This window comes from Hyaena hyaena, unplaced genomic scaffold (genome assembly GCF_003009895.1).
Source record: "Hyaena hyaena isolate Hyena2069 unplaced genomic scaffold, ASM300989v1 scaffold_202, whole genome shotgun sequence".
Taxonomy (NCBI): domain Eukaryota; kingdom Metazoa; phylum Chordata; class Mammalia; order Carnivora; family Hyaenidae; genus Hyaena; species Hyaena hyaena.
This window is the reverse complement of record NW_024080832.1, coordinates 152,145-222,838: the sequence shown is the minus strand read 5'-3', so window position 1 is coordinate 222,838 and position 70,694 is coordinate 152,145. Positions and strand designations below refer to the sequence as shown.

Sequence of the window (70,694 nt, the reverse complement as noted above, 5' to 3'; positions counted from 1 at the left end):
GTCTTTACAGCTCCTGCTGTCTGTGTGTCCGTCTGCCCGAAGTGACCGTGAGCTCTCTGAGACACTAGTGGCCTCTCCCTCTCTGCCTGCGTGACATTCTTTCCTGAGCTGCCCCCTGCCCCCACTGTCTCTGCTTTAGCTCTCTGTGTCTCTGTGTGTCCTCTCTCCAGAGGCCTGGGGCGCCCACTGCGGTCTTGCCCAGGGTGCGCTCTCTGGCTCCACCTGAGGGACCTGAGGCTTGGAATGTCCCAGCCCCTCGCCCTCTTCCTACCACCTGGAACAGATCTGGGGCTTCGAGCACAACGCTCAGGTCAGGCAAGGCTCCTTGACCTGAGCAGCTCTGAGAAACCCCTGGGAGAAGGGGCCCCTGGAGAGGCCTGGAGGTGGCCCTCCCATGATGCTCCAGGGAGAGTGCCATGGTTGCCACCCCAGCACCCAGGAGCCTGCTCTTTGCAGAGAACAGGGGCTGCCCCTCACGTCACCAGTGTGGCTCCGGGCAGCCAGGAAGGACGGCCAGGTCCTGCTGCCCCCCGGCCAGGTACAGCGTACCCTCTCTGACCCCTCACCTTTCTTCCTCGGCAGCTGGAACCACCCGACACGGACCCAGACGCCCAGTCGCATGCCAGTGTCTCCTGGGTTGTGGACCCGAAACCAGACTCTAAGCGGAGCCTCAGCACCAAGTATGAGACCACTATCTTCTAACCGCCCGCTCCCTGTCTCCACTAGTCTCACTGTGCCTTGCCCTCCGACCTCTGCTCTTCTCCGCTCTCCTCCCGGCCGCTGACGCCGAGGCCCCGCCCCGGGGGGCCCTGCTCTCCTCCCGGGCGGCAGCTCTGCACACTGCACACTCACAGCTCGTACCCAACTCCACCGGACACTGTGAAGCCCCCCCTGGGGGGGGGGGGGGGGGGGGGGGGGGGGGGGGGGGGGCGCGGTGAGCTGCCTTCGAGGCGGGCACCAGGAGGGCTCGGGGGGCCCCTGTCGCACCCAGGAAGCCTCGGCGGGCATGCGCTGTGTATCCCGAGGGGTGGGCAGTCTTCAAGCAGAGCCCAGACAGCACCCTGTGACCAGGCCGGGCGCCCGGCCGCCCTCCTCGCCGTCTTCCGTGCTGAGCCGCAGCCGGGGGCCACCGCCAAGAGCAAACTGTCCTTTTGCACCTTCCCTGACACAACCGACCACTGTGACCACCCGGTGCCAGAATGCCCTTGCACTCCGCTCCTGGCTGGCCCGCGGCCCTGTCCTTCCTCTGCCGTAAGGTGCTGGCCTCCCTCCGCCAAGGGCCTGAGCTCGGCGACGTGTCTTGACTAGGGTCAGACTGCGTTCCGTGAGGGCCGAGGTCCTCGGGCACATGCCTGACTCTGCAGCACGGAGCTCGGAGCCTGCGAACCCCCGCGGGCCGGCTTCCCTGGGCAGGCCTCGCGGTCCCGACGAGTCTTCCGCTCCAAGGAACGGGATGGCACGTGTGTGGTCGGCCCCTCGTGTCTTCGCCAGTGAGTCACAAGGCCGGCCCCAGAGTCTAGCTCACCAAGAAAGGCCTTTCTATAGGACCCGGCAGGAGGGAGGCCGGGGCCCCATACATGGTGCCCCTTCTCCCCTCACAGAACGGAGCCGCTCGAGGACAGGGACCCGGACCGAGCCACTCCCATTGTCGTCCAGGGGCTGACACTTCTCCACAGTGTGGGGGTCAGAGCTAGTCAGCCGGCACCTGGTCCTTCCCCGTTCAGCCACCCGCAGCGTCTTGTCTCCCCCGAGAGGGGGCGCTGTGTGGCCTGTTGGGCAGCTGGGATCCGGGCGGAGGCCTGGTGGGCTCCCGTGGCCGGAGGCGGGAAGGAGCGGTTCCGGGGCAGGCAGTGCAGATGAGGGTAGTCCACGAGAAGCCCGGGAGCGACAGCGGCCGTTTTAGAGCTGCCGGGGTGGGTCCCTGTGCCTGCCTTCCTGTCCTTGTGCCTTCCCAGCAGACACACTGAGCCCGAGGTGGCTGTGGGCCCCGGGAGCTGGCTCGCTCTGTTGGGGCAGGGGGGAGGCTGCCAGGGACCTTCTGTGCCACCGCCACGTTTCCTTTCAGTTTCCTCCACCTTGTGCAGGCCCCTTTGGTTAACCCTTTCCTCCCCCCGTTGTGTTTGCTTCTGCCAAGCTGAGCCACCGAAGGAGCCAACTGTGCTGCAGAAACACAGACGTGGGGAGCACAGGCTCCCACTGCCGCTGCCGCTGCCACCGCCATGTCACCTGCGCTCTGAGGACCCAGGCCCAGCCTCTGCCTGCAGCAGCTCCTCGGGGCTGCTCGGCCTGGACCTGCCCCCGCCAGGTCTCACAGAGCGAGCTGCACTCCAGGCCTCAAGCAGATGAGACTGGAACTCCCGAGAGTCAAGAAGTGACTTGTCCAGAAGACATTTTTTAATAGAAAAAAATTTTTTCTATAAAATGAATTTTTAAGACTTGGCTCAAACCTCTAGGTTAAACCGCCAAATCTTGAGACAAATGGCCATCAGATCAGAGGACAGGGGACAGGAGATTGGCTACAAGGCCAGTCTGTCCAGGCTTCTGTCCTTGGGCCGGGATCTCGGCATGGTCCAGTAGGGCGAGGAGAAGGCAATGGCCCGCGGGTGAACTGAAAGCAGGCACTAGTGGGCAACACCGAGGAGGTCCGTTAGAGTCTGCTTTTCAAGCCCAGCCAAGTTAGCTGCCGTTCCTGGTGAACCGCCTGACTGCCGGTCCTGTGTAGAGCCAGCGGGGCCTCTGCAGTGAGAACGCAGCCTGGCAGGCACCTGGCAAAAGCCAAGACTTCCGGTCCGTTTCTGGGGTTCCAAATGTGAAGGCCTGGGGGCCAGGCAGAGCTGAGTGAGCAGCCCCTGGTGCCACGAAGTCTGCGCCAGCACCCTGGGCGGCTCCCCGGCCCCTGACCCCGTGGTCAGAGCGCTGTCCCACAAGCTCCCTGGCGCCCTCCGGCCACGGCCGGGGTTGGGTCGAAGAGAAGCAGCAGCTTCGTTTCGGGCATTAATGGGTAGGTCAGCTAAGAGTGCTACCTGCCAGTTTGTGATTTGTCTAATCAGGTCTGTGTGATTAGGACTCACTTCGATTCTCTGAATTATTGGTTCGACTGTTGTATTTCAGCTGCTGGATTCAGCCCCCGCTCTAAGTGTAGAGAAGGCTCTCTTTAGCCTTATTAGGTGACAGTCAATTTGATTCTCCCCCGGCGTGACCTTCAGGGCAGGCCGGGTCGTAGTGCAGCTCTGCCACGGAGGCCCTCCTGCTGGCTCTCTTTGCTCTAACGCAGCATCTCCGGAATCTCTCTCTCTGCTCCTCGGGTGGGGGAGGGAACGGGGGAGGGGGGGGGGTTCAGCCACCTGCCCCGTCCCTTCCAGATCAGGCTCAGAGAGGAGCCTTTCCTCACGCAGGTGGCCAGCACACCTCACGCTCTGCTGGCGGGTTCCAGGCTTTGGTGGCGGTTCTGTGCAGGGAACCTGCTCAGGCCCACTCCCCACCCCTGCGGGCGTCCAGGGGCGGAAAGCTGCCCTCTCTCCCCGCTGCCACCGCAGGCCCCTCCTCTCTTAGGCGGAGGCAGGTGACCCTCCACTTTCTGGTACTAAACAAGGACCTCAACACCTGGACACTTGGCTTCACTTCCTGCTTCTCCGGCAGCAACCCCCGTGCAGTGTCCCGCCCCTGCCGGCCTTGAGCCTCTGACGGAGGGACCCTGGGGGCTGCGCTGGTGCCAGCGGCCTGGCCTCCCCCCAGGCGCCTCCCGTGCGGTAGGCCCCAAAGGAAACCTGTGTAGACACTACGATGAGCTGCTCAAGCTGTCTTTTTGTTTTTAAATCCTATGTAGGTGTTTCCTCCCCTCGAAGCTGCTATATCTTTATTTATTCAGGGTGTTGCCGTTACTGGAGAGCCTTGGCTAGTCCGCTCTGGCGCTGGGTTTCCTTCTGAGCTCGGTTTCTTTCTGAGTAGTCAAGAAGGGTAGGGACTGGATCTTTCCTCCTCTCTTCTCCTCTGGGGCAGGTGCACTGTCCCTTTCTAGGGAAGGGAGAGTAACTTTAAGGACAGGCTTCAAGTGGAAAAGCCCCTGCCTCTGCCCTTCCCTGCGCGTCCCTGCGGTCTCTGGGCTGGGCAGGAGCCCTTCAGGGCAGGACTGGAAACGGGGTCCGTACGGCACCGGCCACAGGTTGTCTGCTTGCCTCTTTTCCACTCGCTGTTCTGAGCAGTAGGACCCCTGACAGGCTCTGCATTCGCGATGCTCCACGTCCCTCTGGGTCTCTAGCCCCGGATTCTAGAGGGCGTTCCCGAGAAGCTTCTGGCTGAGCAGGCAGCATAGTTGCAGTCGTTAAGACATTAGAAAGCTAGTCTGACCTCGGTCTGTTCTTGAAATGCCCAGGCCTGTGGAATGACTGTCAGACGCAGTTCACAAAAGTGTTGTTGCTAAAGGTGTGGCAATGGGACTGAATTGTAATAAAAATGTTATTTAATCCTTGTCTCTGTATTTTGATACTTGAACGAATTCCCCTTTTATTTTACTGTACATATCGTTGTTAATCTGTCTGATTGTGTCCGAATTACGAACATCTTGTGGTACCAAACAAAAGCGATCTGTGCGACACCACAGACTGACCTCACCACGTGAGAGTGTAAATACTCCTGGGCTTCCAGCTTCGGTTTTGTTATTTTCCTAACTGTACAACTTAGAACAGATTGAATTAATAAAGGAGAAACAACATGAAACCAGCCTTACTTTTGGGAGTTTCTGAATTGGGAGGCCGCCTGGCTGTTTCCTGGCAGCAGGGCGGGCTGGGTGCGGGGAGGCGCTCCGTCTAGGCTGCTCTGGCGGAAGCTGCCCGCCCCAGCCGTGTAGTTGGCCCTGTTGAGCTTTGAGGCTCCGGGAGTCACCTTCCCTCCTCAGGGCAGCGCGTCCAAATCCCAGGCGGGGACCGCGTTCCGGTTATCGCCACGGCTCCTGCACCCTTGTCTAGGCCTGTCCTCCCACAGACATTTAGCGAACGTCCGTGTACAAGACTGGGTCGGAGGAGAACCATGGACCAGACGTGTCCCCCTCAAGAATTTAGTCTTAGACACATACAACTGGCTACCGGCCCAGGCCGCACCGGACGGTCCCGTGAGCATCCAAAGGGAGGAGTGCTTCCGGGGCTGGGGGGCGGGGCCGTGGGGACCGGGAAGGCGCCTGGGCTGGTATTTAAAGGGGAGGGTTTGGAAAGGCACGAACCGCACTAATAACCCCTTCACTGACCGCATCTGTGCTCTAGGCCCCCTAGCAGCTTTCCAGGCACCCGCCTCATCGGCCCTCACACCTTTCTGGGTATGGGCTCCATAGAAAAAGCTACCGAGGCTCAGACCAGTTACCTACCTTCGTAGGGCCAGCTGCAGAGGCCCTCGGGAGCATCTCCTCCAGTAGCTTCAGGCATCCTTGGACCCCTGGTCCCACGCCTGCTTGCACCCACGCTGCCTAGCAGAGGGTTTCTGTGAATCATTCCATTTGTCCAAGGGCTTTAAAAGACACAATCACAGGGGCACCTGGGGGGCTCAGTCAGTTGAGCATCCCACTTCGGCTCAGGTCATGATCTCACGGTCTGTGGGCTCGAGCCCCGTGTTGGGCTCTGTGCTGACAGCTCAGAGCCTGAGCCTGCTTTCGATTCTGTGTCTCCCTCTCTCTCTGCCCCTCCCCCTCTCGTGCTCACACTCGCTTGCTCTCCCTCTCTCTCAAAAACAGACACTGATTTAGTTGAATACGCAATTGTATTTATGAAGCAAACAAGGCCTAGAACAGGGAAATGCTTTTCCCAGCTAGCCAGCTAACAGAGGAGGGACCAAATCCCAGCTCCTTACTTCCAATTAGAGCTTTTTAGGCCAGATCACATTGACGTCGGGAAACAGACTGAGGGCGAGTCAGGGAGAGCCTCACTTACCAGACTAGGGGGTTCATCCTCACACCCCTGTGCTCGCTCTCTGGCTCTGGCACTCTTTCCTAGGCAGAAGAAACCTTAACAGCCAGGAGAGAGAGGTCATAATTAGTGTCCCTGCTGCACTGGAACAGAGTGCCGGGACACCGTGCCGCTGCCCTCACCCATTTCAGCCTCACTCAGAAGCCTTACACATGGGACTCAGGCCGTGTGACCCCAGCGCTGCAGTGCTGATCACACCTTGGTAGCCCGATGGGCGGGGAGACGCTCCTGTCAGGCACCTGAGCCTGCCATTCTGAGCCACGGGCAGGGCAGGGCAGGGCAGGGCAGGGGCCAGCCAGACGGGAGGGAGAGACAGGGAGGAAGCGCCAGCTGGGGCAGCTCCACAAAAGGAAGGATGGAGCACAGCCTCCGTGAGTGCACCTGCCTGCCCACCCTGCCTTGCCCTCCCCTCCTCTCTGCTGAGCCAGGTGGAGCCTCACAAGCCTCTAGTGCACCTCCCTCTCCCTCAGCGTCCTCACCAGCCCCCCCAACACACACACACACACACACACACACACACACACACACACACACACATTCTCTGCGTCCAGGAACCCAGGCAGCTGGCACTCCTGGGGCCCAGGCGGCTCACCCTTCAGGCAGCAGGCCGGCGCCTGGGGAGGCAGAGCCTGGCAAGCTGGAGCCCTTTCCAGAGCAGCTCAGGAGGCCCTCTCCACCCGGGTGCCACCTGGCTCCCAGCATATGGGGACAAGCACGCCTGTCCGCCGTCCTACAACTCAACCCGTGTGGCTCACACAGCACTACTTGTCACCAGCTGACACCACACAGCACGGTTTGAAGTTGCTGTCGCCTCTACAACTCTGTGACTGCTTCCTTCAGGACTCTGCTGTCAGGACCACAATTTTAAGCAAGGTTTTATCAAATAAGAGTTTCCCTAACGCCACAAAATATTCATTACCCAGGAATGAGCCAGGGGCAACTGGGTAACCCCGGGGGTGGCAGGGACCCCACAGGTGAACCGCGATTCCTACTCACACCAAAATTCCAAATGGCTCACATACTTAAATGTAGAAAAAATAAGTTCCAACAAAACTAGAAGAAAATAGGGAGACTTTTTTTTCCATAATCTTGGTATGAGAGAGCTCTTCCCAAGCATGCTACAAAACTGAATCCATTTTTTAAAAGATGAATATACTCAACTACAGAAAAATCACATATTCCTGGCAAAGCCAAATGCACCATTAAGAGCAACTGAAAATAATGTTTGTATCACACATAACAAAGGACAAAACTTGACAGAAGCTACCAAAGCACACTGGCACTTCTACTTCCGGGAGATCAAGAAGACCTACTTTTCCCTATTCTTCTTGCCAAGGACAAATAAAACCCTGGCAGAATCAGCCACGGCACAGGCAAAGCCCAAACCGAGGTCTGCTCCCAGTAGCCAAAGGACCAGAACAGAGGCAGCCCGGCAAGACAGAAAACTGTCAAGACGCTGCTTTGCTCCATCCTGACACTGCAGGGAAACGGCTCCGGCCGGCAAAGGCCAAGGGGACTTAGACTTCCACCCGCACCAGGCGGACAAGGCGCCCCCACTCCCTCTTGGACGGTATCGGAAGACGCCTAGTGGGAACTCACCAATGTCCGGCAGTAATGGGGCTGCTCCTGAAAAACAAAATAACCAGAATCAAAATCTCAATGGACTCAACAGCAGGATGGATGGGAAAGAGAATCCACCTACGGAAAGACAGAACAATATAGAACACCCAACCTGGACAGAAAGAGAAAACAGACTGGAAGGAAAATGAATAGTGAGCCCGGGGCCTAGAAACTCTAACAAGATCAAACATTTGTGTCAACAGTCTCAGAAGGAGAGAGAATGGGGTGGGAAAGTACTGGAGGAAATAATGACTGAAAACTTCCCAAATTTGGCAAGAGACATAAACTCACAGATTTAAGAAGCTGAGCACACCCCACACAAGAGAAACCAAGAGAAATCCATCACACATCATATCCAAGGTACATTAAAATTAAATTTCTGAAAATGAAAGAAAAATTTTCTGACAGCAGCAAGAGACAAACCTCGCCCACAGGGGACACATAATGTGAACGATGGTGGATTTCTCAGCAGAGCGGTGGAGACCAGGAGGAGGTAACATATTTTTCAGGTGCTGTAAGAAAAGAAAAGCCTGGTCCCATAGCCTGCAAAAATCAAGACATCCTCAGATGCAGAAAAAGAAGGGACTCAGCTGCAGACTGAGCCTAAAAGAATGATAAAAAGGTTGTCTCAATGGAGAGGAGATGGTATAGGAAGGAGCCTTGGAACACCAGAAAGAATGAACAAACATTAAACAAAAGTAAGGGGAAACCCCACAGACCTTCCATCCCCTCCAGCTTTCTAATGTGTTTGACAGTTGAGGCAAAAATCGTAACACAGTCTAATGTGTTTCTAAATTTATGTAAAGGAAATATTTAAAACAATTACCTTTTTTAAGGGGGGAGGAGCAGAAGGAGAGAGAGAGAGAGACAGAGAGAGGAAAAGAGAGAATCTTAAGCAGGCTCCATGCCCAGTGAAGAGCCTGATGCTGGCCTCAGTCCCACGACCCTGAGATCATGACAAGCCGAAATCAAGTTGGATGCTCAGGCATCCCAAAACAATTATCATTTAAACGGGGAGGGTAAAAAGATAAAAATGGAGGTAAGGTTTCTATTCCTTGTTCGAATTGGTAGATGACATCACCAGTAGCCTGGCAAGCTAGGCATATATGTAATTCCTAGGAAGACACTAAAAAAGTTATGCTAAGAGATAACTCAAAAACACTATGGATAAAATAAAAATGGAGTGTAACATCTTTTTTCAAGTAACTCAAAGGGAGGCAAAAACAGAATAACTAGAAAACAAAAGATGGCACACTTAAGCACTAACATATCATAATTACCCCAAGTTAAATCATCTGAAAAACACCAATTAAAAGAAATTGGCAGAATAGATTAAAAACATGAACTATATGCTGTCAAGGAACATACCTCAAATAATAATATAAATGGGCTGAGAGCAAAAGGATAGGAAAAGATATATAATGTAAACATCAATCAAAGGAAAGCAGGAGTGGCTATATTAGCATCTCATAAAGTGGATTCAGAGCAAAGAAAATTACAAGAGGGAGCATTATATAATAATAAAGGGTCAGAGCACCAAGAAGGCACATCAGTCAATGTGTATGTGCCAAACAACAGAACTACAAAATATGTGCAGCAAAAACTGACCAAATTGAAAAGGGAGAGAGACAAATCCACAAACGCTATGGAATGAACTGTGTCCCTCCCAAATTTCTATGTTGAAACCCTAACCCACAATGTGACTGTGTTTGGAGATAGGGCTTTTAGGAGGTGATTAAAGTTAAATGAGCTTATAAGGCTGAGGTCCTAAAGTAACTGGATTGCCAGCCTTACAAACAGAGGGAGGGAAAGAAGAGATCTCTCCAGACATAGGTGCAGAGGAAAGGCCATGTGAGGTATACATAGCGAGAAGGTGGCCATCTATAAGCCAAGAAGAGAGTCCTCCCCAGGACCTGACCCTGTTGGTCCTTGATCTGGGATTTTCAGCCTCCAAATGTGTGAGAAATGAATTTCTTTTGTTTAAACCACCCTACCTGCGGTATTTGGTATGGCAGCCTGAGAAGACTAATACAATAAATATAGCTGGAGACTTCAACTCAGTTGGAGACTATAACTGATAGAATGAATAGAGAGATAATCATTAAGGATCTATTAGAACTCAACACCACCATCAACCAACAGGATCTCATTGACATTTATAGTACAGTCTGGCCACCAACAGCAGAATGCATATTCTTTTCAAGTGCCCATGGAACATATACCAAAAGAAACCAATCCTGGGCCAGAAAACAAACCTCAACAAATTTGAAAGAATTAAAATTAAATACGGTGTGTTCTTGAACCACAACAGAATCAAAGTAAAAATCAGTAACATGAAGATAACAGGAAATTCTCTAAACACTTGGAATAAATACACTTCTGAGTATTTACCATGAGTCAAAGAGAAAGTCTCAAGGGAAATCAAAACACACATTAAACTGAATGAAAATTAAAATACACCATATCAAAATTTGTATGACAAGGTAAAGTAGTGCCAAGAGGAAAATTCACAGCACTAAATGCATACACTGGGAAAGAGGAAAAGTCTTAAATCAATATTCTAAGCTGCTACCCTCAAGAGCCTCAAAAAAGAGCAAAATAAAGCCAAAGCAAGGAGAAGGAAAGAAATAATAAAAAACAGAAATCAATGAAAATGAACACAGAAATTAGGAAAGTATCAATGAAACAGAGCTTGTTTTATGAAATAACCAGTAAAATTAACAAAACTGTAGCCAAACTGACAGAAAAGGAGAAAGAAGGCAGAGATTACCAATATCAGGAATGAAACAATGGCTATCACTACAGACCCTGAAGATATCAAAAGGATGAAAAAAGAATACTATGCACAACCTTACACATATAAGTTTGGCAACTCAGACAAAATACAATTCCTCAAAACACATACACTCACAACTCACCCAGGGTGAAACAGATAATTCAAATAGCATTATAAATATTGAACCCATAATTTAAAAAAAAATTTAATGTTTATTTTTGAGAGAGACAGACAGAGTGTGAGTGGGGGAGGGGCAGAGAAAAAGGGAGACACAGAATCCAAAGCAGGCTCCAGGTTCCGAGCTGTCAGCACAGAGCCTGATGGGGGGCCCGAACCCACAAACCGTGAGATCATGACCTGAGCCAAAGTCAGCACTTAACCTACTAAGCCACCCAGGCGCCCCTGAATCCATAATTTTTAAAAGTCTCTAAGACTATACTAATTCACTGGAGAATTCTACCAAATGTTAAAAAAAAAACAAAAAAAAATCAACACCAATACTACACAATCTGTTCCAGAAAACAGAAGAGGAGAAACACTTCCTAATTCAGTCTATGAGCTAGTATTACTCTGATACCAAAGCCAAAGTACAAAAAAAAAAACAAAACAAAAACAAAAAAAACCACTATAGACTAATACCCCTCATGAATATACACACAAAAATTCAGTAACAAAATCTTAGCAAATACAATTCCTATATACAGAATTATATACCTGACCAAGTGAAGCTGATTTCAAGCAAGGAGGCTGGTCAATATTTGAAGATCAGTCAATGTAATCCAGTATATTAGCAGTCAAAAGAAAAAATTCCATTATCAATTGATGCAGGGAAAAAAATAGACAAAATTCAAAACCGATTCATGTTTAAAACCTCTCAGAAAAATGGAAATAGAAGGTGAACAATAGCTCCCTAAAAATGTCCACATCCTAATCCACCAAACCTGGGAATATGTTACCTTATTTGGCAAAAGATAAGCCACACATCTGATTAAGTCAAGGATCTTGAGATAGGGAGATTACATATGAGTGGGCCCTAAATCCAATCACAAGTATCCTTATGAGAGAGAGGAAGACGGAGCTTAGATACACACAGGAGGAGGAGCGTGTAACCTCCACGTGACCATGGAGGCTGAGATCTGAGTAGTGCGGCCCCAAGCCAAGGAATGCCAGCCGCCACTACACGCTGGAAGAGGCAAGGAATAGCTTCTCCCTAGAGTCTCCAGGAGTACAGCCTTCCTCACTCTTTGATGTCAGCCCAACCTGATTGATTTCTGACTTTCAGAACTGAGAGAGTATATTTCTAGCTTTGTTAAACCACTCAGTTTGTGGTAAATTTGTCACAGCAGCCATCGGAAACTAATTTGTCCCTAGAGCCTCATGCGGCTCTGCCTACACCTTAATTTTGGCCCATAAGACCCACTGTGGACTTCTCACATCCAGAACTGTAAATAATAAATTTGGCTTGTCTCAAGGCACTAAATTTGTGGTACTTAAGACAGACTAGGACTTCTTCAACTCGATTAAGAACATTTACAAAAACCTACAACTAACATTATATTTAAGGGTGAAAAACTGAATGTTTTCCCCTTAAAACTAGGAACAAGGAAAGGATTTCACTATTACCAGTCTGAAAATTCTAGGAGTTCAAACCAGTGCAAGAAGGCAAGTAAAGGAAATAACAGGCACTTATATTAGAAAAGAAATAAAACCGTGCCTATTTGCAGATTACATGATTATCTATATAGAAACTTCCAAGGAATCTACAAGAAAATTAATAAGTGAGTTTAGCAAGATCACAGAATACAAAATAAACATGCATAAACTAGTTCTATTTCTAGAAATGCACATCTGGACACAAAATTAAAATACCATTTAGAATCACTCAATAAAAAATTCTTAGGTGTAAATCCAACATGTTCAGGATTTATATAAAAATTACACCATCCTGGAGCACCTGGTGACTCAGTCAGAAGAGCATGTAATTCTTGGTCTCAGGGTTATGAATTCGAGGCCCAGGTTGGGTGTAGAGATTACTAAAAAATAAAACTTAAAAAGAAAAACTACACAGCCCTGATAAAAGAATAACTGAAGGGATATACCACATTCATAGACTGGAACTTTCAAGTTAGTAAAGGTATCAATCCTCCCAAAATTGATACACAGGTTTAACATAATATATGTCAAAATTCCAGCAAGTTTTCTTTTGCAGATATAGACAAGATTAGTCTACAAAAGGCAAAGAAACTGGAATATTAAAAAAAAACAAAAAACAAAACAAAACAAAAAACTTTGAGGGGCTCCTGGGTGGCTCATTTGTTTAAGTGTCTGACTTCAGCTCAGGTCACGATCTCCTGGTTCATAGGGCTGGAGACCCGCTTCACGCTCTGTGCAGACAGCCTGGAGCCTGCTTCAGATTCTGCCTCCCTCTCTCTCTGCCCCTCCCTTGCTCATACTCTGTCTCTCTCAAATAAAAACATTTAAAAAATGTTTAACTTTGAAAAAGAATGATAAAGTGGGAAGAATTAGTCTACCCAATTTCAAGACTTATTATATAGCTACAGTAATCAATATTGTTGTGTGGAAGACAGACAGACATATAGATCAGTGGAATAGAATATAAAATCCAGAAAGAGACTCGGACAAGCATGCCCAACTTATTAAGTGTAAAAGCAGGTCACCAGAGGAGAGATAGCCTTTTCAACAGATAATACTAGAGCAATTGGACATCCATAGGCAAGAAAAAAATACCTCAACCTACACCTCACACCTTATCCAAAATTAACTCTAAATGGATCAGAGACTTAAATGTAAAACACAAAATTTATAACAAAAAACACAGGAGAAAATCTTTAGGATCCAGGGCTAAGCAAAGACTTCCTAGATTTGGCAGCCAAACTACAATCCATAAAAAGAAAACCTGATAAGTTAGACTCTGTCAAAATTAAAACTTTTGTGCATCAAAGGACATGATCAAGAAAGTGAAAAGATTACCCACAGGATGGTACAAAATATTTTCAAATTGTTGGTGACAAATCAGACCGAATATCCAAAATATATAAGAACTCTTACACTTAACAGCAAAGAACCCAATTCACAAATAGGCAAAGGACTAAAATTTTTTAAAAATTATTATAAAATAAAATAAAAATAAAAAATCTCCCAGAGAAGATATACAAATGCTCAAGAAACACATGAAAAGATGAGTCAACATCATTAGCTATCAGGAAAATTCGAATCAAAACACAGTAAGATTTCATTTCACACCCAACAAGATTTCTGTAATAAAAAAAAAAAAAGTGTTAGTAGAAATGTGGAGACACTGGAACCCTCACATGCTGCTGGTGGGAAGGTAAAAATGATGCAGAAACTACTGTAGAAATCATTTTAGTAGTTTCTCAATAAACACAGAATTACTATCTGACCCACCAATTCCACTTCTGGATATAAAATGCTCAAAAGCACTGAAAATAAGAGTTCCAGGGACACCTAGGTGGCTCAGTTGGTTAAGCATCCACCTTTAGCTCAGGTCATGATTTCACAGTTCGTGGGTTCAAGCCCCGCATCGGGCTCTGTGCTGACAGCTCAGAGCCTGGAGCCTGCTTCAGTTTCTGTGTCTCCCTCTCTGCACCTCCCCCATTCATGCTTTGTCTGTCAAAAATAAATAAAATGGTAAAAATAAATAAAGATAAAAAATAAAATCTTTTTTTAAAAATTTTTAAATGTTTATTTTTGAGAGAGACGGAGACAGGGTGCAAGCAGGGGAGGGGGAGACAGAGAGGGAGACACAGAACCTGAAGCAGGCTCTAGGCTCCAAGCTGTCAGCACAGACCCGACACGGGGCTCAAACTCCTGGACCGTGAGATCATGACTTAGGCTGAAGTCAGACACTCAACTGACTGCCACCCAGGCGCCCCAAAAATAAAATCTTAAAAAAAAAAGTGAGCTTAAGGAGTATGTGATTTCCTTCTGAGGTGAGGAAAATGGTCTAGAACTAGACAGTGGTGATAGCTACACAACACGACGAAGGTACTAAGTGCACTAATGGTAAGTTTTGTATTATGTGTATTTTTCCACAACGGTAAGTATATAGCCTTCACACGATGGGCAGGATGAAATGAGCTCTCTTTCTTTATTTAGGTCGGGATCCCTGTCTCCTCTATGTGGAAGCATAAGAAAATCAACTCAAAATTTCTAAGAAATCGGTCATCCCGGATTTGAATCATGAGGTATAATGCAAGGTCCTGCTGCCGGCTCAGGGTCTGCCCCCACCGACCATGCCTTCTCCCGGGTGTCCCTTCGGAACATTTCTGCCTCTAGGACAATGAGGCTTCCAAAGTGTGGATTTTTAAGAAATTCAAATTAACCCTTGCAAATCAGAGAAATCCATCGAGGCAAGCTTCACTGTTTATTAAACATACCCTTTCTCGGGGCTTCCCCATCCTGGGGAGGTCTGTCCCTGCCCTCCACCACTTCCGGCCACAGCTGCGCTGTCGCCTGGCTGTGTCACCCATCTAGGCGCTCTCTCTAAAAAGGAAGTCAATGAAGAACAAGCCAGGGGCTAATGGAGCTCAAACCCCGCTCTGTTCCTCCTAGATTCTGTGTGTTGGCTGCAGCTCCCTCCGTTCCTGAAACGTTATCATTTGTTTCTCTTCACGTTACCTGGAGAGCACACACGTGAACTTTTTCTCTTCTCCATTATTTTAAAAGGGCCAAACCTAAATGGCACGTTTTCCCCACTTGGCTCTACAAGGCTGGGCTGGGCTGGCGCGGCCGGCCCGAGAACGGCAGGGCGCTGCGATGCCAGGGGACAAGCCCAGGCCCTTCCCAGAACCTCCCTCACTCGTGATGCCAGCAAGAGCTCACAACTGCACCTGCCCATTAGAGGCCCAGACAGGAAGTGGGAAGAATGGAGGCTGTACCACCCCTAAACGTCCAGGTCACCTGCTGCAGACCCTGCAATAGACTCCTACTAGTTCTTGGTTTCTTGTTGCACATTTGAAAGCTTCAGGGGAATTCGGTCCTAGAAATGACGTTTCTACCAACTTATTTCAACTGCGCCCTATCCTGAGCTGAACTGGACAAAGCAACTTTCTGACTTCTGGAGACGCCCTTATAGTCACATTTTGGATAATCCTACAGATTCCTCAGAGCCCTCAGAGAAACGCTTTACCCTTAGAGAAATAATACGAGCACCCCAGTGTCTCGGCTTCTCAGGTCTGCATGCTGAAGGGAGCCCCTGGCCAGCGGAGGAAAGACTGGAGGTCTTTTGGCTTCTCTGCCAGTTGGCGGCCCAGAGCACCGGGGCCCAGGCACAGCTGCAGCACAGGAAGAGTGGAGGTTTCCCTGCAGGTCAGAAGTTTATTAGTGAACAAGTGTGGGCCAGCTGGTGTTTACATGCTGCTCCCGCAGCCCTGGTGCCCTGGCTGCAGGAGGGGAAGGGGGCTTCCTGCTCTGGGGTCGGTGCGGATGTCACCCCCAGAAAGTGGTGAGGAGTTCTCCTGGGCCCAAGGCGCCAGGGCGCTGAGCCGGTGCTATCAGAGAGATTCCACTTCTGTTTCTAGTGCCTGGGCCGGAGGGAGGAGGGCTTTTAGGATCTCCGTGTAGTAGGGGCCAAACACCTTCTGATTGTGGTGTGTCAGGCTGACAAACTTCTGGCCCAGTTCCGCCAGTTCTGCTTCAATGACGGTAAGGCCTCCGGGGAGATCTAACAGAGACCGCTGAACACCAAGGACCAAACAGCATTTGAGAAACAAATGGATCCGCTGATCTGTAAGCAGGAGACGGCAGTGAGAATGGAAAAGGCAAACAACTTTCAGGGGGCAACGTGACCCCTGCAACTGTACTCGCTCAAGCTCCAAGTTAACAGAGATGTTTGCTAGCCGGTCCACCCTGGGGACAAGGACATTTGTTCTGTTTGGGAAGGGGGCTGCTATCCGACTCTCAAGGACAAAGGAAAGCTCACAAACTAGTGGGCTAGTAAATTCAAGACTATTCAAAAGATTACCTGAGCATCTATCGGTAGATCCTAGTGAGTATTTAATACAAGGATCTCAGACAATCCTTCAGATGGCTGAGGTTAAGAGCAAGGCCAAGTTTATGCCCTCCATTCCAATAGGGATGAGTCCTTGCTATGGGAAAATGTCCTCTGGCATCAGTTTCTTATTGCTGGGAGGTAGGGGTGGGTGTCACATGTCTCGGACTACAGTCAGGAAATGGCCCAAAAGGCCAGGGTGACTGGCCAGGTTGGTTGGGCAGTAGGCCATACTCAGAAGTCAGAAGTATGGGACAAAGACTGATTCTTGTTCTACAGAACAAGAAGTCAGAATTCTTGTTCCGTAGAACAAGAATCAGTCTTTAAACTAAAAGTACTGTATTTTCAACCCAGGATTTTGGAAAAACTAAAGCCTAAACAGTGACTTGCCCAATGGTCATGCTTTTTATTGTTAAATGGTCCCGTAACTGACTTCCAGGGACGGGATCTACCCCTCGCCAGAACATTCTCACCGTCCCCACAGGCACGCTCACCAATGACACTACGGACACAGTTCTCCTTCTTGGCAATGTTCCGGAGCTGTCCCATCAGAGACGCCATGTTTTCACTGCTCAGCGCGGCAAGGCCCATGTTCTTGAGGCCTTGATGGATTTCCTGAGACACCTGCTCACTCACAGTCTGCATAGCCTCCTCAGGCCTAGACCGTAATGGAGAGTAAGCTGGTACCCAGCCGATGGCCCTGGCATTGGCCCAGCGCCAGGGATGCTCCACACCAGGAGCTGGGCCCACTTGAGGGAGACCCCAGCCATCCTCCTGCCCTCACCCCAGTCCCTGGTAGCGACAGGGCCCAGTGGAGAGGTTCAGTATCTTCACTATTACCCTCCAGATGCCGACTAGTCTCTCTAATACCATGTTCTACTTCTTAGAAAACAAGATAAAGTCAACTCTGCACAGGAGTTTGGTATCCACTCAGAATTCTTCAGTGCTATGGAATTTATTTATATATGTGTGTATACAATTTTAGCCTTTCTTGGACAGTTTCCATGGTCATATGTCCAATTACAGGGACAGACCTGGCCTTCTGATTCCTTTTTGTTGTCTGGCGTGACCCCCTGCACACAGTGGATGTTCAATCTGACAGATCAGCTCCTGGATATACCGGAGGCCAGCCTGCCGTCACCCACTCAGTGAGATAACCACTGCTTTGTAGCAAACGAATTACATGGTAAACTGCCCTCTGCACCACCCTCTTTGGAAGAAAGCTTTCTTTTTCTCTGTCACAAGTCTCAAGACCATTATGGAAAGACACCAACAGTCTTGGGGGCTGGTCCCAATCTTTGTGGTCGGTGGTAGAATGTAAGGCATCACCCACGACCTGTCCGTGTCCTCGTACCACAACTACCATCTACTCCAAAAAAGGTCTGTGTGGTTCACCTGGACTTGAACTCCTCCATCAGGTCTTTGGTTATCCGCTTTAGCTTATCCACAAACTGGGGCGAGCCAAACAGCACGCTGCCAGAGAAACTACCGGCCACCAGCAGGACTGAGGCCAGGAAGGTGAGCTGGCGCAGCTGGGACTCGAGCTCCTGCAGCCGCGTTCTGTCCGCCAGCAGGGTCTGCGGGAGCAAGGGGAGCAGGCTGTCAGGGGACGAGAGTCCTGAATACAAAACAAGGCGATGCCGTCCACGGGCCTACCTCAGGGAAATCCTCGTCTTCAGGGTCCCAGAGAAGGAGGTTCAGGAAGCCCTGGGACAGCACCATTGTCAGGCTGAGGGGCTCTGGGCTGATGGCCGCCTCGCTCGGAGAGGAGCTGACCACACTGGCGGAGTCGGAAGTGTCAGGGCAAGTCGGAAGCGGCGTGGTGAGGTCTGCCGCAGCCTGGGTCAGCCACTTGGTGGTGTGATTGAGGAGGCCTGTGACAGGAGGACAGTGGGGAGGCAGGGAAGCGCGTGCAGCATCCGCATCCCGAAAGATCCAAGACTAAGGTTCTCTTCAAGATATGCTCCTGGTCAACAAATCAGTGGTTTGGTGGTGGCGGTGGTGGGGGATTTCTGTCTCAGACACCTCCTCCTTCTCCCTTCCCCTACCTGAGGAAGAAACTTTCTGCTCCCAAGAGGCAGAATACTCTCGAACATCATGGCAGTCAGACCCAAGATCCTATCTTTCTACTCCTGCCCCCAAGTTATTTACATACTTGGCTGCTTATTGAGGAGTTCCTGGAATGTAGCCCGTTCACGCTGGATGGAATGTTCCCGCAGGTGGGGTTGAAGGCTCTGGATGGTATAGTTCACCATGTCCATTTTCATCAGGCCCAGGACTTGGAAAATCCCCCTGACACAGAAAATAAAATATACCCTGAAAGGAAATCTAGTGAGAGGGGAGCCTACAGAAAGTATCATTAAATCACTGTATTCAGAGTTAGAAGCTCTTAAACTAACTTAGTTCCAATCTCCTAAGTTTACAAAAGATGCCATTGTGACTGAGGGGACTTAGGACCCAAGGCCCAGAGTAAGTGAATGGTGGAAAGGGGAACAGGTTAAGTCTCTGGACCTTGATACCTCCAGGGTAGTTCTCTCTCCATAGGATCATTCTGTTGTCTGCTTTAAAAGGTAGAGTCAAGGGTGCCTGGGTAGCTCAGGTGGCTAAGCGTCTGACTTTGGCTCAGGTCATGATCTCATGGCTTCGTGGGTTTGAGCCCTGCATCAGGCTCTGTGCTGGCAGTGCATAGCCCACTTGGTATTCTCTCTCTCTGCCCCTCCCTGACTTGTGCTCTTTCTCTCTCAAAATAAATTTTAAAAAATAATAATAAATGAAAGGTAGAGTCAGCAAAGGAGAATATACTAGCATGCTAAGCCATTTTCTAGGCCAATCTCACTCTCTCTCTCTCGCTCTCTCTCTGGATCTTGATTTCCATAGCTATTATATAGGGATAGCCTCCCATCCCTGTCCCCTCACACTGTGAAAACCTGGGGAAAAGATGTTTAAACACATACTCTAATGTTTTATGATAGGATGTTATATGGGAGGCCTAACCAACCTAAAGTCATTCTAAGGGGAAAAAATAGCTACCAGGCCAGCAAGGAAAACAGAGAGGAATCAGTCAGGTCTTCAGTAGGCAAGAGCCAGCCAAGACAGGGGCTATTATAATCTAGTGTATGACCCCCCTTTCCTGGCCCAGGGACTGAGGCGGGTTTCAAGTCAAGTTTCACACCTCAGTAACCAAACAGGGTCCGTAATGTTCTCCAGTTTCTGCACTGCTTCGTCTCGAACTGGCGCGCACAGCAAAGTCATCATGTCGAGGATATACTTAGAGAGGTGCGGGACATTCAGAGCCCCACGTTCCGCCTTCTGCTTGAGGAGTTCTGTGTCCAGCACCTCCTCAATCTCACTTCTTAGGCGGTTCTGGCGTGGTAACAGCAGCGAGAGCAAGATCTGCCCAGGAAAGAAATCAAAGGGAGTCACTTTCTGTGCAAAGCCCCAAACCTTCTATAACGGACAACCCCTTTGGCCAAGGACATCAGCCTGGCTTTGAGGGACCAAGAAGTGGGGTCCCTAAATTTCCTAGAGAACATTTATCTTTGCTGAGAGGCCAATGATGGTCTGAGGCTTTAGCAGATCGATACAACAACAGTGCATCATTTTCTAGGCAGAATGAGATAGAGAGACAAACAAAATCAAGGAGTGTGGTAAAAAGAAATGCAAAGAACAACAAATATAAAATATACACATCACCCGGTGATGAGGCACACTTGATTTTAAAAAGCAGACACTTTGTAGATTATTTTACTTTAAAGGGCAAGGAACAGTGAAGGGGCACCGGAAAGAGGCTATTAGCTCCGAACTGTAAGTTCTCTGTGAAAAGACTCCTATCCATTCCTGGGCCTCTGTAACAGAGAGCATGGTGGGGATGAGGGGGGGGTTTGACGCATGTCCGCGTAACTGAGAGGAGTGCTGTGTTGTACCACGCTTCCCACCTGTTCGGATTCATCTTAAATACAAGTCTGTCCACGCCATCTAAGTGGGTGAGGTACCTGGGTGGCTCAGTTGGTTGAGTGTCCGACTTGGGCTCAGGTCATGATCTCACGGTTCATGAGTTCGAGCCCCATATCAGGCTCTCTGCTGTCAGTGTGGAACCTGCTTCTGATCTTCTGTTCCCCTTTCTCTGCTCCTCCCCTGCTCACACAGTCTCTTTCTCAAAAATAAATCTTAAAGGGGTGCCTGGGTGGCTCAGTCGGTTAAGCGTCCGACTTCAGCTCAGGTCATGATCTCACGGTTTGTGAGTTCGAGCCCCGCGTCGGGCTCTGTGCTAACCCCTAGCTCAGAGCCTGGAGCCTGTCTTCAGATTCTGTGTCTCCCTCTCTCTCTGACCCTCCCCTGTTCACACACTCTCTCTCTCTCTCTCCCCTTCTCTCTCTCAGAAATAAATAAATAAAAATAAATAAATAAATATTTAAAAAAATAAAGAGTACATTCAAATGGTAAACTATGCCAGTTACCGACTGGAGGTTCCCAGTGGCAAGTATACCCTCCAGGGCCTACTCTGGGAAAACAGAGTCAGGCCCTTTAGGTATTTTTCCCTGGCCGGCTCGCAGAATGGTAAGTCTTGCTTGTAGAGAGAGCTGGAGAGCTCGTGCAGGAGGAAGAGGCCTGCCTCCCTGACCCCGGCGTGGGCCTCCACAGCACGCTCCACGACACTGCGGCTTCTCTTCCTTCGCATTACTGTCTGGGTTCTTCCTTCTGATTGGGCCCTAACTGATACCACACTGGTAGCACAGGTGATGTGGGCTCTCAAAAGGCCAAGTACCCATTGGATCTGAGGAGCAGGAAGCAGCAAGGGCTTTAGATGCCTCTGGGAGACGTGCAAACTACAGGACGGCAGATAATCCCCACAGAACATCAGCGGCCGCCGCCTCAGCGAAGTGGCTCGGGCTTTGGTGGTCGGCAAGCTGTCCAGCTGCCGCCTCCAAGGTGGAAGGACAAGTTGCGGTGCCTCACGCCACCCACCATGAAGAAAGAGGCACATCACCTGTAGGCCTTTCTGGATTTTCGAGGTCACACACACCACAACTGAATTTGTTCCTGCAACACTCATTTAAGGACATCGTGAGGTTTCCAGTTTCGGGGGGGAGCCATATGAGTGGAGCAGAGTGTCTGGCCGTCCTACAGACTGCAACGCTATTTGGGCCATGCGATCCTGCAGGCTCAGTGATAAAGTGTCGTGGCAAGTAAGGACGCTGCAACACAGCCTCTAACAGGCTCCAGTAAGAGCGTCACAGCACAGACCTCTCGACCTTGAGAGCGAATCTATGCCTTCTTCTGCAAATCACCTTTTGAAACACGGTTTCTGGCTTGCCTCTGGGCTTTTGCAGAAGTAAACACCTCACTATAAGACAATGGGGGGCCATGTGGCCTGTGCTTCCCATGAGGAACTATGTGTTGTTGTCTGACCCGCCTAACTGTATGATCAGGCCTGCACCCCAGCAATCCGTCATCCGATGAAACAGCTCATAGGAGGCCAAGCATATACTGGGAGAGGACAGACCTATAGAGCAAAATAATAGAACAGAGAGTCCAGAAATAAAACCTGGCTCTATGGTCAAACGATTTTTGAAAACAATGCCAAGACCATTCAGTAGGGAAAAGAGTCTTTTCAACAAATGGTGCTGGGGAAACCGGCCAGCACATATAAGAGAATGAACTTGGACCCTTACCTCATGTCTTATAATAAATACTTAACTCAGAATGGATCAAAGACCTAATAAACAAGAAGAGCTAAAAGTCTAAAACTCTTAGAAGAAAATAAAGGTATAAATCTGCATAATCCTGGATATGCAAGATGTGATACGAAAAGCAAAAGGTAAACCAGATAAACTGGACTTCACCTAAATTAAAACTTTTGTGCAAAGGACATTATCAAGAAAGTGAAAAAACTACCCACAGAATGGGAGACTGTATTTGCAAATGATTTACCTAAGAAGGGGCTACTATGCAAAATATGTAAAGAGCTCTTATAACTCAATAACAACAACCAACCAACCCAATTTAAAAATGGACAAAGGGCTTCAATCAACATTTCTCCAAAGATGGCACAGAACTTGGACAACAAGCACAGGAAAAGATGCTAAACACCACTAGCCACGAGGGAAGTGCAGATCAAAACCACAGTGAGATCCTACTTCATGCCACTAAGATGTCTATAGCAACAAAGAAATGAAGCTCTGAGGAAAATGTGGAAAAACTGGAATTTGCATACCTTGCTAGTGAGAATGTAAAGTAGTGTAGCCACCATTGAAAGTAGAGTAGTGGTTTCTCAAATTAAACAGAGTTAGTTACCAGATGATTCAGCAATACCACCCTCGAGTATGTACCCAAAAAAGCAGAGTATAGATGTTCAAACCAAAACTTGTACATGAACGTTCAAAGCAGTACGACTCACAATAGCAAAAATTTGAAAACACAAATGTCCATCAACAGATAAAGGGATGAACAAAATGCAGTACATCCATACAATGGAATATTTGGCCACAAAAAGGAATGAAACTCTGACACTTACTTACAACATGGATGAACCTTGAAAATATTATGCTACAGTGAAATTTGCCACATACAAAAGGACAAATATCATATAATTCTATTTATATGAGGTACCTAGCAAAGTCAACACAGAGAGACAGAAATTAAACAGAGGATACCAGACTCTGGAGGAAGAAGGTAATGAAGAGTTACTGTTAATGGGTACAGTTTCTGCTTGCAAAGATAAGAACATTCTGGAAACAGATGGGGTGATGGTCACACAACATTGGGAATGTACTTAGTACCACTGAATTGTAACACTCAGAAATAATTAAAACAGTGGGGCGCCTGGCTGGTTCAGTCCATAAAGCATGCAACTCTTGATCTCAGGGTCGTGAATTTAAGCCCCAGGTCAGGCATGGAGCCTACTTTAAAAAAAAATTTTAACAGTAAAAATTGTGTTGCAGATGTTTACAATTTTAAAAATCCTTAGAAATACAAAGCCCCTAATATGGCGTCACTCCCCAGGGAGGATCAACCAACCACCTCACCTGGTGGCAGATGATTTCTTTGGACCTCTTCCACTGAGAAGGGGCAGATTCATCCCCACTGGAATGGACACATGTTCTGGACATGGGTCTGTCTTCTCTGTCTGCCATGCTTATAGCAGCACTAACATCTGGGTACTGACAGAATGTCTTACCCACTGTCCTGCCCCATCTGATCAAGGATGCATCTTCTAGCAAAGGAAGTACAGCAGGGGGTTCATACCCACTTTCCCCTTGAATCAACAGGCCTTAACTGAAAAGCGGAATGGCTCACTGACTTGATTACAGCATGAGGAGAGGGACAATATCCTGTCTTAAAAGCTGCAATACAGTCTTTGAATCTAAGACCATTATATGGTAAAGTTTCCCAAAGCCAGAAAACATGGTCCTAGGAATCAGAGGGTGGAGGGAGGGCTGGTTTCTCTTATGATTATACCTAATAACCTGCCTGCAGAATTTTTGTTTCCCACCCTGCCAACTGCTGATGTGGGAGGAATCCTTACATTGGTCCCAATGATTTGAAGATGAGGCTGCACCTCATTATTTTGGGCTCCTCAGACCACTGAGCCAACAGGCTGGAGAAAGGAGCTCTTCTGCTGACTAGAGCAAATGAGCTGGGTGTGGAGGGGAGACCAGGCTGACGCTACCCAATGAGGGCAAGAAGATTCTCTGAGGTTCCCCTTGGTACTTCCATACCTAACAATAAAGATTAATAGAAAACCACAGCCTACGAACAACAACAGTAAATTGCTTCGAGGACTCAGACTCTTTGGCGATGAAGGTTTGGGTCACTCTAGCAGATAAGGAAACCCCAACCAGCTGAGGCTCTGGCTGTGGACAGAGGAAATATGGAACCAACCATAGAAGGAAGCCATAGATCAACAATAGTCTTGTGACCAACTACAAAAACAAAAACTACACGTTTTCTCTTTACAGATCAGATATGGAAAGTTAACTTTACAATTCAGACTTTAGGTATCAGAATATTCAGAGGGACTGAAGCTGGATTTGAGGAGTAATATAGATAGCAATAGATACAGAAACTGTTGGAACTGTTGAGTCTCATTTTATGGAAAGAACGAGAACGTGTAAGACAGCTGTATCTTAATAGGTAAGAATTGAGTTCTTTTCAGGAACTGCAATGTGTGTGGAAGGGTCATATGGAAACTGAGTGGCCAAAGGAAGGGGCTGTAACATTGGTTGGTTTATGGTCTCTCAGTTCCAAGTCCATCATTCTCTGCTCTGAGAAAATGAGGAAGTCCCTTAAACATTTTTCCTTCACCAGGTGAGACAATGTTAAGTAGTTTTCTGTGCTGCTTAACAAATTACCAAAAATTCAGAGGCTTAAATCAGCACATATATTTCTTATCTCACAATTTCTGTGGATCAGGAGCCCAGGCACAGGTTAGCTGGGCCCTCTGTCCAGGCAGCAGTCAAGGTGCTGTCCGGCCCACATTACCATTTGCAAGCTCCGCTGGAGAGCAGTCGCCAGCCTCATTCGAGCTGTGGGCAGAATTCGTTTCCTTCCAGCTGTCGAACTGAGGGCCCCGGCTTCCTACTGGTTGCTAGATGGATGTTGTCCTTAGATCCTGGAGGCCACCTGCCTCCCCTTGCCATAAGACCCTCTCCACAGGCAGTTCACGACACATCTGTTTGCTCCTTCAAGGCTGCCTAGAGAGTTCCTCCAGTCTGCTAAGATGGAGTCTTACGTGGTGAGCTGTATTTCTAGGAGACATCCCATCACCTTTGCATCTTCCACTGGTTAGAGGCAAGTTACAGATCTCGTCCACTCAAGGAGAGGGAATTATACAACGGTGTGGATCACTGAGGGACACCTTAGGATGCGCCCAACACACACTAGAAAGACATTGCAAAGGGCAAGAGCGTCCCTTCCTGGTTCTGGAATCCTTACATGGCATTATGCTCTGTGTGTGTGTGTGTGTGTGTGTGTGTGTGTGTGTGTGTGTGTATGTGTGTGTATGGTTTTGCTGGTAGCTGGCTCCTGCAGCCCAAGTGGCTTCTCTGGGGTTCAGCTCTTGCCGAGCAAGTGGCTATTGTCCAGAGCCAGGCTCCTGGTGCAGCACCCAGCCCCTGCAGTGCACAGTGGTCAGCAGCTCACACGGCAGGGCAACCTCCCTGGCACAGCCGTGCCTTCTCAAATGATTCCCGGGTATTCTATCTCAGCCTTGGGGTACAGTGTATTCTACACTTGGATAGATAGCTTAGTATACTTTGTTTTCCTTGCTTCTTACCCACTCAAAGCTCTTGTTTCTTCAATTCCATGTTATAATAATTTTTTTTAAGTAAGTTTCATGCCCAGTGTGAAGCTCAACACAGAGCTTGAACTCAGAACCCTGAGATCAAGACCCAAGTTGAGATCAAGAGTTGGACACTTAAGGGGCACCTGGGTGGCTCAGTCGGTTGAGCGTCCAACTTCGGCTCAGGTCATGATCTCGCAGTTCGTGGGTTCGAGCCCCGCATCGGGCTCTGTGCTGACAGCTAGCTCAGAGCCTGGAGCCTGCTTCAGATTCTGTGTCTCCCTCTCTCTCTGACCCTCCCCTGCTCATGCGTCTCTCTCTCTCAGAAATAAGCATTAAAAAAAAAATTAAAAAAAAAAAAAAGAGTTGGATGCTTAAGTGACTGAGCCACCCAGGTGCCCCGTATGATTTTTATATTAAAACTTCTTTGTTGAGTGGCACCTGGGTGGCTCAGTGGGTTAAGCAACTAACTTCAGCTCAGGAGCTCAGGTCATGATTTCACAGTTTGGGAGTTCAAGCTCCGCATGGGGTGAGCTCGAGCCCCACTTCAGGTGAACAGAGGCCCTGCTTCTCTCTCTCCCTCTCTGCCTCTTGCTCACTTGTGCCCTCTTTTAAAAAAAAAAAAAGCAAATAAAAAACTCCCTTTCTGAACTTGCTGAAACTGTGTGATTTCCATTTACTGATTAGGCTCTCATTCATAGGCTATGTTCAGGTAGGGTCTGCTAGCCACCGACATTCCAATGGCCTTGGGGATGTCCAGGAAACTCACATCTACAAATAAGTCAGTCACTCACCTCTTTACTTTCTTTCAAAAGTTCAAGAGCACAACTGAAGTCTGGGGGAGTAGCTGACAACTGTTCTTTAAGATGGTCCCAAAAGGCATTATGCATTGTTTCCTTGACCTTGCCTTCCAAGCTGTAAGAGGGTTAATTGAGCAAATTACTTTCTCTACCCAAAAATGGTTATAAGGTCATTATCTCCCAAGCCCCAAACAAACAGCATTTGATATGACAAAAGATGATTATACTGACAGGGAAAGGCCAGGAAGGGTGTTTGGACTGCAGCACAGTTGACAAGCTCAGGTCAGACTTAGATGTCCTCAAGGGCATCAGTAAAAGCTCTCAGAAGGGCTTCTCATGATTCTCAGCAGCCCTCCCGCTGCAGCACAAAGAATCCTGAAGAAACCTCAGGCCAGCTTTAGCACTGACTGCATCTAGCCTAGATAACACGTGACTTAGTTTCCATTTATGTATACATACAATAAACTAAATGATTTTTTATTTTCTTATAGTCCTCTAAAATGAAAAAAGGGGGGTGCCTGGGTGGCTTAGTCGGTTAAGCGTCCGACTTTCGCTTAGGTCATGATCTCGTGGTTCATGGGTTCGAGCCCCGCGTCGGGATCTGTGCTGACTGCCAGCTCAGAGCCTGGAGCCTGTTTCAGAGTCTGTGACTCCCTCTCTCTCTGACCCTCCCCTGCTCACGCTGTCTCTCTCTCTCTCTCTCTCTCCTAGAAATAAGTAAAACATTAAAATAAATAAATAAATAAATAAAATAAAATGAAAAAAGGGACTTTCCTTCTTTGATAATATTCCAATATCTGTATTTCCAAATCAACAGGTCTAAAACTGAATTTGCGATCTTCCCCTCCACACCTGTTCCTCTTGTATTCCCAATCTTACTGGCACTACTGGGTACCCAATCATGAAAGTCAGAAAGATCCATCATATCTTCCCCTTAAAAAAAAAAAATAGAAGCAAAGGCAATTCCATTTAGCAAGGACGGTCTTTTCCGCATGGGACACTAGAACCACTGGACAGCCACAGGCAAGAACAACGTATCTATACACAGACCTGGCTCCTTCCACAAATGGGTCACAGGCCTAAATGTAAAATGTAGATTACACAGAAGATAACAGAGGAGAAGGTTTAGGTGACCATGTGGTTGGCAATGACCTTTTATATATATTTTTTTAATGTTTATTTTTTTGAGAGAGAGACAGAGACAGAGCATGAGTAGGGGAAGGGCAGAGAGAGAGAGGGAAACACAGAATCCGAAGCAGGCTCCAGGCTCCAAACTGTCACCACAGAGCCCAATGTGGGGCTCGAACTTGTGAATTGAGAGATCATTACCTGAGCCGAAGTCAGATGCCTAACCAACTGAACCACACAGGTGCCCCTGGAAATGACCTTTTAGATACAACACCAAAAGCAAGATTCATGAAAGAAAAAAATTGGTAAGTTGGAAACCTTGTGCTCTGTGAGGTACACTGCTAAGGGAATGAAAAGACAAAGCACAACCTTTGCAGAACACACATCTGACAAAGAACTAGTATCCAAAATAGACAAAGAACTCTTAAAACCCAATAAGAAGAGAACCACCCAGTTTTAGGACAGGGAGAGATCCGAACAGACACTCAAGTCTGTTCACCAAAGTTGTCCTATGTCAAATGAGCATATGAAAAATGAGCATACTCAACATCATTTCATTAGGGAACTGCAAATTGAATAACAATGACGTCACAATACACATCTATGAGAATGCCCCAGATCCAAAATGCGGACACCACCAAATGCTGGTGAGGGTGTGGAGCCACTCTAAGAACTCTCATGCGTCGCTGGTACAAAATGGTACAGCCACTCCAAAAGACAGTTTGGCGGTGTCCTATAAAACTAAACGTACTCTTGTCATATGATCCAGTAACTGTGCTCCTTCATATATTTAAGCAAAGGAGTTGAAAACGTATGTCCACACAAAAACTTGCACAGGGATGTTTACAGCAGCTTTTGCCAAAACACGGAAGCAACCAAGATGGGACATCTGGACAATGGGATTTTATTCAGTATTACAAAGAAAGGAGCTACCAAGCCCCAAAAAGACATGGAAGAATCTTAAATGCATATGACTTAATGAGAGAAGCCAATGTAGGATTCCAATTACATGATGGTCTGGAAACCAACGGAGACAGTAAGAGGATCAGTGGTTGCCAAGGATTCGTGGGGCAGGGAGAAAAGGGGATTTTTGGGTCAGTGAAATCACTTTGCATGATGCAAAAATGGTGAATTCATGACATTAAACATTTTTCAAAACCCATAGAATATACAAGAAATGAACCTCAGTGTAAACTACGAACTTGAGTTAATAATAATGTATTAATACTAGATCACCAATTGTAACAAGTGACTCACTATTACAAGATATAAACAGTGGGGGAATCTGTGTGAAGATGGGCTGTGTGGGAAATTTGTACTTTTTTTTTAATATAATTTATTGTCACACTGGCTAACATACAGTGTGTACAGTGTGCTCTTGGCTTTGGGGTAGATTCCCGTGGTCCATCGCTTACGTACAATACCCGGTGCTCATCCCAACAAGTGCCCTCCTCAATGCCCACCATCCATTTTCCCCTCTCCCCACTCCCCATCCACCCTCAGTTTGTTCTCTGTATTTAAGTCTCTCTTATGGTTTGCCTTCCTCCCTGTTTGTAACTGTTTTGGGGAACTTGGTACTTTCCAATCGTTTTTCAATATAAAACTACTTTAACAAAATGTATTGGGGTGCCTGAGTGGCTCAGTTGGTTAAGCATCCAACTTTTCGGCTCAGGTCATGATACGATTCATGAGTTCAAGCCCCACATCAGGCTCTGTGCTGACAGCTCAGAGCCTGGAGCCTGCTTCAGATTTGGTGTCTCCCTCCTTCCCCCCCCCCCCCGTCCTCCCCCGCTCACACTCTTCCCCTCTCTATCAAAAATAAACATTTAAAAAAAATTTAATGTGTCTATTAATTTAAAAAAAGAATGACAGGAATTAATTTCCTCTGAAAGTTTATTAATGAGTTAGGCTCATAAGAAGAAAAAGAACCATCTGAAAAGTCTCAGGCTGTACCCGGTCATTGCCAAGTAACTACTGGTTTTCTTGAATTCCACCCCTTAAAAATATATAGTAGTAATGCATGCTCCTTGTAAAACAAACAAAAAATCAGCTATACGAAGATGGAAAAAACCAAAAAGTCAAAGTTCCTTTCCCAACACACCATTCTCAATCGTCAGAGGAAACCAAGTATAATCTGCCCACTGGTCTAAGGTGCATTAGAATTGTTCTCAGCTCTTTCCTCCTCTGCCTACTTATCCACTCCATCTCTAAGTTCCATAAACTGTGAGTCTTATATGTGTCTGGAATCCATCCCCTCCTCCCATCACCTCTCACCTGGATTCAGTAGCCTATTCACTGGTCCCCTGCCTTCAGCCTTGTCCCTTGTCAATCTGTTCTCCACCAACTCATTCTATTTTTTTTAATTTTTTGTTTTTTTTATTCATTTTGGAGAGAGAGAGACAGTGTGAGCAGGGGAGGGTCAGAGAAAGAGGGAGACACAGAATCTGAAGACAGGCTCCAAGCTCTGAGCTGTCAGCATAGAACCTGACGGGGGCTCGAACCCACGAACCGTGAGATCATGACCTGAACCGAAGTCGGACGCTCAGTCGGACTAAGCCACCCACGAGCCCCTCCACCAATTCATTCTAAAATCTAGGACTTCTTGGGGCGCCTGGGTGGCCCAGTTGGTTAAGCATCACACTCTGGATTTCAGATCAGGTCATGATCTCACAATTGTGAGATCATGCACTGGGCAAGGAACTTGCTTAAGATTCTCTCTTTCTCCCTCTGCACCTCCCCAATTTGCATGTGTGCTCTCTCTCTCTCAAAAATAAATAAAACAAAAGAAATTAGAATAAAATAAACAATTTCTAAAATTCAGTTCTGATCACAATGCCATGCTCATTTATAGTCCTCTAGGGGCTTCCCCTCACCAGCATGAACCACTAACTGGACCCTCCGGACATTGCTCTGCCTCCTTCCCCCTTTTCTCCAGCTCATCTCCTCCTATCTCACAGTAGTTGTGCCCAACCACACCAAGGAACTTGTGAAGAACATCCTATATTCTTGCCTCTGACAGTTTCCTCTGCCAGGAGCACTGTTTCCCACCCAGACCACCTGGAGAGCATCTATTCCGCCTCTAAGATGCAACTCAAGTCTTCATAAGCAGCTCAAGTCTTCCTCTGTGGGCCGATCTTCTGTGCCCCTCCTTAAGCAAATGAGGATGCTCATGAAAACTATATACACAACCGCAAGCAACTTACCAGTCTTTACTGTTATTCAACGGTCTCTCCCACAAAAGCTTCCTAATAGCAATGGCAGTGCCTTACTTATGGATAATGGTATCTCTATCTATCTCCCCATTTTGCCTGTCACATAAGAACTCAATATACGCCTAATGAATGAATGTCCAAACATGGGATTCCCCTTCGGAATATGCGATTGTCAATAACCCCATCCTATCCACCAAGGAAAGCCAATTGCTGATAATGAGTGACCTCAAACTGTATTTCCACATTTTCCCTGATGTGAAGTCTGTGTTACCTTATGTGAAAACCCAGCTCTGATTCGTACTATTTCCTCTGCTTCATTTCTCCCTCTGGCATCTCTTCTACCCACCCCCGCTCCCCCGCCAACTGTCTCACTACCACCCCTGTGGCCGACCTTAACACCCTATTTCATTCTCTTCTCCTCCCCTGCAAGCAACATCGTACCTAAGCAGGGAGAGAGAGGTTAGGAAACGTGGGTTTTGGTGAAAACCTGTTGCCACAGAACCTGTATGGACCCCCATTGGTACCAGGCAAGGGCAAATCAGAGCATGGAGAGGAGGGAGGGGGACAGTGTGTGACACTCAATGGCCCTTTAGTCACAGATTCCCTGAACCTGTGACCACATAACAAAACCAATTAAGGAAGCTGACTAATCACAAGCTGCCCTTTGTATCTATTGGTGGGACATTAGAATGGTTTTAAATTCTGACATGACTTTACCCATTCAACTTGCCGATAAACCAGCAGAGCCGCTTAATCCATTCTTACCAGATGGTTCTTCTTTATGACACTGCCAATGTAACTAAGAAGCAAAGTGAAGCTTGGAGGAGGTAGGGGAGCATTATTTATCAACAGAGTTCTGATCCTGGTTCCTAAAAGAATCTGATTTCTGAAGCCGGCCAAAAAGAGAATCGAAAACGCCACTATGAGAAAATTAATAGCTTATCTGTGCCTGTTTAATCTGTGGTCACGTAAAAGAGCCATTGAAAGGAGCTCTGAGACAGGCAGCTGGGAGGACGACCCCAAAGATCTAGAATTCCTGGCATTCACACCGGTGTCATCTCATCTCCGGAGTGTGGGTGGCGTTTAGCATCCACCTTCTCGAGAGAACTCAGCAGAGGCAACGGGAGACACTTTCAAGATGAGGTAACAAAAGACTGTGGGTTCCTCCATGGGTACCACCTCTCACACCTTTATTCTCTCACTCACTCAAAGTGAGGGAACCCAGCTGCCGTGTGGCAAGAAACTGAGAGGGGCTCTGGCCAGCAGTCAACACACTGACCGCAACCTCATGAGAAGGAGACCTTGAGCCAGAGGCCTTCGGTTACACCATGCCCATTATTTCTGACCCACACAAACTGTGAGGTCATGAACACGGTTTTAGTTACTAAGTTTTGGGATAATTTGATGGCAATAGCAGCCTGCTACCACAGGCTACTTCCTCCACACCCATCAAAGAAGACCTGAAATCTACCCTATTGAACATTTCCAATAGTAATTACTCTGGATGACTCACTAGTTAAATAACATTTTCTTCTTGATCCTCTACTAATAATAATTATTGCTCTTCTGTTTAAGTTGTTGAGACCTCTTAATAAGGTTTATATCCAAACACTGTATTTTTTTCCAGTTTAATTGAGAAAGCATTGACTGACTGTACTATTAAATAAAAATGTGTCAAGTCTGGTCAGAAGCCATTTGTGCTAAATACCTATACCAGTATGAATAAAATGGGAAAATCAGAGAAGCCGGTACCTGCTTGGAGGTAAAACCTTTTCTTCCATGTGGAAATCACGATTCATTCCAATCTTGTTGTTCAGCTTAGAAACGTTGTCAACTATTTCTATTGGACCTGTGACACAAAGAATTTATGTACACCTGAAACCCACATTATGTACCAACTCTATCTCAATTAAAAAAAAAAAAAACTTATGGACACAAGCCTGAATGTCTATTTTATTCAGAGATTCCCTCTCAGTAGGTCCCAAATTTACATTCATCAACTTGATCTCACACAAACTCATTCAACCATTCTAGTCATTTCTGTTTTCTGAACTCTAGGCCCTGTGCCTGTAGCCCAGCATGTAGTAGCCAACTGTCCCAGGCCTCAGTGTCTCACAGAGTAGTCCAGTGTGGGGACAAGGGAGTACAAGGAAGCTACTTTACAAGTAACAAACAAGCAAAATGATAATGAAAGCAGTGAAGAAACAACAATTTGTGATTTGCAAAAATAAATATTTATCTAAGAGGACTGAGTCTACTCTCCTCTTCCGGCCTCTGATAAGAGTTAACATCTCCATATAGATGGTATTAAATTGCACCAATGTCTTTCGTTCTTATAAAGCAGTAGCTCCCAGATGTTAGGATTTCACAGACTACTAACATTTCCAAAAAGACTTCTGAGCCATGGACAACGTGCCAACTTTTTGTTTTGCCAAGTATGAACAGTGAGATCCAACAACTAAGCAATTAAAAAATCCACTCTACCACCACCAAGCCATCATTTCGTAACAGAATAACCTCAAAAAAAAAAAAAATCAACCAAGCAAAAACCAAAAACAACAAAAAACCCAAAAAACCCAGAAAGGGAATATTTTCAGAATAAAGAGTAGTCCTTTACATTGAATCAATTTAGCTTTAGGAAAAACTCATTATAACATCTTTATTTTCTTTCACTAAATATTGCTAAGAATTTTGTCACGAGCCAGTACTAGCAGTTGGAAACCACTGCTCTAAAGTTTTAGCACAGACCCAGCTGATAGCATTCTCACATTAAAGGTATAATAGTTATAATGATCTTTTGGTATGTAAAACGAAGGTATACACAGTAAGTCATATTTTCCCATTCTCTTTCAATGTCACTTTATAATTTGCTTCCAGCAAAGTACCTGGTTCCAAGACACGGAGTGGATATAAATGAACTAAGATTGGCCATAGGTTAGTTGATCATTGTGGAAGCCAGGTGACGAGTAAATATGGTTCATGATACTAGTCACTATACTTTTTTAAATGTTTAAGCCTTTCAGAAGTAAGAAGATTCAAAATGTAAAAAAGGGGGTGTGGGGGTGGGTGTGCACCTGACTGGCTCAGTGGGTAGAGCACATGACTCTTGATCTCAGGGCAGTGAGTTCAAGCCCCAGGCTGGGCAGGGAGCCTATTTTTTAAAGAAGGGCAGCGGGGGGCGGGGGAACACAGTGGGGAAACTTTTCTATGTAGAAAAAAGGTTACATAGAATGCCTTGGATATTAACAATGTGGACATTCACTGTGCTTTTCCTTTACTTTTCAACAAAGTTGAAATATCTCAAAATTCAAAATTAAATAAAAACTTACGGGTAAAAAGGTGATCACAAATTTACCAAAAAGCCACTGAGCCCTTACTTAGGTAAACATAAAGATGAACTGAATCTTAATGGATAGTTGGAAGTTCACTTTATTTTTGCAGCCCTTCTGAAGTCATTAGTTTCAGCCAAGATGGCAAAGCACAAATATGTAAATAGACTATCCCTGAATCCACTAATGCGAAATGAGAAGGAAGAGAACATGTTCAAAGGGAGATTGAGCTAAAGCAGCTTACTGAAGGACTGAGAGATCACACAGAAACTCTTTCCAACTACAAGTCAAAGTTCATAACCTACTTGACAAGATTGTTCTGTTTCTCAGGAGTTCTGTGGCACTGTGCAACTCCCAACAGCTGTAAAAATCAGGAAAGGGGAGGGCCCAGAGGGAAATGAGAGATAAAATCAACGAATGCAGGTTTTTAAAATCCAGATCCCGAGGACGAAGAAATTTTCAAGATGATATGGAAACTGAGCCAAGTCAACCTACTATACAAAATTTCAAATTCCTCTTTTTAAAGGAGAAATTTGGTTATTCATTTTAGGGTTGTTTTCCCTATGGATTCACTTAAATTGTTTACAGTGTATTTACAGAACAATTGGCTTCCACCCCCACATCAGGTTCATAGCTAAATAAATTCCACTGCACCCAATTTGTCACTTTGGGCTCATTCTGTTAGCCAGCAGCGCCCCCACGTGGCTATAGGAGAAGTAAGTAATTCAACTTAATTTTTCCCATTTCAAACCTGAAGAATTTAACACAGGTTAAACTCCTGCGTATGGACAGGTCTTCAGATTGATGCCTGTTTAAATTCCCTGGAGACTGGGGCGCCTGCGTGGCTCAGTCGGTTGAGCTTCCGACTTCCGGCTCAGGTCATGATCTCGCGGTTTGTGGGTTCGAGACCCCCGTCGGCCTCTGTGCTGGCAGCTGGGTCAGAGCCTGGAACTTGTTTCGGATTCTGTGTCTCTCTCTCTCTCTCTCTCTCTCTGACCCTCCCCTGCTCACGCTGTCTCTCCCTCTCAAAAACAAAATTTTTTTTAAAAAAAATTCCCTGGAGACTATCATAAGAGACATGCAGGATCCGTCCTAGTGAGGCTAGACCTACCGAAGTGTGGGAGGGCCCTTGTGACCCAAAAGGAACATGAAAGTACATCTAGTACATCTACAGTACGGAGCTCAAGCACGGGAGCCCAAAGCAGTGGTACTTCTTGAGCCAACGAAGCGCCAAGAGAACACAATTCCCACCCGGGATCACTTGGGTTCTTTAAAGCTACTCCCAAGAGCCCGCCATTTTCCACCTACAAATTTAAACTACAACGACCGACGGCTGTGTACGGACTCGGCGTCAAATCTTGTCAGATTCAAGTAATCACACCTGGCTCGCTTTTTCCTGGAACAACAACTCTTTGAAGGCCTTCGGGTCAACAGGGGTCCTGGGGCCTGTAGGCAGAGACTGGGTGGTGGGAGACAAGGCGAAGGGCAAAAGCAAGAAGAGCGGGGGGGGGGGGGGGGGGGGGGGTGCGACGGGCAGACTGAGGGCCCTTCCTCTTCAAGAGTCAAGCGGCTACAGGCCGGCGGGGCGGGACCTACAGGGAACGTGGGCCTCGGGGCGGCTCTGGTTTTCCCCGGTCGGTGCTGAGGCTTCGGGCTTGCAGGACCCGCACTCTGCATCGCCTGGGTTCTTCAGAGGCACGTTCTCCTCGACGTCCGGCATGCTGCGGATGGAATCTGGGTTGGGGAGAAATGACGCGCCGTCGGCGTCGGGGAAAGGGACTCTCCAACTGCCGACTGGGGGCTGGAGCCTACCCCTTGGCGCCCGACGCGGACAGACCAAAAGAGTAGGGTGGGCACCTTCGGGGCGGCTCGGGGGACAGACGGGACAAAGGAGCCTGGAGGAGGGGTGCCGGGAACCAGAAGTCGGGCTCTGGGCGCGCAACCAGGAGGCAGCAGGCCGGAGGGGCGGCGCAGGGCGGGGCCCTCCTCGTCCAGGGCGCCCGCCGCAGGCCCTCTCAGGCTCCCGCAGCAGGGGGAGCTCTCGGCGCTCCGGCGCCCGCCGCTCTCCTCCTCCCCGGAGACCCGCCGCCGCCGGGTCTGGGGTCAGTGCCGCTGCCGCGCAGCCTCGGGGCCCGGGCCGTACCACTGCGGCGGGGGGCGGGCGGCCGGGAGGGGCTGGACGGCGACGCGGAGGCGACTGGTCGAACGCCGCGCGCACCCCCGCCCACCACGCCGGGAGCCCTCGGTGGGAGAGTCGGGGATTTGAGAACAAAGCGCCGCCCGTCTCCTGGGGCAACGGGCGGGGTCACGTGCCCACCCCGCAGGCCGCAGCCCGCCGCGCAGCGGGGGCCGAGGCGGCCGGGCTCGTGCTGGGTCGTCGCGGGCGCGAAGGCCACCGGGCCTCGGGTTACGTGGTTGCCGGGGCTGGTCTCTGCCCGGCATCTCCGGGCTCCCTCCACCCCCCACGAAAAAGATCACCTGGACCTGCGTAGGTGGGGAGGAGCCCTGTGCTTTGTTTCTCCTCTGCCCGCTCTCATAGCCCGAGAAACAGAACCACATGCAGGAGGGTGGTTTCTTTTTAGTACATCCTAGGCATCTGGAGAGAGCAAGCCCGTGCCACCATTCTACAGGTGGGGAAACTAAGACTCCTGGCCAGGTGCTGGTCCATGGGGGCTGGGCAGCAGTGTAGGCTCCTCTTGGACCGGGGGGTGGGGGGCGGGCTGACCCTTGTATTCCTGGTTCCAAGTCACTGGCCTGTCTTGGTTCTGGGTCTGCTTTTTGCCCCTGGAGTGATGTGGGAATCTGGAGCCACCACCCTCCGCTCCAATCCCCACACTTTGGGGGAAACAAATGAAAAAAGTGTCCACTCTGTACTCCCCTACCCCTCTTTATTAACTGACTTGATTTCTTACAACAAAAGCTTGCTTTAACATAATAAAACAAAACAGAAGATGAAAGTATTGCCTGTAAAAAATCAAACTCCTATTAGAACCCTTGCTTTGTTGTGTGGAATGTGGATTTTTCTTGCACAACTCATGCATTTTGAAGGGGAAAATTATGAAGAGGCCTAAGAACAGTTCTTTCTTTCCTTCTTTTTTTTTTCTTTTCTTTTTCTTTCTTTCTCCTCTCTCTCTTTTGTTCTTATCTCTACACCTAAATGGGGCTTGAACTCGTGACCCCTAAGATCAAGAGCTGCATGCTCTACTGACTGAGCCAGCCAGGTGCCCCTGAAAACATTTCTGGTTAAGAAAGTCCACTCTTCTCTGAGGCCAAGGCAGATGTGAAGGGAATGGCCTAGTAAAGTTACTGTTTAGCTGAGGAGTTCTTAAACCAGTACATGCTAAACCTGCCCACTACCCCCTCCTCGACCTTTCCTGGTATTTCCCTCAGAGATGTCAAATATGAAACAGGCTGGCCTTCACACTCAGAAGGGAGAGAAATTGTCCAACTTCAGCAAACAGTGCAATGAAAACATGGTCCTTTATTAGTACATAAGGAGATGTTTAGGTTGAGTCTCTTTAAAAAAGAGAGAGAGAAATCCAGATTTCTGTTTGGGCATTTTTATTTCTGGGAGAAAGTTTCCAGAATGACACCAGTTCAGTTGCCCACAAAAATGGCATTGCCATAAAACTATCCCCGCTGATGCCTGAGATTACCTCCAGCAGTTCATTCAGATACATTACACAGTCTCTTTAAATGTCTTCTTAATACCCCAATTCTCTGGAAGGGGCAATGGGAAGAAATAACAGTGTGGGCGCACGTGGGGGTGGGGACTGAAGCCAGTAAAGGGGTAAAGAATGGGGGTGGGAGAGAAAGACAGAATTAGAGTTTTCCCAGGGTCAGCCTGGGGACAGAATTTCATGATCTTTATCTCTAATAGTTAGCAGAACCAACTAGGCAAAGTTAAAAGTTGAGGGGAATAGAAAGATGATGTGGGAGATATACCCTCCTTCCCTTTAGGGTCTTAGTTAATAATAACTGATTTTTGTCTAATGATTTACAAAATGCTTTTACATTGCAAATCCATAGGCTCTGCACACAATCCTACCCGGTCAGTAGGCAAGGTGGGTGTTATTTTGCACCATTTAATAGCTGAGCAAACTGGGAATCAGAGAGATTTCAGGGAGGAACCAAAAGTCACATAGTAAGTAAGGTCTTGACCTCCAATCATATACTTTTTCTTAATTCGCCCTACCTCCCTGACTCTGGCTGAGAAGCTGTATAAACAAGAAAATATAACTAACATAAAACGGTACGGTAAGTATCCAAGCTGGGGGTACAGACAAGTTGATACCAGAGGTCAGAGAAAGGGTGAGAGATCTTCCAGATGTTTGGATCAGTTCAAACTCAGCCTTCAGCCAGGAGCCAAACTCAGTCTTCAGCAAGATTGTGTAACCAATTTGGTCTTTGGAAATGGGTCCTTTGTTCAGCCTGGTTCCTTTTCAACCTCGGGACCCTCTTTAAACTCTCCTGATGGGTGTAATTGGATTTTCCACATATGTCCACTATTTATCAGGAATGCCCTTCTCGAGTGAGTGAGTAGCACCTTTACCCTATTAAAGTGTACATATTTCAGGGGCGCCTGGGTGGCTTAGTCGGTTGAGCGTCCGACTTTCGCTTAGGTCATGATCTTGCGGTTCGTGGGTTCGAGCCCCGCGTCGGGCTCTGTGCTGACTGCCAGCTCAGAGCCTGGAGCCTATTTCAGTCTGTGACTCCCTCTCTCTCTGACCCTCCCCTGCTCACGCTGTCTCTCTCTCTCTCTCTCTCTCTCTCTCTCTCTCTCTCCCCCCCCTAGAAATAAATAAAAAATATAAAAAAATAAATAAATAAAGTGTACATATTTCAAGGGATGTGTGAAACAAGTGTTTTTCAAGCAACCCAAGGCAGAAGTAAAAGCCCCGTTTCCTCTCACATTGCAGTGTGCACATAACCACCCTCTCCAGGTTCCCTTTTTATATTAAGATATCATATGATTTTTATCTTCTATTCACAATAGTTCCCTAGTTGTCTTAATACTAGAGTCACTTTCCTCTCCTCAAATCTTTGAGTAGAACTCTTGTTCCGGAAGGAAGGGCTGGTGCACCCCTATATACCCCTGTGGGTTCATACACCCCAGGCTGAGAAGCCATGTAAGGGAATCTTGGGCCTACAGCTGGAATGTTCCTGCTTTTCAACCACTTCCCCCATATGTGAGCTTTAACCCAAGCCCTACACGGTGATCTGTTTTCATTCGCTAAATACTACCCTGGGTACGTTACCACACAAAAGCAATTATACAGAAAGTTGGTCCTACCCACAAAGATACTCTGAAAGAGGGGCTGATAAAGACCAAAATGTAAGAGAAATACCCCTGGATGACTGTAAGAGGTACAGAGCCACAGGACTTAAAAGGAATCCTGAATACGGATCTGCTGGCTTTGTAAGACAAAACAAAATAACAGAAGTGAAAAACACCTCATTTTACAAAGCATCTGGGGCTCGGGGAGGTTAAATGACTTGGCTAAGGTCACCATCAGTTTATGGACAATTCAGGACTAGAACCCATATCGCAGCGTTTATAATATATAGAGCTAAGCAAGAGTAAAAGCTAATACTGTAAATAAATATTTGCATTTCCTAAAGAAAAATGTAAATGACAGGCCATGGAATGGAAAAAGTGAGAGATGGAATTAAATAGAGGCCAAGACAGTAAGTACAGGAGGCTGTACTGGAAGATAAACAGTCAACTAAAGTGGTAGGGACGCCTAAATACAGGGTGGGACATTTAAATGAAACCATTTGGAGTCATGTAAACCGGGACTGACTTCATTATAGCCTCCCTTATGGTACAGAATCGCACGTCAAAACTATTTGCTTTAGTCTCTTGATAAATGTGTTTTCCCCATAGGACCCAAGAGGAGTGTGAGAAAGGTTCAAGTAATCCGGGGGCAGTCTGGACAGAGCCCTTCGAGGCTCAAAGTAAAGTGTGATGGATGGAGAAACCTTTACGAATCTTTTAAGGAAAGAGGGCTCAAAGAGAGACTAAAGAAGATTCTGGCAGCCGCGGTTAGACATCCTACCTCGTTAGCCACATCTCACTCTACCAGCAATATTCAAGAGGCCCTTGGTCCTTCCTGCCTCTTTGCACATGCTGTCCCTTCCATCTGGGGCCTTCCCCTTCCCCTATCCCCCTCACACTCCACTCACTCCCTCTTATTCTTCAGGTCCAGATTGTCAGGTCTAACTTCCTCAGAAAAACTTCCGTGAACCTCATTAGCTTCTCGCAACACCCTCTATGTTTTCTTCATAGCTCTCACCACAGTAAGTAGATAATTATGTGTTTGTTAGCATAATTAACTTCCTTAAATGTCTAACTCCACCGTGAGACTGTAAGCTTCCTGAGGGCAGGGACTGTGTGCACTTCATTTACCACTGTGCCTGGAACGGAGTATATGCAGGATAAGCAAACGGCGGGCGGCAGCTGCGGGGAGCCACACAGAATGAGCCCCTGCTCCCCCCACGCTCTCTAGAAGTCAGGCACACTGCGTCTGTCACTGTCTGGACTCAGCTTCAATCACCAGCGTCCGTCTGTTTTGTCTCTGTTTTGTCTCATAGACATGCTTCCTCTCTTTCCATCTCTTCTCTGCCCTGTAAGTCTTTGAAATCTTCAAAGACAACATCTGAGAGAAAAGGAAGGGTGTTTAGGGTCCTGTGACAGGGAGGTCCCCCCTGAACCGAATGGTGGCAGTAGAGGGCAGTGGCACCCTGGGAATAACTTCCAGAAATAGGCTCCTGGTGAGAGTCAGTCTCTCTCTCCCTCTCTCTCTCTCCTCTCTCTCTCTCTCCCCTCTCTGTAGACCAAGCCAGGGTCAGCAGCAGCCCAAAGCCACAAAAACTGACTTTAAAAGTCCTCCTAAGAGCTGCATCTTTCAACTCCCCCAAAACAATCACGCCTTGTGCCCCAGGACACAGCGCGAGTTCCACACTTAAAGCAGTTTCCACAGAACCGCATTCAGTTGGTTTTAAACTCTGGGGAAAGCTGGCAGCCTCTTTGTGGGTTTAAAAAAAAAAAAAAAAAAACTAGTTAGAGGGACAATTAAACCTTTATGGGCCCCAGAATGTACCTATGCAGACATAAATAAGGATCCTTCTTCATCACCAGAGAGAATCCACTTTTTGGCAATAGATACATTTTTCTCCCATCGCAGGACAGAGTTGAGCTCACACCTGAGAGCCTTTAGGATGAGGGCAGGTGATGGGGGGTCAGCACGAGCAGAGGTACGACTTTGACCATAAGTTCTCAAAATGGACACATTGCAGGCCTTGGGCTCAGCTGGTCTTAAATAAATCACAAACTCCCAAAGCCTCCCCAGAAAGCCGCCCGGATTTTAGGCCAAGAAAATGGTCTTGCTCCCCCCACCCCCACCCCCTTGTGTTACTCTGGGCCAAAATGGTTCATTTGTCAGAGTCCTGACTCCTTTATTCCCACTCTTACAACACAATACAATGCATTCACGTATTTACAGTGCAGTGTCCTTGAATGGTCGGGATGACTTTTTTTTTTTTTAATCCAATAATATCATTAAATGCACCAGGGGGCTAACTTCTTAAAGGGACCTTTGAGTAAACTCTTTTGTTAAGTGAATCAGTCTTTTGTTTTCCAAATCTGAGATTTCACATAAGAGATTTTCTTAAACCAGGCCCACTTTAGATGGTGGCCTGTACATTTTCTTTTGTTTTTCCGTCTTTGGTAAAGACAAGCCCTTCCCGAATAGACATTAGCGGGGAGGGATGAAGGAATCTCAAACACTTGAGAAATAAATCAGTTTCAATCAGTCCTGTCATCCATAATTCTCTCGAACCACCAGCCTAAAGCAAAGTATAATGATCTCCTGACAAAGAATCCGGCTGCACAGATTTGAAGGCCAGTCTATTTGAAGTCAGTTTCAAAAGAAATGCAGAGAATGGGGTTTGGGAAGAAAAATTATTGTTGATTTTTTTTTCAGTGAGGCAAAATACATAGCATAATATTTATCATCTTAACGACCCGGACGTGTACAACCCAGTGGCGTTCAATAAACTAAATTCACAAGGTTGTGTAACCATCACCACTGTCTATAGCCAAAAGCTTTCATCACCAACCCCTCTCCCAACAACTCTCCCCACGAAACAGTAAGTCTCCCTCCCCTCCTCCCAGCCCCCTCTTTCACAGCCCATGATAACCTCTATTCTACCTCCTGTCTCAACCAAGAGAGACGGGAAGGTTTTAAAGTCTGGTTTTACTCTAGGGCTTTTCATCTTCCCTTGGTGCGGCGGGAGAATGGGGAAAGCGTGGCCGCCCTCTTTTTCTCGTAGACTCTTCCCGCTGGGCCTCCCCACTCCCCTTTCCTGCACCCCCACCCCCCCAGGCGTCTAAGAGCTGAAGCGGGAGCTCATTTGAACGGGGGCGAAACAGGCCGAAGCCTCGCAGGAACAAAAGGAGGTCACTGGGTCTGAGTCTCCCTTACGAGCTCAGGAATGGCAAGAATTTTCTGACTTCAATAGTCTGAGGAAGTAGAAACGGGATGGCTAGAGGGCTGTTTTGGTGCCTGCAGCCTGCCTGTAGCCTGCACGTGGCCCCCGTTGAGCACCCATCAGCTACAGCCTTCGGTACCTGAGATCTGTCAGGGCTGAGAGAGATGGGGCTGCACGAAGAGACTTGGGGGGTCCCCTTGGGCACCCTCAAATTCCATGCTTAGAATTTCTTCCATTGAAAAACACTGGCTAAACCACTCATAACCCCTGCAGAATTTACATTTCTTGTACCCATTGGTGACCAACAGAGGCACACTCAGAATGATTCACATCCTACAGTTTGGGGTTTACTTTGTTCAGGATGCTTAGAAATTCTCAGAGGAGCTAACCTCCCTTACCGCCCCCCCCCCCCACTTCCCCAACGCACAACTCAGGGCAACTTACGAAATCTGATTCTTAATTGTTTCAAGAAGTACTCGGGGACCCCCCCAGCGTAGCCTCCCCAGTCCCAGGAAATGCGAGCTTGCCAGGGCCCTTAAGGCAACTCGGGCAAAGCGGTTCTGTGGCACAGAGTAAAAAAAAAGACAGCCATGGGGTGGTGGAAGGGAAGTCACCTCAAAAGCAGGAGGCCTGAATTCCTTCTGCTGCCCACTTGCTGGTGACCTTGGGTAAGTCACTTTCCAGCCCTGCTCTCATTTCCCTCAAGCGGGTACGAGTGCCCTCCAACTGTGAGAGTCTGTGGGAAAAGGAGAGAGAAACAAGGCTTTTCGGTATCTGGAATTCTGGAATTCCATCAGGGCTGACATTGATGAAGAATGGCTGCAGGGAGGCAGAGGAGGAAATTGGGGGAAAGAGAAGAGTGGATGGTATATTGTAGGTGTGTTTTAGGACAGGTTGGGGAGAATGAAGTTTTGGTTGGATCTTTATGAGAAAATGTTCAACAGGTGGGTCAGAATAAGCAGCTGGAATTGAGGAGAGAGGCTGAGACAAATGGACAAGACTGGAGGCTGGGGTCATGGTTGGGAGATGAAATAGTATTAATAATACCAGACAACATATCAAATCCTTAGCAGGTGCCAGGCTTTTCAGGAGTCTTTCACACACACGGATGTACTATTATGATTCTCACAACACCCTTGCGATGTTGTTAAAAGATGTTGTTTTGGGGCAACTGGGTGGCTCAGTCAGTTTAGCATCTGACTTCGGCTCAGGTCATGATCTCGGGGTTCATGTTCTCCAAGCAGAGCCTGGAGCCTGCTTCAGAGTCTGTGTCTCCTCTCTCTCTGCCCCTCCCCCTGCTCTCTGGCTCTCTCTCAAAAATAAATAAACATTTAAAAAAAGTAAAAGATGTTGTTTTTATACCTGCTTTACAGCTGAGGAGAACTTAAATATCTGGCTCAAGGTGACACAGGGAATGAGTAGTAAGACAGGGACTTGAACCCAGGGAGTCTGACTTCAGAACCTTGAACCAGTCTTTTATAGGAACCAGTCTAAAAGGAGAGGTGGAGGAACACAAGAGAAAAGCAATGCAGGTGAAAGAACCCTGACAAATACCTATAAGCAGTACTCCTTCCTATTCTCGACCAACTGTGACCTAAAATCAGACCCTGAGAAGATAAAGATGTGGGTCAGAAACAAACCGAGAACCATCCAGGTGTATCTAGCAATGCTGTCCGCTGGTCTGGCTCTGCACATGTTAAATAGCAATCCTGAGCGCTTACCGTGAGCCAGGCACAGTACTAAAAGGTATCACATATATCATCTCATTTAGTCGTCTCACAAATCCCACAAAGAAGGTGCCCATTGTACAGGAGAGGCAACTGGGATTCCAAGAACCGAAGGCATTGAACCCAGCTAGAAAGTCTCGGGACTAGGAACTCAAAATTCAAGCTTGTGCTTCTGGACCCAGCTCAAGCTGCCTTTCCGGACGGTCCCTCCACAGTCACAGAGTGAAACCAGTGGACATCCTGGCTTGTCTAAGGTTACTCCCTTGAAATCAGTAGCTGGAATCAGTATTTGAAGTCAGTGCTTCTGGAAGCTGCGGAAGGGTTATCAGCTGCCCGGAACCAATATGTAAGCTTACAATGTGCATACTGGAGTTCATTTAGCCCAGCTAGAATAAATCAGGGGCTCTCCTTCTTGATGCCAGAGACAAGCACAGCGCATTACCACCAGACCCATTTCCAAGGAGAATCCTGATTGGTCTAAAGTAATCCCATCTCCGTGAGGGTGATTGGTTCAGAGAGAGCACGTGACAGGCCCATAAGGCACAATGAGAGGTCAGCTAGAGGATCCATTAGTCTCTTTGGCAGGAGGGAGCACCCTTCCTCCAGACTTTGTCCATCTGCGGTGGAAAGCCGGCAACTGACCCTGACGGCCATCTCCGTGCTCAGAGTCACAAGGAACCTGTGAAGCCCAGACTCCTGCCTAAAATTCCCCAGCTAATCAAGCCAATACATTTCTTACTGTTTAAATCGCTTGGACTTGAGATGCTTACAGTCCCCAGCTCCCACTGGAATGTAAGCAGTGTGAATGCACAGACCCTGACTGTTTCCTCAACGCCAGCCCTTAGTACAGAATTTAGCACAGAGGTATAACTCATTATATAGTTGAGTATGTGAGAGGAGCAATGAAAGACCCTAATATGGGCTCTGAGGATAGTAGCTGGAAAACACTTCTAAAATCTTGAATCAAAGTCTTCTTTCTTCTTATTTTCTTTCTTTCTTTCTCTCTCTTTTTAAAAAATAATCTCTACAGGGGCACCTCGGTGGCTCAGTCGGTTAAGCGTCTGACTTCAGCTCAGGTCATGATCTCACCGTTCCTGGGTTCGAGCCCCACATCGGGCTCTGTGCTGACAGCTAGCTCAGAGCCTGTAGCCTGTCTTCGGATTCTGTCCCTCTCTCTCTGTCCCTCCCCTCCTCATGCTGTCTCTATCTCTCTCTCAAAAATAAATAAAACATTTTTTAAAAAATAATCTCTACCCCCAATGTGGGGCTCAAACTCCCCACCCGAGATCAAGAGTTACTTGCTCCAGCTCCACCAACTGAGCCAGCCAGGTGCCCCTCTCTCGTTTCTACTCTACAGGGAGCAAAGAAGCAAGACTTGCTGGGTTAAGTTATAGTAATTTGCCCTCTTAATTGGGGCAGATACCCTCTAGGGCCTGCAGCCAGAGCCTTCAATCCCCAGTAGGCAAGCATCCCAGAGGGGCTTGGAGGCCACACCCAGTTCAAACTAGAGAACAGGACACCAGGAAGGAGTTGCCCCCACGCTAAATAAAACCAATGGAGATAGAAATGGGGACTTGGTAGGAAAGATACAAAATTTTACATTATAAATTTAAGTACAAAAGATCTATGAATGTTGGTTAATATTTACAGTTAGCTGTTTTTCATAACTAGATTATGGGAAATGCATGATTATTATTCTATGGGCCTTTAGAAGGGGGAGCTCCATCTGCAATGAAAGATAAGAAACATCGGTAGACTTCACAACTCCCTTACATTGCATTCGAGTTTCTCGGATGTACTTTTTACAGAAGATTTTAAAATCAAGGTTATTGAGGCATACTTTTCATGATGTGCCAACTTTAAGTATATGGTTTAATGACTTGTCACAAATATATATACCAGGTAGCCACCACCACCACCGCAGTCAAATAGAATACTTCCATCACCCCTAAAGTTTCTTTGAGCCCATTTGCAGTCAATGCCCATCCTTATCCCAGGCTCCAGCCAACCATTGATCTACTTTCTGTCACTATAGATTAGTTTTACCTGTTCAAAAACTTCAGGTAAGTGGAATTATATAATATGTAGTTGTATTTATCAGATACCCCACACACACTTTTTTAAATGTTCCTTTTTTTTATTTAAAAAAAATTGCTTGGAGGTGTGGTGTGAGGAGGGCACACTTTGAAAGCTTCAGGGAGAACACAGGTTCCAGAAGGAATCACTGGGGCAGAAACACATGGGGGTGTGGAGGGGGAGGTGCCTGGGGGCGGCCGTAAAGTACCACAGACTGGGGGGTAAACAACAGAAATTTATTTTCTCACAGTTCTGGAGACTGGAAGACCAAGGTCAAGGTGTTGACAGACTTGGTTTCTCCTAAGGCCTCTCTCTTTGACTTACAGGTGGTTGGTTGCCTTCTCACTATGTCCCCATATGGCCTTTTCTCTGTGTGGGCACATGACTCGTGTCTCTTCCTCTTTTTTTTTGAAGGACACCAGTCCTATTGGATTAGGGTCCCATAACCCTTATGGCCTTATTTAACCTTAATTCCCTCTTTAAAGTCCCTGTCTCCAAATATGGTCAGACTGGTTAGAGCTTCAACATTTGAATTTGGGGACCCACTTCAGTTCACTACAGTAGTCTTTTGTGTCTAACTTCTATGACTCAGCATGACGTCTTTGTGATTCATCTGTTTTGTGGTACTTATTGGTAGTTTTTCCCTTTTTATTGCAGAGTAGTAGTCCATTGTGTGAATATACCACAGTTTGTTTATCTATCTATGATGACTCTTTAGGTCATTTCTAGTTTTGTACTATTACGAGTAAAGCTCCTATAAATATTCTAGCATGTCTTTTTCTGGATATATGTTTTCATTTCTCTTGGGTAAAAACCCAAGAGTGGAACTGCTAGATTATATGGTAAGTATGTTTAATTTTGTAAGAAACTGCCAAACACTTCTCCAAAGTGGTTGCCTCATTTTACATTTCCACCAGCAGTGTACAGAACTTTCAGCTGTCCCGCATCCTTACCAATACTTGGTATTGTTCATCTTTTTTTCTTTAAGACGTTCTAGGATGTAGTGGTTTTCATTTGCTTTTCCTTGATGACTAATAATGTTGAGCACTTTTCATGTGCTTCTTTGTCACCTAGAAGTCTCCTTTCATGAAGTGTCCATGTAAAGCTTTTGCTCATTTTTGAAATTCTGTTTTCTTATTATTGAATTCTAAGAGCTCTTTACATATTCCAACGACAACTTCTTTATCACTTAAATGTTTCACAAACATTTTTCTCCCAGTCTTTGGTTTTTCATTCTCCTAATAGCATCTTTTAGAAAGCAGAAGTTTTTCATTTTGTTTAAGTCTGGTTTATCAATTTTTCTTTAAGGATCATGCTTGCCTTGAATAAAGACAGTTTCACTTCTTCCTTCCTAATATAAACGCCAATTTTTTTCTTGCCTTATTGCACTGGCTAAGCCTTCTAATACAATGTTGAATAGAAGTGACGGGACCATGTATTCTTTGTCTCGTTCCTCATCTTAGAGGGAAAGCATTCAGTCTCACCATTAAGTATGATGATAGCTGTAGGTTTTTCATGGATGGTCCTGATCTGGTTGAGGAAGTTCTTTTCTACTGCTAGTTTGCTTAGTTTTTAATCAGGAAAGCATGTTGTATTTTTGTCAAAACTTTTTTTCTGCATCTGTTAAGATGCTCATATGTTATATTTTAAGATTGTGAAGTATATTAATTTTCTAATGTTAAGTCAATCTTGCCTTCCTGGAATAATTGATTATGATATTTTTTTTTTTCTTTTTATATATTGTTGGATTTGGTTTGCTGAAATTTTGTTTGGAATTTTTCTCTCTATGGACCTGAGGGATGCTGGTCTATAGTTTTCTTATTGATGGCTTTGTCTAGTTTCAGGATCAGAGTATTAGAATAACACTGGCCTCAGAATGATTTCAGAAGATTCTCTCTCCTTCAGTTTTCTGAATCAGTATAGAATTGGTATTTTGGGTGTGCCTGGTGGCTCAGTCTGTTAGTGTCCAACCTTTGATCTCGGCTCAGGTGGTGATCTCATGGTTCATGAAATCTGTGCTATCAGCACAGAGCCTGCTTGGGATTCTCTCTCTCCCTCTCTCTTTGCTTCTCCCCTGCTTGCTTGCTCCTATGTTTATTTTTGAACTTCAAAAATAAACAAATTAATAATCCTTATATTAAAAAAAAGAACTGATTTTTTTTCTCCTTTAAATATTTGTGAAATTTACCAGTGAAGTTATCTAACCCTGGAGTTCTTTTAGGGAGAAGTTTTAAGCTAGAAATTCAATTTAGATACTGGGCTATTCAGGTGATCTATTCTTATTAAATGAGCTTTGGTAGTTTATCTTTCAAGGAATTTGTCCATTGCACCCAAGTTTTCTAATTGGCATTTATTGTTCACTGTTGACATTGACAAAGTTGCTCACAATATTCCCTTATTATCCTTTTCTCAACCTGTAAAATCTGTAGTGAGGTCACCTCCTTCATTACTAATATTGGTAATTTGTGTCTCCTCTTTTCTTCCTGATCCATGTGGCTAAAGGTTTATCAGTACGATTGATAGTCTCAATGAACTACCTTTTGGCTTCATTGATTTTCTTCACTGTTGTGCTGCATTATATTTCGTTAATTTCTGCTCTGATCTTTACTGTTTCATTTCTTCTGCTTATTTTGGGTTTCATTTGCTTTTCTTTTTTCCAGTTCCTTAAGGTGGAAGCTGAGATTATTGACTTGAGATCTTCCAAGTACTGATTTACTGGAGTCCCACGAATTTTGATATGTTGTTTTCATTTTCATTCCATTCAATATACATTCTAGTTTTCCTTTTGTATTTTTATTTGACCATGGGTTATTCAGAAGGGTGTTGTCTAGTTTCAAAATATTTGGAGATGTTCCAAGAATCTTTCTGTTATTGACTTCTAACTTAATTCCATTGTGATGAGAGGACATATTTTTTATGACTGGACCCTTTTAAAATTTATTGTGACTTGTTTTGTAGCCCAGAATATGGCCTATTTTGGTAAATGTTCCATGTGCGTTTCAAAAGAATGTACATTCTGCTATTGTTGGATGGAGTGTTCTATAAATATCAATTAGGTCAAGTTGATTGATGCTGGTGTTTTTCTTCTATACCCTTGATTATGTTCTACCTGACAATATCATTTATTAAGAGAGATATTAAAATCTCCTGCTATAATTGTGATTTGCTTATTTGTCCTTGCCATTCTGTCAGGTTTTGCTTCACATATTTTGAAACTCTGTTATTAGGTGCATAAATTTTCAGAGTTAAGTCATCTTGATGAGTTAACCCTTTATGATATGGAATGATATTCTTTTTTTTTTTTGAAATGATATTCTTTATACCTGGCAACATTCTTTGCTCTGAAATCTCCTTTTTCTGATGTTAATCTCTTTTCTTTTTTTCTTTCTTTCTTGCTTTCTTCTTTTGTTTCACAACTATTTGTAATTTAATATATCATGGAGATCTTTCCAAGTCATAGACCTCTTTTTTGAAACATAATCGACATATAATGTCATATAAGTTTTGTGGTATAACATATTGATTCAATCTGAAACGGTCACTACATTAAGTCAACATCCATCATCTCACATCGTTACAGTTTTTTTTCTTGTGTTGAGAACTTTTTTTAAATGTTTACTTTTGAGAGAGAGAGTGCTACTGGGGAGGAGCAGAGAGACGGGGACAGAAGATCCAAAGTGGGCTCTGTACTGACAGCAGTGAGCCAGATACAGGGCTTGAACTCATGAACCATGAGATCATGACCTGAGCCAAAGCTGAATGCTCAACCAACTAAGCCACCCAGGTGCCCCTTTTGTGTTGAGACCTTTTGGATCTACTCTCTTAGCAACTTTCAAACATACAATACAGTATTATTAATTACAGTTATAGCCACTGCTTTCCATTACATTCCCAGGTCCATCTTTCTTTTGATTAGTGTTAGCATGGTATATCTTTTTCTACCCTTCTACTTTTTGAAATCTGTGTATTTTCTTTGCCCGAGGTCACACAGCTTATGTCGTACAGTGGTGGAGATAGAATTATGAACCCAGGAAAGCTGCCTCTCTAAACTGTGCTCTTGACTTCAATGATATATGATCTCCTAAAGGTTGTTCTGAACCTATCTACTTTTCTTCTTCTCCAACCCCCATCCCCATTCAAGACCACCTCTCTCTCTCTGAAACCTATGTCAGGGCAGAATGGAAAACTTTTCCTTTAGATTCATAACTAAGGCCTATGAACTAAACTGACAGATTAACAAGAAAAAAGATTTTTATTCAAGTACTACGCAGTTAGAATGCAGGAGCTTATAGGGGAAGCAGAGGAGGAGAAGGTACTTACTTACAAGGAAAACAAATGACTTTTAGGAAAGATAAATGGCCCTACACAACAGATGAGAAGTATTACTGATGGTTTTGGGAACATGTCAGGGTTTATCAGGTGATACAAGCCAATCTCTCTCTGGTTCTTCTGGGGAGGGGATTTAGGACAACAGGGTTATTTGGGGAGGGCTGCTTTTAGACAGATAAAAGAGTTCAGGAAAGAGACTCTTTTCAGCTCAAAATAATTCTCATGCCACATGGCATGTTCTGGACTCTTTCATCTATAGTGGCCCCTGGCTCATCTCCCTGCTTCCTCTTGTACTCACTCCAGTCCCTTCTCTCCTTGCCTACTAGAGTGATCATTTCAAACTGCATCTATGACTATCTCGACCCCATGGCAGCCCCCACTCTTCTCCCTGCTTTGGATGCTCCCCAAAGCTCCAATGATGAAAACAAATCCCTGACAAGGTGTGCAGGGTCCTGCCCCCCTCTCTCACCAGGCTGTGCCCAGGTCCTCCTGAGGGCTCCTTCAACAGAGGCATTTTCATATGCTGATCCACTTGACCACCTTTTCCCCCCGGGTCATACTCCTAACTTCATTTTCCTAGAAAGGCCCACTGTTCTTGGACAAGGTAATTTCCCCCATCGTAAGCTTTCTGAGCCCCATGACCTTAACTGTCCAGCATTGGGTGAGGTGGATGTGGGCCCTGCTCTGGCAGGCAGGGACCACATAGATATCGGTGCACATGTGTGTCATAAGTGACTCACGTATGTCTGGCATATGGTGGACACTCAGAACATGTGTTAGGAATGGATATGGAAATGAGGCATCCAAGGAAAGAAGGACCAGCTGAGGGATGAGGTGAGACTTAGGGCAGGACTTTCAAACTTTCATTGTGTGGAGATACTCTTAGCACCTGGAGAAGACAAAGGATCCCTGCTTAGAGCCATCTTTTGAAATGTTTAAAATAATACACTGCATTACAAAGGAGAACTAATATTGAAACACAAATATCAATATATAAAAATATGACACACTTGAGATGAAAAAGAAATAAATACAATTTCTATTTGGCCTTGCTTTTTTATCCAACCTGACAATCTCTACCTTTTAATTAAAGCATTTTGACTTTTTTTTCACCTCAGAGAAATGCATGAAATTTTTTTGTGTGATCTGGTTTGGTTTTAATTGTGGTAAAATACACATAACAGAATTTAACATCTCAACCATTTAAAGTATACAGTTCAGGAGTGTTAACAGTGTCACACTGTTATGCAAACAATCCCAGGACTTTTTCATCTTGCAAGACTGAAAGTCTATTCCCAGAAGCAATAAGGCCTTATTTTCCCTTCCCCCAGCTCCTGGCAATTGGTGGCAAGCACTAATTGTTTCTGAGTTTGGCTACTCTAGTAACCTCATATGAGTGAAATTCGACAGTATAGACCATTAATTTTTAATGTGATTATTAACACAGTTAATATTATTAGTACACAGTGTATACACAACCATATTATTATATACACAGTGTATAATAATATCACTTTGCATATAGTATAAGTACTTGACTTTCTATGTCCATTTCTCCCCTCCTGGCCTTTATGCTTTTGTTGCCATACTTTTTCACTTACACATGTGTAATAAACCACATTTTTTTGGTTTAAGCAGTTATCTTTGAAAGAGATATACACAATTAAAAGTATGTATATATGTATGTATGCATGTCTCCATGTAATTACCTTTTCCAGTGCTCTTCATTCCTTAGGGGAGACCCATGTTTCTATCTGGTATCATCTTCCTCCTACCTGAAGGACTTCCTTTAACATTTCTTTCTTTTTTTTTTTAGGTTTATTTATTTATCCTGAGAGAGAGAAACAGAGAAAGAGAGAGAGAGCATGAGTCAGGGAGGGCAGAAAGCGAGAGAAAATAACAAGCAGGCTCCACACTACCAGCGTGTGATGCCAAGAACCACGAGATCATGACCTGAGCTGAAAGAAAGAGTTGGACCCTCAACCAACTGAGCCACCCAGATGCCCCTCCTTTAATATTTCTTATAGTGTAGTGCTGCTGGTGATGAATTCTGTCAGCTTTTGTATGTCCGAAAAGATCTGTATGGTACATTTCTTCATTTCTGAAGATACTTTTGCTGGGTATAGGATTTTGATTGACAGGTTTCTTATTTTCTTTTTGGTACTTAAACTATTTTGCTCCCTTGGCTTCCCACTTGTATGGTTTCCAGTGAGAAATCTGCAGCTATCCTTATATTTGTTCCTCTGTATGTAATGTGTCTTTTTTTCTCAAGCTGTTTCTAAAATGTTCTCTTCACCACAAGTATTGAGCAACTGGATCAAATGCACATTAGTGTAGTTCTCTTCAGGTTTCTTGTACCTGGGGCTCATTGAGATTCTTGGATGAGTACGTGTAGAGTTTCATCAAATTAGAAAAATTTTGGCCATTATTTCTTCAAATTTTTCTGTACTCTCGCCTTTTTTCAGAGTCTCCAATTATGTATATATTAGGCTGTTTGAAGTTGTCCCATGTGCACTGATGGTTTTTTCTTTTTCCTTTTTTTTATTTGAAAGAGAGAGGGAGGGAGCATGTGCTTGAGTAGGGGAGGGGCAGAAGGAGGAGGAGAGAGAGAGAGAGAGAGAGAGAGAGAATCTTAAGCAGGCTCTATGTTCAGTGTGGACATGACCTGAGCTGAAATCAAGAGTTGGACACTCATCCAACTGAGCCACCCACGTACCCCACTTTTTTCATTTTTTAAACCTTTTTCCCCTTGTATACTTTTCAGTAACTTCTATGTTATGCTTCCTGTTCACTAAATTGTTCTTTTGCAAAATCTGATCTGCTGTTAATCTCAGGGAGCATAATTTTCACCTCACTTATTATATTTTTTACCTCCAAAGGTTTGGTTTGCATCTTTTTAAAGTCATACATGTTTTTTAACAGATGGCATACAGTTGTAATAGTTGGTTTCACATCCTGGGCTGCTAATTATAACATCTGTGTCTATTCAGGTCAATTTTGATGGATTTATTTTTTAATGTGTATTTATTTATTTTTGAGAGAGAGAGAGCCATGCAAGTGGGGGAATGGCAGAGAGAGAAAGGGAGATGGAGGATCTGAAGCGGGCTCCTTGCTGACAGCAGAGATCCCAACACAGGGCTCAAGCCCACAAACTATGAGAGCATGACCTGAGCCAAAGTCAGACACTTAACTGATGGGCCACCCAAGTGTCCCTTGATTGATTTCTTTTTCTCATTATGAGTCATATTTTGCATGCCTGATAATCTTTGTTTACATTCCAGACATTGTTAGTTTTACCTCGTTGGTGCTGGATATTTTGGTATTTCTATAAATACTCTGGCACTTTGTTATGGGAGTCCATTAGATTACTTGGAAATAGTTTGATCCTTTTAGTCTTACTTTTTTTTTTTTTTTTAATTTATTATTTCTAGGAGAGAGAGAGAGAGAGAGCATGAGCAGGGGAGGGTCAGAGAGAGGGAGTCACAGACTGAAACAGGCTCCAGGCTCTGAGCTGGCAGTCAGCACAGAGCCCGACGCGGGGCTCGAACCCACGAACCGCGAGATCATGACCTAAGCGAAAGTCAGATGCTTAACCGACTAAGCCACCCAGGCGCCCCTAGTCTTACTTTTAAGAGCTGTTAGGCAGGGGTGCCTGGCTGGCTCATTTAGTAAAGCATGTGACCCTTGATCTCAGAGTCATGAGTTCAAGCCCCATGTTGGGCACAGAGCCTACTCAAAATAAAAAAATAAATAAAACAAAATCTTTGAAAAAGAGGCAGAGAGAGGGGAAAAATTAGTTACGACTAGAGCAGTGTTTAGTGTAGGGCTAATTCTTCCCTACTACTGATGTGCTGCTCATCGAGTATTCTATCTAATCCTCCATGATTGATACAGAATTCCAGTCTGGCTAGGGGAATGGACTCTGTTCCCAGCTCTTGGTGAACACCTAGGATTGTTCTCTAATCCTTTCAGATGGTTCTTTCCCAGGTCACAGGTAGTTTCCTCCCATACATGGATCTATCATGCTGAATACCTGAGGGAGAACCCTCTCTAGATCTCCAGATCTCTGTGTGACTCTCTCCTCTTCAGTACTGTGACCAGCAAATTCTGGCCACCTTGTTCTCCCCAGACCTTTGTTCTGTCCCCAAACAGATAATTCTCAACTCAGAGAATTTGCTAAGCTCTGCCTGGATTCTTTCTCCGTGCTGCAGCCACCTGGAAACCCTCCTAAGACAGTAAGCTTGGGCAACTATGGTCTTTACTTCATTTTCCAATCTCTCAGCAACTGTCTTACTGCCTGAAATGGTTTGAAAACCACTTTTCCATATGTTTTATCTGGTCGGTTGCTTGGTTAGTTGTTTCAGGAAGGAGAATAAATCCAGTCCCTGTTGTTCCATCTTGTTCTGGAAGCAAAATGCCTTCTTTCTCTTCAAGTTCTTTCTTTCTTTTTTTTTTTTTTTTTCTACTTCAAGCTCTTTCTTATCTTTTGTTGCATCTAGAACAGTGCCTGGCACATGGTTGGTTCACTCAGTGAATGCTTCTTGAACTAATTACTTTTTGTAAATGGTGATATCCAAGGAAACGTTTGTTTAGAAATTCAGTTGTTGGTAATTGGGTTAATTTTTTAAATGTTCAGGGGCTCCTGGGTGGCACAGTTAGTTAGGTGTCTGACTTCAGCTCAAGCTCAGGTCGTGATCTCGCAGTTAGTGAGTTCAAGCCCCACGTCAGGTGCTGTGCCTGGAAGCAGAGCCTGGAGCCTGCTTCGGATTCTGTGCCTCCCTCTCTCTTTGCCCTTCCTCCACTAATGCTCTGTCCCTCAAAAAGAAATAAAAAACATTTTTTAAATAATAAAAATAAATAAAATATTCAATAGCAAATTCTTGTAATTGTTACTCAGATGAAGACCAAATCCATTTATGGAATTGCATGAAGGCAGATTAAAACGTTTTTGGAAACACACCATATAGCAATGTTTTTGAAATGCTTGCTTCGTGTGGACCTGCTTTTATCTCTTTATTTTAGATCGTTTTCTAACCTACAGAAAATGACAAATATGAGATCAACACATTTATATCAGAATCCATGTTTACTGTAGCTACCAGTCTCCTTGAATGCCTGGCCTACGGTAAATACTCAATACATATTCAAAGAATAATTGAACTGAATAGAATGCTTTTTGGGGAGAATACTTTTTACTTGCCAAACAATATTATTTTATTTCAATAGCATCTATCAGATATACCCATCCTCCCCTTTCATTTTATTTAACATAATTGAATTAAAAAAATTTTTTTAATGTTAATTCTTGAGAGAGAGCAAGCGGGGGTGAGGGAGGGATGGGCAGAGAGAGGGAGACACAGAATCCAAAGCCAGGTCTGAGCTGTCAGCACAGAGCCCGACGTGGGGCTTGAACACATGAACCGTGAGATTGTGATCTGAGTTGAAGTCAGCAGCTGAACCAGCTGAGCCACTCAGGCGCCCCTGTGTCCTCCCCTTTCAAAAGCTATCTCATAAGAGATCTATTTACAATAGATCCCTGCCTCTTCTGGTCTCTTCACAATAAGCCCTGTTGCCCTTACTTTGTAGCATTGTTTTGTCAGACGAAGTTAACACAAATCAATAGTTCTTTCTCTATAAGAAAAGCCAACATTTTGATTTGGAAATCTTAATTGACGAGGTTTGGCTTGTAGTCTTGAAAGCATCAGACTTGCATAATACTTTGACTTCTAGCTTAATTCTTGTGGATTCTCGGGGCTCTAGTCCCTTGCCTGGAGCTCTGCTCCCATCTGTCATGCCTTTCTGTGGTCCAGCCGAATCTGGCACGTCTTTCAAGCCCAGCTTAAGCCTTCCTTCCTCTGTGAAGCTTTCTCCTGTGACAGCAATCTCACCTTCTGGCCCCTCCTTAGAACTGTATTCTTTTCCATTCACTTGGTACCTCATCAAGCACACTCCTTGTTATATCTTTTGTGTTTATGTGGGAACGTCTGTCTCAACCTGCTTGTAACCACCTTCAGAACAGAGCCCCACATGTGCCTAGCACAGGAATAATAATAGCAGCAACCAACATTTATTGAGTACATACTATGTGCCAGTGGTTGTTCTAAGAGCTCTTTATGCGTGACCTCAGTGAATCCTCACCTCACTCTAGGGGCACCTGGGTGGCTCAGTCGGTTGAGCGTCCAACTCTTGGTTTTGGCTCAGGTCATGATCTCACAGATTCCTGAGTTCAAGCCCCACATCAGGCTCTGTGCTGGCAGCGCGGAGCCTGCTTGGGATTCTCTATCTTCCCCCCTCACTCCCTGCCTCTCCCCTGCTCATGCTGCCTCTGTCTCTCAAAACAAATAAATACACTTAAAAAAAATCCTCACCTCACTCTAAAGGAGGGGTGCTAACACTATGCCACTTCCCAGGTGAGGAAACTGAGGCCAGGAGAGTTAGGTCACTTGTCCAGGGTGGCCACAGAGTGAGGATTCAAATCAAGCATGCTGAGCCTTCAACTTTGTGCTGTGCCGTGGCCCTGGGGGTGCAGCAGTGGCTAATACATGCCCGTTGAATGAATGCAGACCTCCAGGTCTGGCCCATGCAGGAGGGAGACGTCCCGCAGAGGCTCTGTTCTGTTACTCTCACAGCCTTGCTGTTTCCCGTCACCAGCCCTGTACTGTTGCTGTTGTTTTAGGAGCAAGATCCTGTGTGGTCCAGGAGGAAAAAAGATGCCTACACCCCTCTCCTGCCTTCCTCCCTTGCAGGTTGGGCAAAGAGCAAGTTGGGACAATTCTTCCTGCCACCTCGTAGCTCTCAGAGCCAGCCAGCAAACCTGCACCGGGAGAAGCCGAAAGGGACTTGGGGGGCTTGGGGGGAGGGGTAGCGCCATCCTCAGGATCACTGCTTCCTGGGCCCTGTGCTTCCCAAGGCTCAGTCAACCGGATGTGCCTTTAGCTTGCCGGAATTTGGCCGGATTTACGGAGATAAGATCACTCTGACCCTTAATTCCCCGATGTAATTTATGGGCTCGCCTCTGGTGTGCCGCAACACGTCTGGCTCTACGAAATCTCGTAATTATTTATGTAAACACGGCATCCTGCCTTTGTGGATTATAATTGGGCTTGAACAGCAAGAAGTCCGGACTTACATAGTTGGGGCTGTGCTGAAACCCTTCTTTTGAAAACTCTCACCTGAGTCTTTGAAATCTTCCCTGTGTCTCATGGATAGCTTTCACCAGACCAAACACATTTTTTTCTTCTTCTTCTTCTTCCTCCATCAGCAGGCCTGGGCAAATTTATTCCCAAACACCACCAGGTTTTGTGGGATCTCTCAGCAAATGGGGTAAAGATACCCCAACCGTCTTGGCTGGACCCAAGCTGCGAGGACATGAGCCCTCATTGTCTGTTGGAACATGAATTTTATACCCCCACTAAGAATAAACAGGATTAGGAATTTAATGCTGTTTGGAAAAGAGGAGAGGTGACTGGTGAAAGAGAAAGGTCTTTGCTTTTTATTCATGCTGCGAGTTCCCCAGGAACCCTCGCTGTACACACACACACACACACACACTCACACACACACACACACACACACACACACACACACACATGAGAGCCAGGAGGATTAGGGGAAAGAAAATGAGCTGATTGAACCAGATGGTTCGGGAAGCCCTCCCAGGAGGCCACTGGGGTGGATGAATCTGCATCCTTAAATAACATTAATTTCTGAAAGGCCCAAATTGTTTCCTAAATTACTGCACTGAACTCTTAGCTTTCATCTATTTTCATGGCACCTCTCCGGGTGGAAGGCAGGAGCCAGCCTTGGGGAAATTCCTCATCCTCGGTGCAGCTGGTGAGGAATCAGTTTCCTAAAGGAAAGAAAAATCTTTAAGAATCAAGGTGCGTCGGAAAACGGACTCCGACAGAGACACCACCCCGGAGTGATCCGAACAAACCATCCAGTTCTAATGCCAGCTGGGACACTCATTTCCTCAGTAGCCAGGGGCAAACCAATTAACCTCAGTATCCCCATCTGTAAAATGGGGTTAATAATGCTTACCTGCTGCAGGAGCGCTGTGAGGTTTTAATTGGGTAATGGTTGTGGAGCCCTTTGATGTAGTAAATTTTATTAACTTCCAAGGGATTCCCTGAGGCCAGAAAAAGCAGTTAAAACCCAAGAAAGAAGAAAGGCATTGAAACGCACAGCTCGGTTAAGTCTTCACCTCCAGCTCTAATTTCAGAGGTGCAGAGCCTGGCTGTCCACGTGTGCACAGAAAGCGAGGTCCTGGACTGAGGCCATTTGAATGGCAGGCATTTGGGAAGGGAGATCCTGAAAACCATCTCAGAAGGAGCCCAGATTTCCGATCGATATTGGAGGGTAAAGGTAAACAAATAGCCTCACTTGATCAAACCGGGATCATTCTTTGTCCCTCCTAAGGTTCTTTTCCAAGAGTAAGTCTCCAGTAAGGGAATTATTTTGGTGTTAATCCAAGGTCCTTGGAACTGAATTTAGAAACCCCCAGCTTCTGGCTTCCTGCTTCCCAACAATTAAATAGAGAGAGAACTCAAGGTCTGGCCTCCAGCCAAGGTTCCTGACCAGAGAAGGGATGGGGAGCAGCATCGGCCAAGGGTCAGAGAACTGGGGCTTGTGCGAGTTCCATCACTCACAGCCAGGTGCACCGGCTTACATGGCTAGGCCAGCTCTGTGCCTCAGTCTCCCACTTGGTAAAAATGACTTTAGTCAGACATCTTTGCCTTGAGGGCCCAAATAATTAAGATTTGGAATGTGAAGTGCACTAAATCATAAGGCATGCTCAAAGTGTTAACTGTTATGATTCAGGGCAAACGTCTGAATCTCTCCTCTAGCAATTTTTAAAAATCTTAGTTATCAGATGATTATACTCCAAGTCAACCCTTTAAGCACAAGAAATGCCTTCTTCCTCTACTGATCTCCTCCAACACATACTCAGTGCCCACTAACCACTCAACACAATTGGGATCAGCTATAAGGACACAACTCACTAGGCTGACCAACTCGTCCCGGTCTTCCTGGGGATGACTGGTCATCCCACTGGGTCCTCGGGCTGGTGAGAGTGTTGTTACCAGTTCCTTACAAGCAGCTATTGACCCAACATCAGCCTGTTAAGGGAAAAAGAGGGACCACAGTGTGGCCGAGGAGCACCGAATAGGGAGTCTCATGCCCCAGCTCTCGTTCCTGGCTCTACTGCTATCCGTTGACCTCAGGTCAGACCTGTGGCCTCAGCTTTCTCACCTGTAAAGGGAGGGGATGTGATGTGACCCCCCTTTCACCGCTTCCTCCAGAGAAAAAGGCCACAATAAGTTGCCCAGAAGCTTGCCCAGCCTCCCGGGGCGGAGAGGGTAGAGGTGGAGATGCTCTGTGGTTTGCAACAAAAGAGGCCAGTGGTGGGAACATGCTGGAGACCCCAGTCTCTGCTGGTGGGGTTCAGCCCCCAGGTCCCACTGAGTCCTTTACTACCCTTTCTCTGTGAGCAGCAAACTCATGGCTTCAGATGTGGGTGTTCTAAACAGCTGATATACATATCATGATATACCTGGTTCTTGAGCATATTATACCCCTGAGATTCCAAACTTCTCTTTTCCAAGGCCACGTTAGATTCAAGTTTGCCAAAATGGAGCACCAAATCCAAAAATTAAAACAATTTCAAAGACCTGCACTGTTTCCCTTATCCCAATTTACTAAGCTACACTTTTTTTTTTGGTGTGGTTTTCTGTAATTGTGTTTTATTGTACAATATAAAGGTAAAGAAAATTCTCTGCTGTTAACAGAATTAAAACCACATTAATTATACACATGCTTTGTCTTTGCTGCCCAGATTCTCCAGCTGGACCACTGCTTGCCTTTCCCCTTTGTCTGAGCCAGGTAGACAGGGAAGATAAGCAGGATTGGATTGTTTTAGGGGGCTGATTCTTTTAAAGTTGCCCTTGATAGGAGCTTAAATTAACAAAAGCAATCTTCTCGTGACAGATCAGAACCTGGTCTTTATAGCATTTAAAAAAAAAAAAAAAACCCTACATTGGGAAGAAATGGGAAACAATGATTGAATCAAAGCCACCCTTTGCAGCCTCCCCCCACCCCCCTCTGCCCCATCTGAAAACAGCCCTATTTCAATTTCACCGCTGAGCTCAGCCTGCCTGCTCCAGACGTCCAGACCTCGCACTCTATAAATCGTCTCTGCCCTTGCCCTAGAGTTGCTGACTATATGTATTTTGGGGCCCGGCATTAATTCCCTCATCCTTGGCTGGTGACATTAAGATTTGTAACTGATAGAATGTGTTTTTAATGTATTTCCTGCAGGTTACTATTAAAGAAATCTAATTCTTCTGAACTTGCAAAAGGTTCTGCTTCCATTTTAAAAAAAAGCGGGAGGGGGGAGGGGAGTGGGTATTACGGGAAGAATTTTCCTGCAGCCTCCAGATGGGCTGAGTGGCCAGAGGGGCCTGGGGGCTCCGAATCTCTCCCTGGCTCTGCCACTCACCCTTCCTCCTCCCACCAGCCTGTTCTCTCTGCGCCTTCGTTTTCCTAGGTACGAAACGAGGATAAATATTTGTCTACGAGATGAGGGTGTTGTAAGGATTAATTGGTTGGTGCTTCGGGAAGTGTTTGAAGATGAAAGAGGCTCTCTGCAGATGCTAAGTAAACTCATAATGTGTCTGGTTTTAATGAGCCAGGTGAAGCCAGTGGGAGTGGCTGGAGATTAACTGTGCCTAGTCCAGAGCCTGCCTGCCTGGGCTACATGCAAACTGGGTGGAGCTCCCCGATGGCTCCTGGCTCCAGGCACACTGGTCTCTATAAATACGTGCGAAGGAACTGAACTGGGATTTAACCCAGACTCTCGCGTCGCAGAGAGCAGGGCCTCAGACTTCCCAAAGGGTGCTTACTATCATCCTGGCACATGGCCTGGGCAAGCACATGGCCTTTCCAAATCTCAGTTCCTTGTTTGTCAGTGGGGATAGTCAGAGTCCCCACCTCCTAGGGCTCGATATGAGGGTTTATCATAAACATGGCCAACAGCAGCTGAGAACTTGCTAAGTGTCAGACAGTCTCTCGGCACTTGACACTTGAGAACCCACTCCGCTCTCGCCCCAATCTGATGAAGGAGGGACTACTGTTATGATCCCCATTCTAGTAGTGACAGAACTGAGGCACAGAGGGGTAACCTGGTACTTACACAAGGCTCAAGTTCTTTTCTTTTAACCCTTCTGCCTCCCTCCTCAGGGTCCCAGTTCTTGAACGCAAGCTACACCACCGCTCACGAAGTGCAATACAGTGTGTTACACTTAGCAGAGTGATGGACACATCCTAAGTGTGTAACAAACGGGTTGTTTGAGGAGTCCTCAGACTTTGCCTGATTTTCCCAGCCGCCAAAGAAGATGCCCCCGGGTGGGGGGTGGGGGTGGGGGGAGTGGCTCGTGATCCAGGACAGGCTCTGGGAATGCAGGAGCCAGGAGGGAAGGGACCAGAGCAGGCAACTGACAGGGGCTCAGAACTACGGGAGTATGCCAGGTGTGTGCGTACCCAGCCAACCCGCTAGTTACAGGAAAGTGTAAGTCTGGGCCTGTTCAGGGCGGTCACATATCAGGACCCATGATACGATGTCAAAAGTTTTCATGCCAAATCCTGGTATCTCACAGGCTATCGGAGCTATGACGTTTGAGTTCTGGGAACTTCCAGAATTGTGCCACAGTTTAGGAGGGAGGTAGCTTGGAAGGTGTCGGCTGCATAGCTGCTATTTCAAGGAATCAACAAACCTAGGGATCAGAATGAAGCAAAAATAAGACTCTGGACCAAGCAGTCCTTTGACTCCACAGAAGGAGCCAGAGGAGAAACCGAAGCCCATGGAAGAATGATTCCACACCCCCACAATGTGACATCACAGCCCAGGCCCTGCTGTACAGGTAAAGGAACCAGCTAACACACAGGCTGGGGAAGCCTCTTGTTAAAACCGAATATCTTCAACAGCTGCTGCTGGTGAAGGAAATGTGGAAATGGAGTTTTGCTTCAATATTATGTTATTTTGAAAAATCTAATGTGAAATTCCCTATATAAAAAAAGGGTTGATTCTACACTGAAATTGGTTGGCGTTCCCTCCCCCACATGTTGACTAAGGCCTTGGAAAACAAACTTCCTGGTAGATCCTGATTCAAATCGTTCGGGAGCAAATGCTTCAAGGTACAATCCTGAGCTGTGAGCAGAAGGGTCTGGCCAAGAAAAACCCTGGGTCTGTGTTTATGAAAAGGCAAACAGATCCCAAAGGGAGACCCAAATCCTAGCTGGCTTTGAGCACAGGCCCTCCAGGGAAGAACACGTGGATCTGACGGTCTGAGCACAGCTTCTCTGGGACCCCAGCTGGCCCCATGTTAGAGCCATTCTCAGAAACACAGAGAGGAGCAGCATGGAGCCTTCTCGGTGAGCACCCGCTAAATGCTGTGTGGCTCACTGCATTGACCTACGAAGCATGTGCGTATATTCCTACCATGCGGTCCCTTCTTTCAATGCAGAAACAGGTTAAGCGGAGTGACCTATGTCCCAGTTTGCCCCAAAGAGTCTCCGTTTATGCTGCTGTCCTCATACAATTAATGAGAGCTTTCCCCCTCCATTCTCAAAAGTGACCCCATTTAGATGATAAATTATATGGACTTCCTAGGTTAGGGGAATAGCTCAAATTTGCGCAGCCAGGGAGTGGCAGAGCTGGGATTCGAACCCGGGTTTTCCTCTGTTCGAAAAGCAGACTCTGAGGAGGGAGCTCCTCCTCATTCACAAATGACAGACCTTCAGGGGTGTTCACTGCAAAGCGCGGGGCAGCCCTTGCAGAGCCGCATGACTGCTCCCCTCCTCCGACCCAGGGCCTCCAGGAGCCTGTCTTGTGTGTCTCTGTGCAGAAGAAGCAGACCAGTGGCGTCAGGCTCAGCAGACAAAACACACGCCCTCACCAAAACCCACTTTGGTGTGTTTGTTTTGTCTGCGGAGTGTGTTTCTACCCGCGCCTCCACGATAAAAATGCAAGAGCCGGCTTCCCCATTTGGACCACCAGCCCAGCTTCTGGGCCCTAGCCTTCAAGCCAGGGCAGCTCTAGCCCACCCCGCTAGGAGGGCCTCCTGCCCTCGGAAGGCTGCCCCTGGGGTGCACCCTCAGCCTTCTTTCCCTGGCTTCTGTTTCTCCAACGCTTGCCTCTGGGACACTCGGGTTTGCCTGTCATCCCAGGTTCCTGTGCAACAGCTGTTTATGGTTCAGGACCACAGAAACAACCCAATCCAAGCTCATGTTCACCAGTGATGGAACTGAGGGCCCAAGGAGTCAAGGGCATAGGCCAAGAAGCCAAAAGACCAGGTGTCCCGACCCTCAAGCCAGGTTGGTCCTCAGGTGGGCCGCTGCCCAGTATAAGATAGTTCTAGTAACACCAGGAGACATCGTTCATATGATGAGGCTGGTTGTGTGCCTGAGACCAAGATGTACCTGCCTGACCCGGCCCCTCAGACCCTGAATCTGCCAAAATCTCAGTCTTAGCAGCAGGGTCCGTCACTCAACTGCCTATGAATCTGCCTGCCTGCCTCCCTGCCGGGTGGTTCTGCAAACACACACCCAAGGTCAGAGAAATCACACCTCTGGAGGGGCCTGTGGTCCTCAGGCAGCTGGTTACTGGAAGCATCTTCCTCTTGCACCGAGTGGAAGACGGTTTCCTTTCACCTGTTAGGCTGTTTCTCTCAAAGACCCAGTGCAGTAACCCCACTTCTCCCGAACATCCTTAAAATAGTTGAGGACTCACAATCACTGCTTTCTGTTATTCTTCCTATGATGTTGTTTTGGCTTCAAAAAAGGTGAAGAAACCCAAACCTGAAGCCTGCCTCTGCCTTTTCACCTGCTGTGTGGCCGTGAATAAGTCACTTTAATGTCTCTGAACTTCACTTTGTGTGCGGGAAATATGGGGAGATCATGACAGTGTTTTCTTCTTTGGATATTTTGAAGGCGATGATGAGGCAATCCATATAATTAACTTGCGAGGCCCAGCATCTAGGGCAGGAAGCATTTATAAATGGTAACACTACCCATTTTCTTCAACTTCGTTCTCTATTTCTCTAAATGCAGCACCAAAGCTTTAGTTCCTCTGGAAGCCACATCACACAACTAACTCTTACCAACTAAAACCCAGGTCCTTTGTTCACACATGGAGCTGCGGAGGACGGTCACCCGGTCACCCGTGAGCTGCCATCCTCACAAACTTGCTTTGTTCTCTCCCTCCCAGGGGAGGCTGGCAGCTCCTCGGATCCTATTTCATCCTAGGAGAGGCTGTCTATCTTCGGGGGGCATCAGGACGACTCTTTGGGATCAGAGATTCACAGAGCAGGGGAGACATAACCACGTGAAAGCCACAAAAGCTCAACCACGTGAGGCTGCAGCCTGCCTCCGTTTGCTTTTTCCCATTGCGGGTCCATAAAAGCCTGCCCGGCTGCCCAGTGAGGTGACCCCTTTAAGCCTGCTGGGTCCATGTTGACGCTCCGCCCACAATTGTCTGCGGGAGGGGGGGGGGAGCCCCTGTGCCCCTTTTGAAGTGCAGCGGAGTGGAGTGTAATCTTAAGTGAGCTGGAACACGTTTCCATAAAGCAGCTTCCCGGCCAGGGGCCTCCTTTCGGCAAAGCCATTAACATGGGAAGCGGAGCTGGGGTTGAGCTCTCCTGTCTGCCCCCCCCCCCCTTTCCTTGGCCCTTCCCTTCCGCTGGGCCGACCTTTGATCACAGGACCTGTTGCTCAAAGCGATAGCTCCATCGGACCCCTTTGTTTTACAGATCTGGAAACAGACCCAGAGAGGGGAAGCCACTTGCCTGAGGTCACACAGCTAGTGAGGGGCACAACCAGGGCTGGGAGGCCCCTTGTCCACACTGGCCAGGCCCTCCCTCAGGCAGTACATAGTGGAACGTTCCCAGCGAGAGGACCCTGGACCCGTGAATATGGAAGAATCGGAGTCTCCCTGGAAAAAGCTGGCGGCCCCAGCGGCTGCCTGCAAGCCAGGCCCGCGGAGAAAAGAGAAATAGCCGAGTCTGGTCAATATCTTGGCCTTCCCGAAGCGCAGTTGTGGTTGCACTGCTGCTTGATCTCAGGGAGCCAGCAGGGGCTGGGCGGGGCTGGTGTGCCGCCCACCTGCCCGAGGCCTCACAGAGTGGGCCAGTGCTTCTGGGGAGCGTTTTGTGAAAAAGGCTTTGGGAGGACTCCTGATGCCTGTAAGGATTACATATGTGCTTAGAATAGCACCTGACAGGTACTCAGGGGCTGGCTGCTGTCACCACGGATGCCGTTACTGTCCCCAAGAAATCTGTCGTTCTCCCAATGGGCCGGGCCATGTCCCCACCTACCCTAGTCTGGTGAGAAAGGATGGCTATTCTGGCAACGGCTGGACTTGTAGCTGGGCTCCTTGCCCAGACTTCCAAAGAGGGCCACAGGAATACCCCCTGGGAACTCTGGAGGATAGGCGGCCCCCCACAGTGTGGGGGGAGGTCCGGCTGCAGTGTCTGGAGGTCTCAGCCTGTCCTCTGGCTTTCGACGACGGGCCCCTCTGAGCTTCCAGAGTGCCTGAGGGAGGGAATCATCCTGTCCCTAGAGCGAAGGCCCTTCCGGGTCTCTGGGGAGGCTTCTTGGGAGTGGGGGGCTGTGAATGGGCTCCTCTGGCCCCGAATGCCAGATCCCTGAGCACAAGACACACAGGTTAATTCCCAGTATCTGAGGGAGTTGGGGCAGGGAGTTGGGGCCTTCCTTATCAGCCTTGGAATCTTGCTGTGTGGCTTTCTGGAAGCAGACTGTTCTTCCTAGCAATGTCTTGCTCAGGCTGCTGTTAGAATAAGCTGGCATTCTTAGGGACTGATGGATGGAGAGGGCCCAGAGCCTGCTGGGGGGGCTCGGGGAGCCATTCTACAGACGATCCACACAGAGGGTCCACACTTCACCATTATGTATGTTCTATATTTGACTTCTTCTGAGAGTTTTCGCTCTTTGAGGACCAAACCCAGGACATTTCCTCCCCGTGAAGCTCCTCACAGCCACTAGCAACCGATCTTCACGGTGGTCACAAAAAGGGATGAATGAATCGTGAGCTGGTTCTCCCACTTGGCAGCATCCCAGGATCCCTCCCTCCCTCCCCCGTCCTAGAGGAAGTATTGGGTTTAACATCGCATTGATCAGCATTGCTGGGGAAGAGACAGAGACAAAGACAGAGTCCCACCCCTGGAGAGCTTCCCTCACTTAGCGTCTCATGCAGTGTGTGTGGGAGGTGCCCGCACCGAGTGCTGCGGATGTGGAAGGAACAGAGAGAGGCTCCTGCTCAGACTGAAAAGGGTATGTATGGTCAGGGAAGGCTTCCCGAAGGAGGAGATGTCGGAGCAGTCCAGAAGGGCCCGGAGCCAGCAGATTTAGGGATGGGAGAGGTTGCTAAATGCAGCCCAACCCAAGGAGGCTGGCTGAACGAAGGTGCAGAGGCGGGAAGGCACACGCAAGCCTGGGGACCACCGCGAGAGGAGCAGGGCTGAATGTGGGGCATAAGGGGAGGAAAGACGGCATCGAGGTAGAGGCCAGAGCAGGCTCCACGGGGCAGGTTTTCCTGAAGGCAGTGGCATCCTTATCGGAGGCTCGTGTCTGCTTGGTCTCTCAGTGGAAGGAGCAGCACGGAGCAGCGGGGGCTTTCAAACCTAGGACCCAAACCTGGCTCGGTCCTTGGCTGGCTGGGTGATGCGGACGAGTCACTCGACCTCTCTGAGCTTTGACCTCCTCTTCTGGAAATACAGAGATAATAGGCGCTCTCCAGTAGAGTTACTCGAATGATTCCATCAATAAAAGCCGTCTTCAGGAACACCCCTAGCACAGAGCCTGTGGAACTTAAAGGGGCTCCTTAGAGGCCAGCTTGGCCCTTCGCTCCTTTATTTACACATTCACATTCTCCCCCCTCCTTGTGTCATGCTCGGCTATCAGGAAAGGAGGTGATACACTCATTCTGGAAATTAGGATACAGTTTGGCTGCAGTGACAAAAGCTCACATGACAGTAGCTCCAATAAATAGGAGGGTTTTGGTTTTCTCTCTCTCTCTCTCTCACGGAGCACTTTAAGCATCGGCTCCACAACGCTGGGTGCCCAGGCTCCTCCACAGTTACTCTGTGCCCTTGACCCACAGCATCCAGCTCCCAGCTTCTGACACTGTGTGCACATTTCTGGCAGCGGGAAGGGGGAAGACGAAGGAGAGGACCTCCCTTTAAGGGAAAAGTGGCTGTTGCTCATGTGGACACTTCTGAGTATTTAAGTCACGCGCCCCTGGCCAGACTTCATTATGTGGCCACACCTAGCTGCAAGGGAGGCTGGGAGATGTGGTCTTTAACCCAGCAGTTCTCCACCTGAGATTTTGCCCCCACCCCCAGGGGGACACCTGGCAACGTCCGTGGAGACATTTTGGGTCACACCTGGGTGGGTAGTGGTGGGTAGAGGCCAGGGAAGCTGCTAAATAAATGTCTTACAATGCACAGGACAGCCCCCAACAAGAAAATTGTCCAGCCTCATATGTTTAATAACGCTAAAGTCAAGAAACTCTCTTCTAATTGGGAAGCCAGAGCCTGAGGGTTCTGTTCCAAAATGAAGATGGAGAACAATGACACAGAGACATGCAGTGATGTCACTGCACTTACAGATGCTGAGGGTCACATGTTTGAGGAGGATTATATGATATCTTTTCCCAGGGTCTCTCTCTCCAGCAGGGGATCAAAGCTTTAAGTCAATGGGCTTCGAGGACTATCAAGAATTAGCCCACAAGACAGGGAGGATTTGTGGCCGGGCAGTCATGAAATCTCAGCCCCTGGGTGGCCCACCCAAACCGTGCCACCGGGGAGGCCGGAACCCACAAGCCTCCCAGCAAGATGGGGCCCCATAGGTGGGGTGCACCGCCTCACCCTGCGGCATTTCACTCTCCAGACATATCCTGGACCTTGTGAAACGTATTTCTCCTTGGTTCTGTTTCCCAAGGTGGTAAAAACTGGGCTGAGCAAAAAGGAGGGTGAGAGATAAGGGGCCTTCATTTCCAGGAAAGACAGCACAGTAAAACTCTCAGGGCAATCACCCAACAGCACCAAATTACCTACCTTGAATCCCAGCATGAGAAACTGTCAAAGAGAGAAGAGTGAAGACTTGGGCATATTTGGATGTATTTCAGTCTCTGACTGTACTTTCTCTCTATTAGTAGTTTATTGGCACCTACAATATTCCAGGAACTGTCCTTTGTGCTTTACAGATGCTACCTCTTTTCTTTTCTTTTTTTTTTTTTTTAACGTGTATTTATTTATTTTTGAGACCGAGAGAAAGCACATGCACATAGACACGCAGGTGCAGAGACAGGGAGAGGGAGAATCCCAGAGCCCGGTGTGGGGTTCTAACTTACAAAGAGACCATGACCTGAGCTGAAATCAAGAGCCAGACGTTTAACTGACTGAGCCACCCAGGCACCCCAAAATGCTACTTTTTTTTTTAATGTTTATTCATTTTTGAGAGAGAGAGAGAGAGAGAGAGAGAGAGACAGAGTGTGAATAGGGGAGGGGCAGAGAGAGAGGGAGATACAAAATCTGAAGCAGGCTCCAGGCTCCGAGCTGTCAGCACAGAACCCAACTCGGGGCTTGAACCCACGAACCATGAGATCATGACCTGAGCTGGAGTTGGATGCTTAACCGACTGAGCCACCCAGGCGCCCCAAGATGCTACCTCTTTTAATCTCTCCATCACCTCCCGAAAACACTATTATTGTCTCCATTACACACATGGTCGGAGAGATTAACTTGCCAGAGGCCACACAGCTAGTAAGATGCCAGGAGACAAGTTTTGACCTTGGGAATGTCTGGCCTACAGCTCATGCTCTTTCCACAACCACCTCCAGCCGCAGGATGGCCAAATGGGGATCTGACCTATTGTCCAATGGCTATACTTCCAAGGCCAAGGTTCACCCCATCTCGATCACTTGCTCCATTGTCTCACCCATAAACAAACCTCCGTCTGTGGATAAAGGTTGCAAAGAATGGCGTCATCCGTTCTCTAATTTCCAGCTGGGGAAAACAGGAGCCCAGAGTGGTCAAGTGGCTTGTTCAAAGCCACACAGCGAGTCAGAAAGTGACTCAAAAGCCCTGCCTCGCTCTGCTGTGACTAATAAGCAAACAGCTCTGATGCCACAGCCCCCGCCACCCTTTGGATATTGCCAGGAGAGCTGGGCTGTTAATCTGGGAACGGGGTCCAGGAGGGAAGAGACTCCAGGTTTTCATGGCTGTGGGACTCCTGGAGAGGGGAAAAAAGGCTGTTTTTGCCAGTATGAAGGAAGCAGCAATGACTCAAGGATACACGTGCTCCACATCCATTGAGCAGAAAGGCCCCATTTTTAGATAGATGCTCTTTTGAGCCTTAACCACACCCGATGCCGCAAGCCGGCATTTGTCAACAGGAAGCCCATCCCAGTGATGCGTATTCTGCTCCCTCGCTCTGGTTGCCCAGGACAGGGGGTACTGCTGGGGGTCGGTGGGAACCAGAAGCAAGGGGCTGGGCCACCAGACCCAAGGAGCCAAGCCCAGGGAATGACCTTCATGCCTCTAAGGAAGGCAGTTGTGTCCAGCCGCCAGGTCCACCACGAAGGGCCTGAAATAGCTCTGAGGTTCTGTGTCCATGGGGCGAGGGGAGGGGGGCAGTGGCAGAGACTGTGGGCAGTGGGAGTGAGCACAGCACTGCTCTGTTGGGGCCGCAAGGAGCTCCGCCTCTGCCAGCCTGTGCCACCTGCCAGCAGCATGGCTGGGCAGAGACGCTGGCTCACAGCGGGGCTTGGCAGACAGAGAAGGCCATTTGTTAGGCCATGAAAGCTGATGCAGGGAACCTGAAACGCATCACCAGGAAAACAGACAATCCAAATGGAGGGACGTTCTGC

The 70,694-nt window shown here is 47.0% G+C and overlaps 2 protein-coding genes and 1 long non-coding RNA gene across 10 annotated transcripts in view; 2 read left to right on the top strand and 1 right to left on the bottom strand.

Annotated features, from left to right (window-relative positions):
• Positions 1–4,719, top strand: part of ANKS1A (ankyrin repeat and sterile alpha motif domain containing 1A) — a 179,657-nt gene extending 174,938 nt beyond the window's left edge. For 3 of the 4 annotated variants that reach the window (XM_039241830.1, XM_039241829.1, XM_039241828.1), the window contains 3 exons: positions 583–680; positions 1,309–1,490; positions 2,135–4,719. In XM_039241830.1, the coding sequence (XP_039097761.1) occupies positions 583–680; positions 1,309–1,490; positions 2,135–2,346 (492 nt within the window). In that variant the 3' untranslated portion in view covers positions 2,347–4,719. The remainder of the gene's footprint in view (positions 1–582; positions 681–1,308; positions 1,491–2,134) is intronic. The other variant, XM_039241831.1, reaches the window with a different exon arrangement.
• A 10,960-nt stretch (positions 4,720–15,679) lies between these two features.
• On the bottom strand, positions 15,680–36,209 carry TCP11 (t-complex 11). Of its 5 annotated transcripts, none has more exons than XM_039241832.1 (10): positions 35,965–36,209; positions 35,724–35,861; positions 32,551–32,647; positions 26,453–26,573; positions 19,551–19,771; positions 18,534–18,670; positions 18,035–18,252; positions 17,774–17,955; positions 16,873–17,036; positions 15,680–16,114 (listed from the first exon to the last, which is right to left on the bottom strand). In XM_039241832.1, exons 2-10 carry the CDS (start codon positions 35,845–35,847, stop codon positions 15,882–15,884), a joined length of 1,497 nt encoding a protein of 498 aa, XP_039097763.1. In that variant the 5' UTR covers positions 35,848–35,861; positions 35,965–36,209; the 3' UTR covers positions 15,680–15,881. The 5 variants fall into 5 exon arrangements, with proteins under 5 accessions (XP_039097763.1, XP_039097764.1, XP_039097766.1 ...); XM_039241833.1 differs by having other exon boundaries at positions 35,985–36,209; XM_039241835.1 differs by lacking the exons at positions 35,724–35,861; positions 35,965–36,209 and adding an exon at positions 35,509–35,579.
• A 276-nt stretch (positions 36,210–36,485) lies between these two features.
• LOC120238200 lies at positions 36,486–40,108 on the top strand. The gene is made up of 2 exons (XR_005530155.1): positions 36,486–36,757; positions 40,015–40,108. It is a non-coding gene; the product is annotated as an uncharacterized LOC120238200 (long non-coding RNA).
• Positions 40,109–70,694: the final 30,586 nt, after the last annotated feature.

Coding starts and splice junctions, on each gene's coding strand:
- TCP11 (XM_039241832.1), bottom strand. CDS start 35,847: ATGCCGGACGTCGAGGAGAACGTGCCTCTGAAGAACCCAGGCGATGCA. Junction 18,253..18,533: donor ACTCCTCAATAAGCAGCCAA/GTATGTAAATAA, acceptor CTCCTGTCACAG/GCCTCCTCAATCACACCACC. Junction 17,956..18,034: donor AAGACGAGGATTTCCCTGAG/GTAGGCCCGTGG, acceptor TTGCTCCCGCAG/ACCCTGCTGGCGGACAGAAC.